This window comes from Glycine max, chromosome 1 (genome assembly GCF_000004515.6).
Source record: "Glycine max cultivar Williams 82 chromosome 1, Glycine_max_v4.0, whole genome shotgun sequence".
Taxonomy (NCBI): domain Eukaryota; kingdom Viridiplantae; phylum Streptophyta; class Magnoliopsida; order Fabales; family Fabaceae; genus Glycine; species Glycine max.
This window is the reverse complement of record NC_016088.4, coordinates 51,739,955-51,810,042: the sequence shown is the minus strand read 5'-3', so window position 1 is coordinate 51,810,042 and position 70,088 is coordinate 51,739,955. Positions and strand designations below refer to the sequence as shown.

At 31.1% G+C, this 70,088-nt stretch overlaps 6 protein-coding genes across 8 annotated transcripts; 2 read left to right on the top strand and 4 right to left on the bottom strand.

The window, feature by feature from the left end:
* The first annotated feature begins 10,113 nt into the window (after positions 1-10,113).
* On the top strand, positions 10,114-11,698 carry LOC100783966 (GATA transcription factor 5-like). The gene is made up of 3 exons (NM_001255324.2): positions 10,114-10,333; positions 10,471-10,761; positions 10,840-11,698. Exons 1-3 carry the CDS (start codon positions 10,214-10,216, stop codon positions 11,485-11,487), a joined length of 1,059 nt encoding a protein of 352 aa, NP_001242253.2. The 5' UTR covers positions 10,114-10,213; the 3' UTR covers positions 11,488-11,698.
* A 20,368-nt stretch (positions 11,699-32,066) lies between these two features.
* LOC100783430 (cytochrome P450 84A1-like) lies at positions 32,067-35,476 on the top strand. Its single transcript, NM_001317498.2, has 2 exons — positions 32,067-33,254; positions 34,701-35,476. Exons 1-2 carry the CDS (start codon positions 32,331-32,333, stop codon positions 35,322-35,324), a joined length of 1,548 nt encoding a protein of 515 aa, NP_001304427.2. The 5' UTR covers positions 32,067-32,330; the 3' UTR covers positions 35,325-35,476.
* Positions 35,477-38,518: 3,042 nt separating this feature from the next.
* Positions 38,519-44,715, bottom strand: LOC100782894 (transmembrane and coiled-coil domain-containing protein 4). 2 transcript variants are annotated; one of them, XM_003517147.5, is made up of 15 exons: positions 44,242-44,713; positions 44,010-44,091; positions 43,311-43,820; positions 42,837-43,005; positions 42,581-42,733; positions 41,576-41,673; positions 41,302-41,393; positions 40,878-40,948; positions 40,645-40,780; positions 40,077-40,136; positions 39,907-39,989; positions 39,624-39,700; positions 39,451-39,521; positions 38,941-38,998; positions 38,519-38,781 (listed from the first exon to the last, which is right to left on the bottom strand). In XM_003517147.5, exons 1-15 carry the CDS (start codon positions 44,460-44,462, stop codon positions 38,659-38,661), a joined length of 2,004 nt encoding a protein of 667 aa, XP_003517195.1. In that variant the 5' UTR covers positions 44,463-44,713; the 3' UTR covers positions 38,519-38,658. The 2 variants fall into 2 exon arrangements, 1 of the variants encoding a protein (XP_003517195.1); XR_005891897.1 differs by lacking the exons at positions 38,519-38,781; positions 38,941-38,998 and having other exon boundaries at positions 39,456-39,521; positions 39,907-39,972; positions 44,242-44,715.
* Positions 44,716-46,856: 2,141 nt separating this feature from the next.
* On the bottom strand, positions 46,857-50,751 carry LOC102667485 (zinc finger CCCH domain-containing protein 44). 2 transcript variants are annotated; one of them, XM_006573506.4, is made up of 8 exons: positions 50,234-50,707; positions 49,967-50,046; positions 49,042-49,229; positions 48,755-48,878; positions 47,632-48,630; positions 47,414-47,556; positions 47,232-47,292; positions 46,857-47,098 (listed from the first exon to the last, which is right to left on the bottom strand). In XM_006573506.4, the coding sequence occupies exons 1-8, from the start codon at positions 50,521-50,523 to the stop codon at positions 47,094-47,096; spliced, it is 1,890 nt and encodes a 629-aa protein (XP_006573569.1). In that variant the 5' UTR covers positions 50,524-50,707; the 3' UTR covers positions 46,857-47,093. The 2 variants fall into 2 exon arrangements, with proteins under 2 accessions (XP_006573569.1, XP_006573568.1); XM_006573505.4 differs by having other exon boundaries at positions 47,414-48,630; positions 50,234-50,751.
* A 4,142-nt stretch (positions 50,752-54,893) lies between these two features.
* Positions 54,894-61,613, bottom strand: LOC100810823 (zinc finger CCCH domain-containing protein 44). The gene is made up of 10 exons (XM_006573507.4): positions 60,938-61,613; positions 60,640-60,719; positions 60,083-60,270; positions 59,047-59,941; positions 58,825-58,952; positions 58,655-58,714; positions 58,525-58,575; positions 58,039-58,109; positions 57,315-57,469; positions 54,894-57,217 (listed from the first exon to the last, which is right to left on the bottom strand). The coding sequence occupies exons 1-10, from the start codon at positions 61,219-61,221 to the stop codon at positions 55,023-55,025; spliced, it is 4,107 nt and encodes a 1,368-aa protein (XP_006573570.1). The 5' UTR covers positions 61,222-61,613; the 3' UTR covers positions 54,894-55,022.
* Positions 61,614-65,180: 3,567 nt separating this feature from the next.
* On the bottom strand, positions 65,181-67,065 carry LOC121174807 (stemmadenine O-acetyltransferase-like). Its single transcript, XM_041015035.1, has 4 exons — positions 66,909-67,065; positions 66,606-66,766; positions 66,264-66,508; positions 65,181-65,220 (listed from the first exon to the last, which is right to left on the bottom strand). The coding sequence occupies exons 1-4, from the start codon at positions 67,063-67,065 to the stop codon at positions 65,181-65,183; spliced, it is 603 nt and encodes a 200-aa protein (XP_040870969.1).
* Positions 67,066-70,088: the final 3,023 nt, after the last annotated feature.

The window sequence follows — 70,088 nt, the reverse complement described above, 5'->3', positions numbered from 1 at the left end:
CCGCTTAGTAGTGTGATTTTGAATCACCATGTGATTTATTATAATTTAAATTAAAAGATTAAATTAAATCAATTTAAAAATTAGATAATTAAATTGAAATTAAAAAATTAAAGAATCAAATTAAACCTAAATAATAAATTAAACGAATAAAATGTTAATTTAATTTTTTTTATATCAGCCGACGTATATTAATGGGGTACATTGCATGACCATTTAGTTTTTGAGTTTTTTTTTTTAAAAAAAAATCATGACTTTATAAAATCATATTCACGTCAGTTTTTTTTTACGATAAAACCGTCCAAAATTTTAAAATAGAAAATAATTAACTTAAATTAGTTTCAGAGTTAAGTTTTTAAAGCAGGCTTTTTACTTATTTTTTTAAGAATTTTAGGATTTACTCTACGAAGATTTTTTGTTGGTACATTTACTCTGGGTTAAGTTTTTTTAATATGTAGTTTTGAAATCAATATGGCCTTGAGTGCTCGGCCTAGTATAGAAACAATATGGCCCAGCTGCAAAAAGCCCCAATTCCGGATTTGGATCAAGTGCAAATGGTAGTCCATTAACAATTCTGGAGAAATGTAGGCTTTTCCACGTTAAACCGGGTTATCGAATTTGTTTAGCAATGATTGGGCATGAAACGTGAACTGATCGGGTGGTGTTAGTAGTATTAAGGAGTTCAACATTCCAGTTAGTTTGCCTACTCAATTACAACCATCAATTTACTAATTAATTTACTCCAAATTAACTCAAACTACTAATAATCATCCCAAGTATTTTAAGAAAATCAAATTAGATATGATATGAGACCACACTAAAAAAAAATTCTAAATATGACTTTTACTCAAGATATACACCATAGTATAAGCTAGGGATTGAAATATATGGATTCAAATCATCTAATGCAGCAACAATATCACATTTGCAATTGCCGCCATAGTCACGTCACTCTGGATCATATTTAGGGGTGAAAATAAGTTAAACAGCCTATTAGAGACCCATGATCAGCCCTAGATCGGCTTGACCTGTTTTTTGAAAATGTCAAATTTGAGTTTTTTTAAAAAGTCTTTTTAATTAAAAAAAGTCAAGTCATAGGCTTTAAGATAAGCCCACTAAGCCTATATAGTGGACCTGTCTAAACTAAAAATATTTCTACTTCTATTTATCGGTTGCTTCACTTACCTGTAGGCCATAAGAGTCACGTGGTCCATCAAAGACTTTTACCTTTCTGCTAGAATACATGTGATCTACAAGAGTCACATGGTATGTAAGTTTAGAATCGGTTAATCACTTTCATTTCTACTTTCACATTCCTACATCCTGAATACATTCCTATTTTCTTAGTTTCTTTCTTTCAATAGTAAGTTTGTCTTGAACTCTTCGTCCGTCACTTGACTCACGTCACTTTTATGTTTAACAATATCATGTTTGGTAATTTATAACTTATAAGCGAAGGATATCTATTATGCTGATTTTTTACTTTTAATTGTTTGTTATAGTTTGATCAGGCCTTCTATATATGCTTTCAGGTCTTTTTGTGTATTTAATTAGGTTAGGTTTTGTATATAGGCTTTCAAGTCAGGCCTTTATGCAGGGCAAGCTCAAGCCTTAATAAATTATTTTTAATACATAACAAATCAGACTTTAGACTTAATGTTAGTGGTGCAGGCTAGGCTTAGGTCTACCAAAGTCTAACCTGACCTGATTTATTTCCATCCTTAATTATATTGGATAAAAGACCACAACACTACAAAGTGACCACGACTCAAATTTAGAAGAGTTTTGAAATTGTTGGAACCATAATAAGCTTTTGATAAAAACTAAAAGTAGCTTGTAAATTTTTTGCATGTAATGCAAGGATAAGATTAGGTGGTTAGCACTTTGGAATTGCTTGAGTGCGTGTCACACATAAACACAAATGTTCTTTTGGACCCTTTTGCTTACTCATTTCACTTTTTACGCACGCTTTGTAGACTCGTTCTGATGCATGTTACATCTCATACGAAATGGAGAGAAAGAGAATTAGTCAAATAAGAGAATAAAATGTATTTATTCAACTGATCAATGAACTGATACAAAAAGTAGCAGAACCAACTAAACAGCTAGTTCTAGTTGTTAATACGACTAACAAACTTAATTACTGAAAATAATTAATTGATAAAACTAAGATGATGAATTAATAGACTAATTATATATTACTATTAGTCCCTGCACAATTAGGTGATATACACCCCCCAATTGGAGGTTGATAGATATTGATCAACCCCAATTTGCAAAGCAAAATTTGGAATGGAGAGCCAAATGCACTAGCCTAGTTTGACACTTCTTGTGGAACATGGCAGTCAATCTCCAAATGTTTCGTGCACTTGTGAAAGACCAAGTTCTTAGCAATGTAGGTTGCATTGAGATTAGCTCAGTAAACACAATAACACATGTTTCTTATAACATGAAATATATATATCACACAACAAGAAAACAAGCCATTGCAACTCACAAGTTTCACAATCTAAAGCCCTTTATTCAGGTTTGGAAGAGGAACATACAAGTGTGACTTGTTAGCTTGATTTTACATGTTTTCAGCATTTATAAATCATATTGTTTTTAAGCTTAAAAATAAGTCAATAAGAGGTGGGAATTTACATGCCTGATATTCATATTGGGCCAAGTGAGTCTAGGGTTGTGGAAATTCATCAATTTGCCCTTCTTGTTTAAATGATGGTAAGTCTTATTTTATTCAAATGATGGTAAGTCATACTTGCAATTGTGACCTAATAGTAGAGCCCTCGAAGCCATAGGCTACTTTTAAAATCTAAGTCATTATTTTGATATAATCAGAATCGCACGAGTCATGATTGAACTTAGGGTTGTTAAAATAATTGGTCTAGCCCATCTTGATATGTCCCTTAAATGAACTAGTCCAATTCGAATCACTTAAAGTTAATTCCTAAAAAAAGTGGTCTAGCCCGACCCATTATGGATTGGTCCACCAATCCACCTAAAAAAATTTGCTTTTTTAAAAACAAGCAAATTCAACAAAAATTTAATTGTTTTAGAAAAATAAATTTAAATAAATTAGAAAAATATTAGTTAAATGAAATCTTTCACTATTCACACACCACGGTAAGATATATTATAACAAATTAGAAGCCTAGAATTATAATAACAAAAATTTAAAAATTAATCTTAAACAAAACACAAAATAAAATAATGTTAAATAATATTACAAAATACTAAAAGTGTATTTTAGGTGAGTTTTACTCTATTTCTAGTTAAATGAGCAAAACACTTTAAAATTTAAAAAATATTACAAAATAGTAATAGTTTATTTTTTTTAGACGAATTAGATAGGTTAAACCACAAATTAATCGGATCAAATTTTATAATCAATTATAATTTTCTTCCTTTTTTGGTCCAATTTGATTCGAACCTAAAATAAATGAAATTAACCCATGAATCTGGACTCATCTTAACAACTCTAGTTGAACAAACGGATTTACAACCAAATAATGCCTACATATGAAATTAGGTCCAGGTAATTGTACTATTTTTTACATAAAACAATAGTCCTTGAGTGTGTTATTTTGAGGCCCAAAAATTATTTAAGCGTCCCACCTTTTTAATACCAAAATGAGCATACAAAGTAGACTTAATATGAGTGATCTCTAGTGCATTTATCAGCCAGTACTATAATAACAACCTTAAGTAAAAGAGCAAATGGCATTCGTATGCTTCAGTTTAGGATTTATAAAATTTACAACTCAAGTATTTATCATTTTTTATTAATATTTAATCTTTATCGGATAACTTTGTAAGGTTTGAGTTTTAAAATTCTAGTCTTAAATCCTCAACATTTCTCTTTAGACTTCAAAATTGTTAAAAGTTTGATTCTTAGATCTTTGTATATACTATCCATAATAGCATCAATTAAGAGAAATTAATTCTTTAAATAATTTTTAAGTTTAATTATCTATTTAATCCCTATAATTTTCAAACTTATTTTTTATAGTTTCTATAACTAATAAGTGAATTTCTTCGTCTTCGAAGTTTATATTTTAATGTCCCGATTGTTAATTTTTTTTTAACTTTATTAGTTAAAAAATTTTAATGCTAGGAACCTTTTAGAAATTAAAATATAAACTTCAAGAATTAAAAAATTTAGTTATTTACTATAGAGATTAAAATGGATAAATTTAAAAATGGATAAATTTAAAAATTATAAGGACTAAAAGAGTAATTAGACCTAATTTTTAATATCTTAAAGAATTAGTTAATATTTTTCTACTGAAAATCGTCCAAATTTACTCCAAAAAAATTTGATTTTGGCTCCTTTTCATTTGTTAATATAATGTTTTTAACAACTGCTAAGTTACTAATTTATTAGATCATATAATATTTTTTAATTGTATTTTCATATGTTTATTCCAAGTACTCTATCACTAGGCTAACGCTAGTATATAATATAATACTACTATTAAATAATATTGCTACTGTACGTAGGGTTGGTAGTATTGAGTGAGCTTTCCTCAAGTCGTAGTAAATACGTGTCCTTTATGATAATCTAGGACTCTTTCCCATCTCTGACTTGCTCACTCTTTCTTCGTGTTCACTTCTGAGTTCTGAGGAAAAGCCTTTCATTGGAAACTCCACAAAGTTCCGTATTTTTGGTTTCTTTCTTTATCACTTTCTGCTTTTTACGTACAAACTCATACGAACAAGACGTATAGTAACCCGTAGTACCTGCTCCAGCTACGTTTAATTCCCATTTATTATACGATTCATTGTTTCAACGTTACGCTACGAAAATTGAAGAGAACAAGCCAACGTCATTCGCCTAATTTACCCTTGGGTACATGAAAATATTTTTTGAATAACGAAATCCCCCTCTATAATTTTAGATATGTTTTTTTAGATAGATACATGCGAAAAAAGATAAAAATAAATAAATAGATAAATCTATAAAAATAAAAAATAGTATAAATCTTATATATAATGTTAATGGTGTATGTTTAAATAATGAAATTATTAAGATCCGTAGTCTAGACGAATTTTCGAGTGTGTGTACATATACAAATGCGTCACAGAGACAAATTATGGTATCTCCAAGTCTATTGTCATTCTCTTTTTGGAGCCAGGCTTCACGCGCGCAGAGTTCCCTTTGCCATTCCTTTTTTTCTTTTTTTTTGTTCTCTTTTAGGATAAGTTTCATATGATGTAAAAATTGGTTTGAAAAAAAATATAAATCAATTGAATTTTGAATTATAATTTATACTTCATATTAAACAAACATTTATGTCGTAAAAAAACCCCTTAAAGAATTTACTAAAAAAAAGTTTTAAATACATAGATAAATAACATTTTTTATAATAAGTATCAAACGCGTGTTTGATTTGAGTCCTTTTTAAAAAAAAATGTTTTTATTAATTCCAATACCTTTTTCTATAAGCTTATGAATTATATCATATGAATGATATTTATTAAGAAACTAAATATGGAAATCACTAAATGTTTTTTATAATTTTAATTATATTTTATTTTCTTTAATAAATACTTCAAATAGGTATTCCCTTCATTTCGTATTCTTTATATGTTTCAATCTAGTGTTTATTTTTTTTTATTAAAAATATTAATTCCATAAATTATTGTGATAAAGTAATATTTTTTATTAAATTACCTTCGCTAAAAAGTTAAAATGCACTTGTGATCTTATTTAATAAATGATAGTATTATTAAAATAATAAATATTTTTAATTTTCTAAAATAATAAATATTTTGAGATAAAGAAAAACACCTAAAAACATGTAATATCACTGGCTCTGAAGTGATATTTTTTAATTAAAATTGTTGAAAGTTTTCAGGTATCTGGGTTGTTTTATTATTTTAAAAAGGATTATGACGAGTATATTAAAACGTTAATTCATTGAATAAAGTAAAATGTTGATTGAATAAACTAAAATAAGACCCCACACGTAACATGTCGCAGATTTAAACTTTAATTCATTTTCTTAGTATGAGTAAATAGAATAAGCCTGCTATTATTACTTTTTGAGTTTAGATATTTATTTTTTTCTTGAATTTAAACGCCACCTTCTTCCTTTTATTCTTTTTATTTATATATAAAAAAACCCTACTGGATAACGATTAATGAACCCATTGTCGTTGTTGGGCAACAAGGCATTTTTTAGAAAAAGAAAATTAAGAAAGCAACTGAGCAAGCAGTAAATCACGCCTAAAGAAGAAGGAAAAAGAAAAGGATAACCTTCAAATCACAGATTCGTGAACAACGTCACTTATCAATTCCATACTCAATCATACCAATACACATAAAATATACAAAACGACCTGGGTCGGCTGAAAATAACAACAACTTTGAATTGATTAATTGTAAGGGTGTGTTTGAAGGGATGAAAGGAAATAATGAAAGCAAAATTGAAATTTGAATTGATTTTTTTTTTAAATTTTGCATTTTTAGATATTGATGTCTGTAATTGAATTGAATTTGGAAGATGTGATGTATTATAGGAAAAAGTTAATATTTTAAGGTTTAAAATTGCAACATCTGAATTTATTGTGCATTTAGTGCTAATTGTTATTATAAATATTTTTTTTTAAAAAAAGTACAAAGTTATTGTGTTTTTTTGCTGAATTATAAAATTAATAAAATTTATTGTAAGATAACTAAAAGTGAAATACATGTAAAATTTTATTACAAACAATCAAAGTTAGTAAATTAAAGGTACGAATAATGTTAAAATAATAAAAATTACTTGATTCTAACGGGATCCGTCCAAAAATAAAACAATTAAAATTTAAACTTTAGGTTCACCTAAAAAATTACTTTTAGTTTTAAAAAAAGTAAAAAAGACCATATTTATTAGAAAAAAAGTTATTTTAACTCTCACTTGCTGTTAATCCGATCATGTATTCTATATTAAACAATTTGATCACTGAAAAATTATAAAAAAAATATTATCTAAAATACTAGGTTGTTACGTTTATAAGTTATTTACTAATTACTAGTGTTATTATATATATTCAAATTTATAATGCAACCCAAAAAAATTTCTATGCTAAACGCATAAACAATCCCCTCGTTGTATATTAAGTCAATTCCGTGGTAACACAACTTGTAATATTATAATAACAGCTTTGGTGGTTATTTTTCTCACTATGCAGCATTGTCTAGTGTTTAATGTTTAATGAAATTTTATACTGTTATTTAATTATAAATTATTATATATACATTGATTTTATAATAATTATTTTAAAAGTTATATAATTAATAATTTTCAATTAATTAACATGTAAAATGTTTTATACTTGACTGTGTATAGTCAAAAACGATCTTGTGTTTTCTTTTTCTGATAAATTTGTAAGAATTATTGTTATCTTATAATAAATAAATTTATGGGCGCGGCTAGCTAGTTAATAAGTATTTATTTTATACTACGAAATGAGTGAAAGGAGTATTAATTTATCAAGAGACATCAGACTATTAATTAATACTACTACTTTTAGAGAAAAAATATACTTATTTATTCATATAAAAATTAAAGATAATATCAGTTTTGTTTTTTATTATACATTTTATTTAGTTTTAAATACTTATATATTTATCATAAATGAGAATAATAATAAAGTCATATACAAAAGTTAAAAACAATTTTAATATAAACAAAAATATTAATTATATTTTTAATCCGAATTATTTTAAAAGTAGACGGAATACTTTAACTAAATGTGTGGGTTTCAGACAAATTTTAAGGGTTTTGTTTAATTATAGCGAGCTAAAAGTAAATGAACTTACTAAATATTATGAAAAGAAGTTATGGGGCGGCATATAAAAAGATGGAATCAATTTAGTAACCTATTTTTACTTACTGAACCTAGTTGAGCCTAATTTAAATGGAGTATTTAATAATGGTGAAAGTATGAATATTTAGGCAAGAGAGTGGTTATTATAGATTAATTTAGGAAGCGGGGTGTGGGTGAGGAATAATGTCAGTTGTGTTAATGAGCGACAAAAGCTGATTGGTGTCATTGCTGGGCATCACTTTTACTCACTTTGCTTCTAAGTCATGCCATGTCCCAAATCCAAACCGATCAAGCCTACACAGGGAATTTCAACCCTATTATTTTCAGTTATTATTCACTTCAAATAAATACCTAGAAATGTGAAATACTCTGTATATGATGTTATTGTTTTTTTTTTTTCTTTTTCGAGAACAAAGAAAACACAACTCAACCTACGGACACGGTGAAACATGTAGTTGGGTTTGGTTTAATTTCACTGAATTGTGTTTAGTATTAACATATGCCATATGGCATGGGAGATTGGGAGAAGACCCAAACTGGCATAAAGCACGAGGGAGCCATTTTTAAATCAATACAAATAATTTTAATTTATTTATTAAATAAAACATACAGTATTTTTCATAATTTTAAGATATTAAATATTTATTTATTTATTATTCCTCTTAGAATAATGCTCACTTCTTGTTAATTCTCAATAAACTCAATACTTTATTAAAAAATAGTTTCATTATTTATTATATCTGTTTTTTTAATTGCGACTTTTTGATTTTTTTTTCATCGGTTATTTTAAATGGTTAAGACAACAGTATTTCTTATTCCCCCCTTATTTTAGAAAATAGGTGACATTAATTATTATTTTTTATGAACAAAATAGATAATTATGGAGAAAATGAATAAAATAAATTAAGGATGTATTAAAAATTTAAATAGAATTTTAATATATTACATATATTTCTTATCATGTGTGTAAAGTTTTAAAAAGACAAACAAAAACGGAAATAATAGGAGTAATAAATTGAAAGATTTAAAATCATCAAAAAAAAAAACTGTAGTATAAGATTATTAGATACATAATGATCAAAAGATTATTAGATACTGTACATTAATCCTACTGCTAACAATTTCATCCATTTCATTTATTTATTGGCCATGCGAGTCACGATTTGTCCCGGGTGAGCAGTCGCAGAAACGAGAGGGAATTCCATTTTTTTTAACCGATGTGAAGTACAGTCATTGTCGGAGCATTTATGTTTTTCTTGTCACAATTATTCTACGCTCCAGTTCAAGTTTCAAACCTTAAACCCTTTTATTTAAGCAGGTTCAATTTTAAGACAAAAAACGGTGTGGTTTAATTGATGAAATAATACATTGGACAAATCAATTTGCAACCCCCAAATTAACCAAATGTAAGAACTAAGAAGTACTACTTTACATTAGACGATTGATTTCCTATTGGTCTGTACCATTGCCAGTTAAAGGCACATGCGTTATGCGTATCAGTGTATACATGTATTTCACGCCAACGCGAAGTTTGTATTAAGAGTATAGATCCATAACTCTCTCCAAGTTTCTATTAGCCTTTTGCCTTGACATACGTAAATAGATTTTCATTATTACGGATAGATATAAAGCCTAATAAAGAAATATTTAAAAAGCTTCACCAAAAGTTCATTAGTGTTTTCAAATAAGACTAAGGAGTTTATCCTGTGAATCTACGATGGCCTTTGCTCCTTTTTATTTAGTTAATTTTGCTAACTGATAATTAGAAATTTAGAAAACAGAGAGCGGGAAAAGTAAACCATCCAAAATGAGCGGCGATGTGCAGCAACAACCAGGTAAGGCAGGTATTTAAGTTAATTTATTTAAAGACTTGGCCCAAATTCTAGTTTTCTACTCTCATAATATTCCGAAAGAGGAAAAGGAAAAGTTAAAAGAGAAGGAGATTTTTTTTTAAGAAAGAAAGATTGTGGTTTCCTAGGTCTTCACGATTTTGGTTTCCGGTGGGAAAAGGGTAACAGTAAGTCTTGTATAACATGGTATGTACCAACCTTGTCTCGAAAATAAAATAAAAATTTGAAGAAACGGTAAAATGTAGTATAAATTTGGTAGCACATAGTGGCGGATAGTTACTTACGGAACGAGTCGTCCTAGTCCTCCCGCAAAACGCAAATGGGAATCCTCGCTCGAAATTTCAGGTTTGTGTTTGATTTTTTCACTTATTTATGAGCATGTACAGTTACGTATAAAAAAATACAAACGTATTTAAAACGTATAAATACCGGAAAGAGAGTGGGAAAAAGTAAATAAGGTAGGAGTGGGGATATCTATATAGAGAGAGAGAGGAAGAAACGGGAGCTTTTAGTAGTAGTAATAATCAAGTGACGCTTTCGCCCCTTATTCAATGCTTTACCAAACTCCCTATCCTCAACCCTTTCAATTTCATCATCCTTTGCCTTCTTCCTTCTCCCCTCTCCTTGCAGTTCCAACCACACCACCTCCTCTCTATCTCCCTTTCCCTCAGGTATTCACTATTCACTCTCTCTGCATCTAAATTTTTCTCAATTTCAAAACAAGCAAAAACGACCGAGTTTTGTTAAAGTCTATGTCTTTTTTCTTTCTTTCTTTCTTTCTAATATTGGGTCGTGGTTTTCCTGTCAGGCCGAAAAAGAAATGGAGTGCGTGGAGGCAGCGTTGAAGAGCAATTATAGGAAAGAAATGACCTTAAAACTGAGCCCACAAACCTTCACGGAAGAGGTTAGTGTCCAAAACGGCACAACCTGCGACGACTTTTTCGTTAACGACCTCCTTGACTTCTCTCACGTCGAAGAAGAACCCGAACAACAAGAAGACACTCCTTGTGTCTCCCTTCAGCATGAAAACCCAAGCCACGAGCCCTGTACTTTCAAAGACGATTATGCCTCTGTGCCCACTAGCGAGCTTAGCGTCTTGGTACCTTTTTTTTCCACTCAATTTGTATTTTAATTGTTCTGTGTTAGTGGTTGACGAAGAAAGTTGCGATTTTTACAGGCGGATGACTTGGCGGACTTGGAGTGGCTGTCTCATTTCGTGGAGGATTCCTTCTCGGAATTCTCTGCGGCCTTCCCCACCGTAACGGAGAACCCAACAGCATGCCTTAAAGAGGCAGAGCCTGAACCGGAAATCCCGGTTTTCTCTTTCAAAACCCCGGTTCAGACCAAAGCAAGAAGCAAGCGAACCAGAAACGGTCTTCGTGTTTGGCCATTCGGTTCACCTTCCTTCACCGATTCTTCCTCAAGCTCCACCACCTCTTCCTCTTCCTCTTCTTCACCCTCTAGCCCCTTGCTAATTTACACCCAAAGCCTCGACCACCTGTGCTCCGAGCCAAATACCAAAAAAATGAAGAAAAAACCCTCTTCCGATACCCTGGCGCCGCGAAGGTGCAGTCATTGCGGCGTGCAGAAAACCCCTCAGTGGAGAACTGGGCCGCTAGGCCCAAAAACACTATGCAACGCGTGTGGGGTCCGCTTCAAGTCGGGCCGGCTCTTACCCGAATACAGGCCTGCTTGTAGCCCAACATTTTCAAGTGAATTACACTCGAACCATCATCGTAAAGTGCTCGAGATGCGGCAAAAGAAGGAGACAGTTTCTGTGGATGAGACTGGTTTTGCCCCTGCTCATGTTGTTCCCAGTTTTTGATTCTTTTTATTACATAAGAAAAGAAAAGAAAAAAAAAAACTAGGTGCTGTAGTGATTGATTACTCAGATTAGAGAAGGTAGCGCAGACTTTAGACCCGGTTCAATGGGACCCGAGTTAGTGTACATTTTTTTCCCTTGTATTGAGTGCGGTATGTGTTAGCTTTTGTAACCCATTAGGAGACTTTGATATGTAATGCAAGTCCTTTTACCTTTTATTTTTATTTTTCATTTTTAATTTGAACATATTTAATGTAATGTAATAATGGGTATGGGGTGGTTTGGGTTAGTGGTTTTACAAATTGAAATGAAACTGGGTGGCCGTTTAGAGGCATGAACGTTGTGAACGAAACATCGCAAAGAGAAGTGGTTAAACTAAACGGCTTCTTTGTGTCGTAAGTTGGACGTACTGTGGGAAACCGAAAGCATTTGGAAACTGCACAAAGATGGATGGTATCAAAAGAAATCAAACGGTCCATGATCATGAAGTTCCTCTTTTGCCATCATCATCACTTCCAACAAGTGAGAAGTAACGTGCCGGGGCATAGTAATCTTAAACTTGAACTTGCTTTGGATTTTTATGCGACACTTGATTTTGGACTGACCTGTTATAGTGGGGCACCACCGTTTACTTATTTAAGGTATTTGATTTTTCACAAATGTTTTTTCATACCAGTGAAGAAAAAAAATGGAATTCATCTTCCCATGCTTAAAAAATAAAATTATTTATTAATAATCACTCTCATATTGGTTTTCTCATTTGGATTTATCCTTGAAACATGTGAAATATTCTATTTCTTCCATTTATTTACTTCGTTTCCATGCCTCTGCTGGAATGTAACAGCAAAACAAGATTTTGAAGTATTACACGCCATGTCTGTGGGCCTACAAAAAACAATAAGAGGGTGGCAAATTGGAATCTCAATAATGTAAAAAATGTTGGATGAAATAGAGTGGCTAATTAATATGACATTTCGGGTTTATTTATCATTGGCACTAAAAATAGCATCATGGTAATCAGCATATCGACTTCGATCTTTCACAACGTTTGGTAAAAGGACGTAGAGCTATCAAATTAATTGTTGAAAACTGAACACCCAAACGAAGCTAGATTGTTCGGATGGAGCAGTATACTGTAAGTGCTTTACTAACAGAGCCGGATATCTTAGCATTTTATGTGGTTGTAAGTTGCAACCTTGCGAGGAAATTCTCTAGGGCTATGAACCTATGACCACGATGTAATGTACATTAGCGTATTTCCAATTAATTGAGGGATTGATGTTGCAGAAAGCTAATCAAATGAGTAATGATAATTCTTGTGTAGCAATTTGGTCACATCTTAAAATGAATCACAACAGAAAATTTTATTAATAAAATATGATGTTAATATGTTATTTTCTTTCAATCAAAACAAATAAGACTGAATAATGGTATCTATTTTAAGTCTTAACTCACTGTTAAAGAATTAATGATCGGTTCATCAGGTAAGAAAAGAATCTGTGTAACTGATAAGATCAAAAAAGCGTGGAGGGTTACACATTGTTTTCGAACTTACTCAAGGTTTCTTCATTGAGTTTAACTTGAGTGTCTTAGAAGAGAATCGCTTATTTGGATTGGTATCTGTATCTGGTAGCGTTTGTTTTAGTAGGTAGTCTTTCAAATGTTAACAATCAATGCAACGAACAATTCGATTGTGGTGAAAAAAGTTCCCACTTGACATTTTCATTCAGACCTTTATGAGATGTTCCTAGCACCGGATCTCCATCATATGCAGTTATGTCCCTTAATTAATTTTATACATTCAATTTTAATACAAAAACTACTATATAAAATTTGAAATGGTAAGATGTTCCTTATGTTAGGGATATTGATAGGAAGGGTTTGAATAAATTTAACTTGTATTTACCTGACTCTAAATTCTAAAAAGTCATATATTTAGACTCATTCATTTATGTCGATACTCAATAATTTATAGATAAACTTAGAAGAAATACCCACTAAGTTTGATTTAGTGGTGACATTAGAATAGTATGCATGATTCCATAGATATGAACCTTCACGTGATCAACCATTATACATGAAAATGGATAAAAAAAATAAATAACTTGTTCTTTATTATAGAAAGATTACATATTATTTAATACAATTATGTCCTTTTCATAACAATTACAAAATTACCTTTTTAATAAATTCTAATTTTGTTGTAGCAAAAGGTGTTTGATCACGTTGCCATATTGAAATACAAATAATCGTCTTACTGCCTACAGACACATCACACAGGGTTTCAGTTCTCTCTGCAACAAGTACACAAGCTTCTACAGTTTTACCTATCATCAAACATTGTATACGTCTCAATTTTAATAATAATTATTTTATGTTACAATATTGATATTGCTTTTAAAATAGAATTTTCTTTAGTTGGGTGTTATTTGGCATTTAATTTCACTTCTCATCATCTATAAACACTAATTATTTAAAGAGTTTAATGCAATTAAATTTTAATTATTAATTATTGTTTGAATTATTTTAAAATAATTATTTTAAAAGTTAATAAATTTATCATATATCATAAATTATGTTTGGATGGTTATATAAAACGTTTTATACGGTCACTGAATCACTTTTTTTCTTCTTCTCTTATTTAAATACCAATTTTTACAAATTAGAATCATGAAAACTATGTAACTTGCATCTTTCAATAAATTGAGAAAGGACTCCTTTGATCTGCTGATAGAACAATATGTTTTTGTTTGGTCCATTATTTTAATAAAATCAAATAATATTTGAATATGTTAAAAACATTTGTTTTCCTTGAATATTTTTTAGTAAAATTTCTCAACATTATTTTTACTTATCCTATTGAAGCTCGAGCCAAAGGGAACTGGTAAAAATTATGTTAATCATGAAAATTATACTTATTTCTTGAAAAAAAAATATTTTGTAATAAATTAAGTAATTTTTATTAAATTATTTTATTAACAAATAAATGTTTGAAGATGAGACATTGAATCCATTTTCGATTGTAAGTTCTTTTAAATCAAACAAACAAGTTTTTAATTTTTAACTTATTAGAGAATTATCTAATACTTAATACATATAATAATAGTAATTTTAATAAAGATATTCATTTTTAATTATAGTAATATTTTACAATGATCTAAAAAATGATTTGTAAGTAACTTTTATAGTAATGTTTCTAAAGGTTAATTTTCATAATTATTATACTTCAATAGTGTTGTCGATGTTTGATAAATTAAGTAATGTTTCTTATTATAAACTTCTAATACTAATGGTCGAACTCTATGATTTTGACATGTGTATAATGATATTTCTAAATACGTAGATCTAATGTCATTTGACCTTTTCGTGCAACTTCCCTTCAACTGATATTTCAATTATCGAAAAGATATTGCTTTTGAGTGCTTTCCAATCTCACGTACCTTAATGAAGTAATCCAAACCATCATTTTCGATTTAAAATAAATTTATTGGATGACGCATTTAACTTTCTAAATTTTAGTTCATACGTTGATCCTTTTGAATGTATTATTCTATTTCTCTTGGTACAAGTTCATCAAACTATACATAAGTTTCAAACTTAGACAAATTTTACATAATAGAAGTAACAAATTAACAAAGCTCTTTCTATTAATTCTTAACACAACTCCCTGTTCAAATTCAATATTAGTAATAGTAAAATTTAAGTAATTCTCCTAAAAATGTAGTTTAAATAACTTCCTGTTATTTAATTTCCGTGCCCATCGTTATTAATGTCTGCATTACTTGGGCCCAACTATTTGTTTTCTTTTTCTGAACACACCTCCTGTACCCTTTTAATTTTGAACTTAGATTACAACCCACAGCAACTTCATAGGCCCACTATTTTAATCCACTACTAAAGCATTCTGGATGGGCGTATCTCCGATTAGCCGTGACGATTGCCTCCTAGTCCAGAATATATTGCTTGGCCCAAAGAAAATTAAAAGACTTGTTTATTTATTTATTTATTATTATATTCAATAGAACCCAAACAACAAGTAGCTGGCTATGAGTGATAATAAACTAAATAATCATGGATACCCCTTGCAACTCATTTTGATTTAAATTGAAGATGAAAAAATTTTATGGCTCTCAAATCATATTTAATGATTGTCATTCCTAATTTTACGGTTTTCTATAAAGTTTAACCAATTAAAGAGAGTATGTTTAAACTTTAAAGAAGTGTGTTAGAGAATATAGTCTTAATCTTCTCCAGGTCTCCTCCTAACAATGATATGTGTATCCAAGTAAAAAAGATCGAATAGAACCACCATTCTCAAGCTCCTGCTGATACACAAATTCTCAATCTCCTATCACTGAATGGAATGATTGCTAAAAATAAATTGTGAATGGAATAATAATCATATTTAGAGACCACAAGTATTTTTTACTAGAGATAATTCTATTTCGATTGAATACAACAATATATATATATATATATACTTTTGAAATTATAAGTTTTTTATATTTTATATTAGAACACCATATCCTAATCCTATTTTATTAAGAAAAACTGAAACGACAAATTAATCCAACGAGATTTCTAATAGATTTTGAAGTATTTTGTCAAACATATGCCTGGACCCAAAAATCAAACTTGTTATCATGTATTCTTAATGGGAGGAGAATCAACCCAAAAACTGATTATCAGGTGGAAAAGCCCAATAGCTGCTTTAGTAATAACCTGATGTTTTAGATATGATGATACTCATGATACTCTTTCACAAGTTGGTTTTTGAGTTTTATTCTCTTTTACAAACTCAAGTCAAAGTAATTGGTTCTTTTATTAGGAGTTGAATTAAAATAAAAAGAAAAGGGTTATGTTTAAGTTAGAGATTGAGGTATATTATCACTAACATTATATTCGTCCCATAACTTCAAATCTCTTTTAATTACTATATATTTCAATTAAATTTGAGCTTTATAGATAAAAAAATATAGAAGCCCTGCTTGTGTAATACATGTTATATGTGTTGTTTATTTTATTTTCTTGCAGAAAATGTGAAATACTTTAATTTAAAATGTTAAATAGTTGTGTTTTCTATTTAATATATTTTTTATTTTATTTTTAACATATTCTCAGAAAAAATATTAACAGCACCAATTTAAAGATAAATAGATTTCCCACGTGACTGAGGCAACATGCTATATAATAATTAATACATTATTGTATTAATACAAGTAATTAGTCAATTGAGGATATAATGGGACTACTGTGAAAAATTGATGTTAATTAATACATTGTTGTTGGCTGTCAGAGTCAGTTGCAGCACCGTAACCAAATGAATAAAAGAAATGTCAAGCTGTAAGAATTTTGTATACAAGAAAATATGTTGAAACGCGGCTGGTAGTGATTCAAGTTGCGTAACCATACTTGAAGAAATGAATGTGTCTGATATATATTCTCTGCTCAGTGCTCACCGTACCCCAACACCCAACATCCGAACTTGCCATTACCTTCGCCCTAGCAGTCTAGCACATATCGTTAATTAGCATGTGACAACTGACAAAGATTCTCCCATGAATTTAGTGGATCTAACTTGAGTGCGTTATCCACTACTCTTGATTATCCAAATTAACAATGACTTAATTAAGATCACCACCAGGAGCACTGTAGCAGATATAAGCTTTTTTGAGAGCTTCTATGGATATATACTCTATATTTTTAGTAGAGAAACTCTCAGAAGAGTTTATGACTTATATCCAAACAAGTACATATACTATGCATTTCACTAACTAGCTTCCGTGATAACACCGTTTTAGTACTGCCCTGCAATAACACTTCCTAAGCTACAAATTCCATATATAATATTTGCATATGGCTTAGGGGTCACAAATGGATTTATTAGTGCATCATTTTTCCAATCTATTCATATCTAAATCCAATCCAAATATTCATATATTTACAACAATAAATGTCAGTTTTAGTTAAAGTACCAACTAAAATAATAATCAATCAATATCTTTTAGATATCCAATTTGGAACCTATTCAATGGACTTGTTGAGACTCATGAGATGAAGTGAAGTCCATATTCAATCTCAAATATAAATAAAACACAAAACTTTGACCAAAAAATGTGCTGATATATAAATATATTATTTAGGTTATATACGCGTACACACTTATATATTCACATTTCATATTTTGAAAGAAAATATGTCAATATTGAGTGTATTAAAACTAATTTTAAATAGGTGAGTTAAATATCATGATTTATGAATGATGAACCGGAGATCCCGTCGTTAAAAATTGGCCATAATGTTTTAACTGTTTTCTACACCGAACCTTAAATGATGTAATTTATATTAACCCATCCATTCTGATCCAATCCAAAATTTATTTAATGATCACTCACCGGCTCCTTAATCTTACGAGTGCAAAAGCTAGGCGTAAAGATGATGAATATATAGAAATGTGATTTTCCTTGTAATGCCATATTCCCCACACCTATATATATGTATTTTTACTGAATTTTTATGCCGAGCTACATCAAAAGTACATGCACTTAAAAATTTAATGGGCGGTGGAACTTTTAAAAAGTCAGAAATTGGATGTGAAGATCCTCAACTGGGATATATGAACATAATAAAAGAAAAGAAAAGAAAGGAGGTACTCCTACAGTTGAGGATAATGTCACTAGTTCACTATCATTTGTCTGTCCACTGTCTCTCTAGGAAACTCAAGTAGTCAATAATTGACTGCACCAATACATCAATTTGGAAATTAAGATTTGTGGAGGAGTGCAGCACCCAAGCATGCCGGGTTTCATTAGTATTGGTTAAAAATGGATAAGCATCCTGTTTAAACTTTAAAGTATAATAATGGCTACTGTGTAAGTGATATATTATAACATTCTTTTCGCCGAGACTTGCTAGGTAGCGATTGAGGATGATGTCCAGACCACGTCAAGTTGTAGAAACGATCATTTATACCTAATTAGATGTATTACTATTGATTATTTCAATTTTGATAAAAAGAATTACTTTAATTACTCTTGGTATCTGCCGAATGCAGATATTCCACTGAGCTTATTTTTATTATCTGCAAATTATATGGCCTCTATTTCTGCAAGTTATATGCCCGGAAGGTCTCTCTATGCAAAAGTATAAGGGATGGTCATTGTAGTATATAGTCTTATCCTTACTCATGCAAAGAAACTGTTTTCATAAAACATAAGCAATCAATCACTTAAGAGACACAACCTTATCATTGTGCCAGAACTCATCCTCTTTTTTTACCTTAAAATTATGGGAGAAAAATACATCAACACCAAAAATTAAATGAGACTCAGAAATAGAGAGAAAAGAAAAATATAAGTACGATTAATGATATGATATAATAAAAAGAGAAAAAAAAAAGAGATGTTGACCAGTGTTTGATATATCATATTTAGAGATGTCTAAATATCATTATTATAAAATAATATATATTTAAGTAAGAGAATATTTTTTTAATGTGAGATTAAAAAAGTTAATTATTGAATTTTATCATAGTTGGTGAAAATTGTAAGATTATATTTGATAAAATTAACTAAAAAAATTTAATAGATAATTAAAAATTATTAAGCTAACTTATTAAATCATAGTTATTTGATAAAATTATTTGTTGAAATAATAAAATAATTTAAAATGACGGAAATATAAAATCACACAAAATAAATATAAACCAAATTATAATTTTTTTTTACCCAGACATGGCCTGATTCGAGCTTATGAACGAAGTCAAATTGTTGGCCCGGTAAATACAAATGAATCAGATATATGGCTAGACACCACACAGGTCCTTATTTTGATATTTTGGAATGAACGTAGAAACAGTTCAAAATTTGCCATGTTATTTGGTGAATGTCAAGGAGAGGGCCACCCATATTGGTAATGCCTTTTGTTGTCTGCACTGCACATGACCATTATCACTAACATAGTAAATTAAAGAGTTGTTTGGTATGAGATATATAATATTTTTATTTATTATTTTTAATTATAAAAAATAGCTTATGTTTATTTTATTTTTAGAAAAAAATTGTGCAGGCCTAGGAAATATTAAAAACATTTTTAATTATTTTTACTGTTTGTAATGTAATTAAAATATAAAAAATTGAAAATGATGTAATAGTTTTAGAGTTAAAAATAAATAAAAACATTTCTAACAAAATCAAATATCCTTTAATTAATTTATGTGGATAAGTGTGACACTTGTAAAGATATGGTATATGATATTCTTAAAATAAAAAATTATGATACGTGCATATCAGCTAAAGATATAGAGTAAAAACAATAAAGCGATTAAACAAATAAATATACTTTTAAAAATATTCTAATTCAAGTAAAAATTTCTATAAAAAAAATGAAACATATTAATGACAAAAGCTGATGTTCTGTTTGGATTCACTAATTATATTTGAGTGATATATGAAATCTCACAAAGTAAATTTTATTTAAAATTAAATAAAAATCTAAAAAAACCCCTTTTCAAACCCTAATATCACATTACAAAATCATTCAGATTTAATCAGATTTGTACCAAAATGACTTTTAAATTTTTATAATTATTTTTTTAATGGTCAATCTTTTAAATTTATTTATATCCCAAGTTTATCACAAAGCCCTAAATATTGAGATAGAAAAGGAAAATATGAGTTTTATGTTGAAATATCTTTAATCTTTATTCTTTATTCTTTACGTGGAAACTAAAAATTCACAAGTTTCTATTCTATGATAATTCACTAAAAGTCCTAGGATCTACAATATGCTTGATTATTAAAGATTAGATAAAATATCGAAATCCGTAGTTGGCTCATAATCTAAGCATTTTTAGACGTTTATTGTAAGATCTTTACGGTTATTTATCATGATTACGAACAATGTCATTATAATTTTTCTTCAATCGAAATCACTTTATTCCTCAATGTGTGACAGTTTGATATATTGTGGATCATAACTTTTTTATAGCTTCTTAATCTAATAGGATTTTCATTATCCCCTACTGGGCCAGTACTGACATCTGTTTCATATTATTATTTAATTGTCTAATAGACTCATTTAAGTTGATCACATAAAATAAAACTTACAAATAATAAATAGTTAATATAATTATTTTATAATATTAGTCCATATTAATTATTAGAATAAAAAATTCTAACATTTTAAATAAAAGAAAATCAATTAATAGATACAGCATGCACAAAAATTTATAAATTTTAAGAATAGAATGACTTAATTTGCTTAAAAAAATTCAAAGGACTAAAACCACACATAATAAAATCTAAATAAAAAAGATTAAAAATGTAATTAAGTCTATCTATATCTAACAAAAATATCTAAACTGGTCGTAAAAAGAAAAGAAAAATATCCTGGTCAGTAGAATATGTATTGGATACGCCACCAACAACCATCATACGTACCGCAAGCCAAATACACTGAATTGTTTAGAATTTGAAAGTTCATTGTTGTGGGGTGTATAGAAAAGGACCTGGTCAGTAGTCTCACTAAAATTATAAGAGTTTTTTTTTAATCTAATTCTTCTAAAGTGAACAATTCATTTAAATGATAAAATAAGTAACTTCGTTTATTGATGAAATAAATAACTGTCAATATGTATAATAATTCATGAATGTTTTGTAATATTGATTATTAATCTTCTCATCAACAATAATTGAAATTAATAATTTTTTCCTACTTATTTTAGATGAACCAAATCTGTTTTTTTATTAACTTGTTTCTTTTGATGATGTGTGTTAGGGCATATAATTTTTCTTTTAACAAAACAATAAGTATTTAGCACAGGATTTTTTTTAATGTCGTTTAGTTTAAGAATATATTTATTTACGTTTAATATAACAATGAAACGAAAAATATTTCTATTTAATATTGCAATTCATTTAAGAAATTGTTTTATTATCCTCGATATTTTTACTTAAAAATACTTTTTCAAAAATTATCCTCATTTAATACAAACTTTTTTTATAAAAAAAAATCCTTATTTCAACATAAATGTTAGAAAATGATCATAATCGATAACCATTTTCTACACTACACATATCAGATTATTTTCCTTTAAAACAAACTTATCCTAGTCAATTATCGCGTGTGGACAGAGAAAATGGGTGCTTCTAATTTTATGATAAGAGCACTATCGAAGGGGCGAATTGGTTAACATTCATGTGTAATATGGATGTCTAATTCTAAATACATAAACATCAATCACTTTTATTATCCTAATTAATAATCGGTGAAGTCAGACTGACCAATGCATGAAGTAAGAAGCCACGGTTGCCTTCTCTGTGCTTCTGGGAAGTGACCTTTTAGATATTTTTGTTTTCCTTAGCCTCACTATAACTATAGACCTCATATACTTCAAATTAACACAATATTAAAGTTAAACCACTTTCAAGTTTGGCTTATTTTATCTTCACCTGGTAATTAGGCTATATATTCTCTTTTACTGTCGGCAGTAAATTAAATTGTGTGACTGGAACCCATCAATATATAATGTCGTCGGATATAGGTAGTTGTCTCATGCGTCGCTCTCATTCCAAATGTCATCATGAATTAGTAATTAAGTAATTTTACCTTAATTAATGGCGAATATTATTGCTTTTGATCCTTTCTCTTCTAGTCAAATTAACAATACTCTAATTAATGATCTATTGGAGCAAGTTTGATTTGGATGTTAATTATAACGGGCCTCTAATCTGATTGGCTCCAAGTTTCGTTGAGGATGAGAGTTTGATGCCAAATAATTGAGATAGATATGATCATAGACGCAGGTTTTGCATCTAATTTGGCCAACATGCATGTTTGAAGTGCAAGACTTAAAATTGAATTATAAAGTGAGAAGAGAGTTATCTCAATAAACGACTCCTTAGTTGAATGAAAAAAAAAGGCAGTTTAATTGGGACTTGAGTGAGACATATCATATCAAAACATTAACTTTCATTCAAGTGGTTGCACTTTAAAGAGATAAACGTGTACTGGTAGTGGTATTCTTGATCGCTAAAAGGCTTAACTTGTCCTTCTTTCAAACTTATTGAACTGTGCCAACTGCCAAATAGAAAGATATGTATCAGTTTCCGTTGCTTGGGAATAAAACAAATGTTCTACTTTTAGCACAAGTAAATGATAGATGTTAGGAAACCGTGGCTTTGTCAAATATCGTAGATAAAATTTCTATTATCACACTCACTATATTAAAATAAGCGAATTCAACTAGAATGTGTAAACTAATTAAAAAAATAATAAGTGGCAACAATATATATGCAGACCACCAACATTTTTTATTTATTTCTTCTTAACATGACTAGAATATGCTAGTAGAACTGTAGAAGGATGAGGAATTTGAGTTTTGGTAGAAGAAAAAGGGTTACCATGTACCCCAAAAATTATCTGGTTTTAATTACCACATGATCTATTAACTATTGATCTCCAAAGACAGTTTTGGCATGTTCTGAGAAATTAAGGGTACGTGTAAGGGCCAAGTGGGTTTTAATTTGTTTCTTCATTTGCCAGTTTGATACAAATTACATTTATACTATGCGAGCATGATAATAATGTTATAAACAGCTAACTTGCAAAGTAAGAAAGCTGGTAAAACGACAGCAAATCTTTTCCACAAGAAAATTAATTAATAATAAAATACATCATTGAGGATGAACTCAAGGGGTAGCTGATTTAACTCCACCAAACACGATAACGACATCTTCTTCCTGATCTATTATGATGCTTTGATAAAAATTTGTTTGACCTAAATGCATCATATATACAGCTTCCCTTTATATCGTATCAATAACTATTTTAAGTGAAATATTTGATTTTATAATAAATGTAAGATAAAATTTCACATCAGATTAAAAAGAAAAAATTAAATACCATATAAATTAAAAGAAACTCATAAATTTAATTCTTAAAATTTTGGATTAAAATATGATAAATTTATTTATGTGGTTATTCATGATTTATTAGTGTAAATTTGTTTGGTGTTTACTTTCTCAATTGCACAATAATAAGACAATTAATAAAAGGTACGTAATGCTTATCTCACCTAAAACCTAAGCTGATCGATCACGTTAATTTCAACATGGCGACACGAACATATATATACATGTAGCTTGAACTTACTTTCACCACACACAAAAAAAAATGTAACTTATGGTGTTTTTTCTTTCTTCCATTCTTCACCTTAAAACTGATAAAACATCTAAATCCCCCTGGTCATAAATAAAATTTAACCATATAATTTTTCAATATCAACGAATATTTAATTTACTTAAAAAAATATATGCATGTTTATATAAATCTTCACACATCCATTATAAACTATCATAAATTTTTTAAATAAGTATTATATCTTTATGGTTTATATATAGACACGTCTTTTCCCTTATATATATACATTTAAAATGTCACTTGAAAACGAGAAGGAGCTAAAATGTCCCTTGTAATTATAGACTAGTAGAGTAGTAGTTGATAGCGCATACTTAATAAAACGATACAAGAATTCAAGAATTTGTTGATTCACACAAATATTGAGAAGTTGGCGATAAAAATTGAAAAAACCCTCAACTTTAAATTCAATCAATTATTCCTTCATATATAGATGGTCTTACGTCTCTCTCTCTCTCTCTCTCTCTCTCTCTCTCTCTCTCTCTCTATATATATATATATATATATATACACACACACACACACATGCAAAAATATCAAAAAGGGAAAAAAATGTTGTTTTTACCCTTAAACAATGGAATTTGTCCTAAATTTCATGTGTTTTGCTGGTAAGATCATTTCTTGATGAAAAAGCACACTTTTTGTAAAAAAAAAAAAAAAAAAAACAGACATTATTGTTTTTCTTTCAACTTTGCTTTATATCAATAGTTTATGGCTACCCAAGATAACTATCGCATCATATTCTCTAAATGTCATGAACTAGAATATTTTTATTTGTCTTTCTATACAAATATTTTAGTTTTTTATAAATAAAAAAGTTATATTGTGTATATAATTTAGTTCCTAGCGTTTGTTTCAATTATCATAGGATAAGGGGAGAGAGCAAAACTTAGACTCATTTTTTAAGTATTTTTTGGTGTTATATATACTCCAATTATAATTAATATTTCAAATCAATAATTTTATACTCACTTTTAATATAAATATTTATTATGCTAAATTATGACGAAAAAAACTCTAATTTTAATTTTTAAAAAATACTGTAATATCAAATTAAAGCACGTACACGAGAATAAAATGTAACTTAAAACATATCTAAATATAGCATCCCTCAAAAATGAGGTTTACAGCAGGGAAAGTCAACTTCTTTAACCTAAAAATCCTAATCTGTTAATTAAAAATCAAATAAATGGTAATGTCGATTAACCTTATCGACTATGCTTTGTACCAAAAAGTAATCGACTATGCTAAATTTATGCCAAAGAAAAGTGCCATAAAAGCCCAATAACCAGTCCATTGCAACGCGTCACCAACCCACACATCCTACTTTAGGTTTTGTGTTTCGATGGCAATGCAAACTAAGCTGGCAATTGGGAGGGTAGAGGCTGTGGTTCATGGCAAGATGGTGCATGCAGCACAAGTGCACAACGAAGACTGGCTGCAACATGCAATGCAATTAATAGTTGCTATATATGCGTTCATGGTTGGTTGGTTCGGAGACAAAAAAAACTACCAGTGTGGGGGAGATCCTAATAGAGCTGTTTACTAGGACGCTTGATTTCTGGATCTTGTTTGGATGATGCATGGTTGTGGCTCTACTATGAGGGCAAAGATGAAGGTTTTACTTTTCTTCTTTTTTGGAGCACTGCTACTAGCTAGCTAAGAGACGTGTGTAATTGCAACATATATATTTTCTGGGTTATGGGAATTGAATTGTTGTTTTTTGTTACTAGTAGTTGTAGGAGCTCTGGAGAAAAATGTAGCATTGGGAGTTTCAGTATTTTGGTTAGGTGGTGATTTATGGAATTTCTTTGGAACAGTTGGTTGAAGATGCATTTCTGGATATTATAGAATGAGCGAGCCAAAATGGATTATTATATATGTACGTATCATGATTTGGAGAACTTTGGTCTGATGGTTTGCTTGCTATTTTCTTCTTTATTAACAATAATGTAATGCTCCCTCTGAACACATATAAATAAAAAAGGTGATTTTGTAGCATAGAACTAAGTAAATTTAATTAATTTTATCTTATTTAATAATATTATTTTTAAAATATTTTTTATGTAATTTTAATTTTATTTTGAATGATTTCTTTTTATTCATAATATCAAGTTTTAATAAAATTTATTTTAGAAATAACTTAATTTTTATGTGAGATTAAGAAAATTAAATAATATCAACTAACTTTTTTAATATAATATTTAATATAATATTAGTTATTTTTAGTTATATATAAATCCAAAGGAATTACTTACTAGTATTAAACATTGAGAGTTTCTACAGTACCCGGTTAATTAGGAGGGTTTTGATATGGTTGGTTTTCAATCAATGGTAATCAAGTTACATTATTATCTCATTATTTTGATATTTAATGAAAATTTTATTTTATATATTTCAATTTAATTCCTGAACAATTAAAGTATTTTAAAAAAATCACTACGTGTATCTTTCTCAAGGTCTATACATTTAAAGTGCGTCCAATAATCAATTTTCATGAAGAATACTTTTTAATATGTTGTTGCTCCCGCACAAATAAAAGTTTATAATTAGCTGTAACACGCACATCACATACTGTCACTGCACTTATTGTTAATCTAAAAAGTGACAATTAGTGAAGCATTACACCAAAAGAAACCATGAATTGAATCACAAAATTTCCAATAATCAACGATTTTCTCCAAACACCCCTCACACTCAAGATCTTCGATCTCTTTCTTCTTCATTGTTGTCACCTTCTTGATCTACTTTGACAACCACGGGTCCAATGACTTCCGACAACTTGTATTCTTTATTCAACGATCCAAACTGGACCTGAACCCAAAATGTGGATGCATGTGTTTGCTGCTATGAGTTTTGGTTTGAACTATACATGAACTAAATTAAAATAATGAGATAATTATATAACTTGATCATTATTAATTGAAAAATCAACACTATCAAAACTCCCCAAATTAATAGTGCCCAGTAGAGAAGTATACTACATTGGCAAGCAATGGGTATGCAGAAGACAGATATAAAGGAAGATATAACTCACCACTGGTTGAAGATATAAGTGGAGTCTCTATATATGGAGAATGTCTCACGTGAAATTGTTTATATATATATATATAATAATATTTAGTAATTTACAATGGACTTAACCCTAATTACTTATCGAGGGCTTAGTACCATCAATATTTATTATTTACAGATGCTTTTGCCTTATGTAATGTTTTCATACATAAAAAATTAATTAAAATTTTATAATTGATATTTACTTAGAGTTAAGTCCTTGATAAATTTATCACGCTATATATCCTCTCTAGATAAATTATTATAGTTACTAATAATCGACTCTAATAACGAATCACTATTTGATCACTTTACTAATTGATAAATAACCCCTAAACAATCTCTTAATTAAGAATTTAACCTACTAATGACATCGGATTTTAGAGGAAGTTAATTCTAATCGAATAAATAGATGCGTACACTTTTATTTAAGTTAAATTAAGTTTCTACATAACGACAACCATTGTTTATCCCTAAATATTAGAACTAATAGACAATTACAAATCTACAATCCTAATTGATTTAATACAATTTCACAAATTTAGCAAATTTTCATTTCGTACAACTCACAAAATAGTTTTTGGTGTGAAGAATGGTAGAATAAATTCCCAAAGTAAGAAAAGTAATAAACAACGTTAAGATCCCACGAAAATTACACATTGGTTATCTCAAACTTAAAATAGAGTTGAGATCTTGATGGGAGTCATGAAAGTACAAGAAAAAAAATAGAAAACTAGAAAGAAGAACTTGACCTAGCCAAATATTTTGAACAACTCACTGACATTTTTTATGTGTGACTATCTCTCGCTCTCTCTTTTTGTCATATTAAATATCTATTATATCTATTTTTTTTCTAGACGTATATTAACATATATATATATATATATATATATATATATATATATATATATATATATATATATATATATATATATATATATATATATATATATATATGGGATATTCATTTAAATTTTTCTTTCAAAAATATGTTGAGAACTGCGGAAGGAAAAAGTGTTAGTAACATTTAATTTCAAGCACACTTTCAATTTAACTTTATTTGAAACAACAAAAATTACATGCAACACTCATTAAATAAGAAATGAAACTTATAATTTTTTATTTTTGAGTAAATTTTAATTAATAAAAAATATTTAAAAAGTATATTAAATATAAATAAATACTAATCAGCATTCTTAAGACATTAATTAAATAATTAAAATGATTTTTTATATTAAAATACACAAAATTATGTTATATATGACTTTTTTTTTATTTTTTCTTATAATTTTTATACCAACACTTTTTTATTTTAATTCTTTAAATAATATGCACTCATTAGTAAGATCCTAAAATATATATTAGCGGTATTTCTCTTTCAAAGCATCATGTGTAAAAGTTGGTGCATAGTCAGATCAGTTTTACGTTTCAAGGCACATCTACATCATATGGGGCGTAAGACAAGGTGCTGGACGAGGTGTATGCATATTTATTTCGTAAATTAGACTGGTTCAATACTGGATTCTTATGTGTGAGGCTGATTCGAAACAATGTATATCTATAAGCCAAAATTACCTGTTAACGATGATCGAGTCACCACTAAGAATGTCTTTTATATTTTTCACTCTTTAATCCACACATTTACATTTACAATCATGTAGGAACATGGCTAACAAATATAAATAATGGTAACTATTAAAATCAGCTCAATTATAAAAAAAAAAAAAATCCATACCATATTCAGAATTTTAAAGCAATTATGCAGTTGGCTCATAACTGATATCCTTTTCCATAGTCAAAATCTCCTTTTCCTCTTGAATTTCGCTGTGGACTTCTCAACTCTAATTAATTGCTAACTCCGTCGGCGCCTTCGACTTGTGCTTGTCACAACCAATCAATTAATAATTTGCCTATCAACTAACTCATTTTGTCAACTGATAATCTCATCAGCTAACTAGACCCAATTTGATTAGTAGTGTTAATCCAAATATACTTGTTCATTTTGTTTTTGTATGCTATTGTTCAAAAGTTAAAAAAATATTTTAAAGTTCTTATATCCCCTCCTCTCCTCCCAAATAACAATAATAAATAAATAAATATATCTCTCAAGGTTAACATACTTCGATATTTAAATAATAGTGATACACAAATATTCTTTCATTTTAAACATTCTTCTATCATATCTTATTTCTTTTTATCTCTTTTTTATCATATCATAAATTTTATAATAATTATACTTTTTTATTTCTCTCTCTTTCATTAAGTGTCTAATAATATTTGGGTGTTCATTTATTTTTTCCATATTTATGGAAAAAAAAAGAAGAGAATGTCTGCTTTATTTGCAGTCCAAAAATGCGACACTTGCGGTCCCATGCCTGTGGGAGGATTGTTATTGCTGGCTATGATGTCCACGTCGTTTTTGGTGGGTCCATCAAACTATCCTAAGCTGTTTTCAGAATTTCTGGTAATGAAAAACACTGCCTGATCAATCTCTAATCACGCTTTACTTTTAGGCGTCTCAGCTTTTGCACTCAAAATGAGACTTCACACACTCATCAATTTCTTAGTTATTTTATTTCATATTGACTGATAGGCCATATTAAGGGAGTAATTATCACTTCCCCTAATGTATATCAGGACACAACGACAAAAAGTTCACTAGTTATTGCTTTCATAAAGAAAGTAACGTTACGGTGATGCCAAAACACGCAATATATATAGTATATGCAATTCATATTTCAGTGTGTGCTGATCATAGCTATAGATTTCAATTTTTAGGAGTAGCAAAAGTTATGGAAGCAATAATTATGGCAGAAATATGCGTAACCCGTATTATTAGCTAGTGACTTAGATGGTAAGGGAGAAAATTCAGCAAACAGAAAAGAAAAACAAGAAACCAAATGTTAAAGAAATATTGAACTAAATGGTAAAACGAAACCGTCAATGGTTTTGATGTCTAAGACAGAGAGCGACGCCATAAGCATATTATAGCTAGAAATTGATAGTTACATAAAAGTATTCGGATGTATGTTTTTGAAGTAATAAATTTTTTTTATTAGTGTGAAAGACTTTACTTATAGAGATTAATTTTTGTTATCAACTTCTTTCTACTTTACAAGTTTAAAACTAACTTAAAATTTTCTATTGTGTGTCTGGTGCATTTTGTCTCAGGTAAATGCTTCTATTATAATGCTAATGTTAAAGAGATATGGATTTAAACCCTTTTTCGAAGAAAAAAATAGAAAAGATTTAAAATAATTTCATATTTTTTTATTTTTAGAAAAATAAAAATTATCTCATACCTTTTATTTTAATAAGCTTCTTGATATAAGACAATGATCATTCACAATTAATCACATGACTAATTATGATAATTAATCACATTCTTGGTATGTGAAATAAAATAGTATTCTTATTTTATGAGCAAGTTCCACATTCATAAAATAATACTCCATTTTTATATTAATTATATTCTTGGTGCTAGTAAAAAATATAATAATATTTCACTAAAATATTTATTTGATTAAATTAAATTCTCTAATTTAATTATCAAATAAATTATTTTCTTTTGTAAAGATTAGAACACTCGTTTATATGTAACCCCGTAGGTTTAATACTAAACTGGTAGTAAATTAATCATAATTAATTTACTAATTAAGGAAGACGTCTAGCAGCAGTCCATTAAGTCCAAGCATGAAGTAACATCTTTTACCTTCAAGAACAATTGAAGAATAATGTAATATTTCATTTCATTGTTGTTTATAACTCAAGGTTAATTCTAAAGTATAATATTATTATCAAACTCTAATAAGATAATACATTTAATCAATGAATGACTTAAGAAACTCTTTTTTCTTTCATTCAATTGTCATGTCTAAGATCTTAATTCTATCATAGAGCTCAAACTTGTTACCTAGAGTTGGTGGATTCCTTCTTGATTAATAATTAATTCTATAAGTATTTAATCATATCCAATATTCATTAAACTAGTGCCTTAAGACATTAAGTGTCTAAAATTTAAATATAACAAATAATTTGTTAACTATTATGATAATCTCATGTCAAAGGAAACTATTATATTTCTTCTTGAGAACTTTCTATTGATATATTAAGATAATATTAACTATTAGGAATTTTCAATTAAGTCATTTCAATGATGACATCCATATATATATCATCTATATATGCAATTTAATAAATAATATTTATTAATTTTTATCTAATAAAGACTTTTACATATATATTAATTTATCTGAATTATTGATGTCTTATTCATAATAATCTTACGATTAAGAATAATTTATATTAAAATTATAAAGGAATTATTTATCATTATCATAATCTTGATCATGATAACAAACCTCTAATTTTAATTTTGGACTTGTCAATTCTACTGGAATTTTTTTAAAAAAGATGAGTGCATTGCAGTATGGCAGAAACCTTCTCACAATAGCTGCTATATTTTTGCATGTTAGCTAGTGATTTTAATAGTTAGTTTTGGGTGTTGGTAGTTTTCTAGTTGTAATTTTTGTGGATTCTTTTTGTTGATATATTCCTTAAACATGATTTTAATAGCCTTATCTTTTAATAATTGTGCTGTAAATGTACTTTAAAAAATTATATCTAAAACGGATCGATTAGAACTTTTTTCATTAAATTAATTTTTTTAAAAAAATACATTCTAAGACAGTTTTTTTAAAAAAACCTTCTTAGAAAGTCTATTTTTTAAGATAGTTTTTGGAAAAATCATCTTAAAATCTTCAAATTTTTTAATTTTTTTGTTTTAAAAAACACATTCTAAAATGGTTTTTTGAAAAAAATCGTCTTAGAATCCTTATTAATTTTTTTTATTTTTTTAAAAATGATTCTAAGACGATTCTTTTAAAAACCTTCTTAGAAGGATATTTTTTTCTAAGATGATTTTTAATGGAACCGCCGTCGAAAGTCAAGATTTTCGATGACATTCGCTTCGAAGACAATCTTGAGTCGTCTTTGAATGTAGTTATGAATCGTCGTGGAATGATGCTTTTGCAGTAGGTTACAAAATTATTTATCATATAATATTAAAATATATAATAAATATTTACTATATTTATTAAAATCTATTTATTATTTAAATATACTTATTTGTTAAATATTTATAATATATCAAATATGATATAATACATAAGTATATTTAATAATAATAAATATTTGCCTATAACATGAACACAGCAAATTAGAATATATTTTTCTTTTTGTTAAGAACCAAATTAGAATTTAAGAAACTAAAATCATGCAAATATAAAAGTTTGGAAACTAAAATTATATAATTAATGGTCCAGATTTTTGCAAATAGGTAATCCTGAAGCTGCAAAGGCAGGAGATCAGATCCCTGTCTCCGTAGTATCTTATTATATTTAATATTTAATATATAATTAATTAGAACGTCCACGTTTAATAAGTATCTTGCAGGAAGAAGAAACTGAAGTGTATATATAGGTCCCCATGACACTCCCCTCAACTCAGCAACAACAACACTTACTTGAAGTTGTGCTATTCAATCCCAAAGCCACAGAAATAATATTATTCAGATTTTAGAGACTGAAAACATCATGGCCAACCTCGACCTCGACCCATTCCAGACAAGCATCTTAATCCTCGTCCCAATAGCACTCCTGGTGGCGTTACTATCTCGTACTCGTCGAAGAGCACCCTACCCACCAGGCCCAAAGGGTTTACCAATCATAGGAAACATGTTAATGATGGAGCAGCTAACCCACCGCGGCCTCGCCAACCTGGCCAAACACTACGGCGGCATCTTCCACCTCCGCATGGGGTTCCTCCACATGGTCGCCATCTCCGACCCCGTCGCCGCGCGTCAGGTTCTCCAAGTCCAAGACAACATCTTCTCCAACCGCCCAGCCACCATCGCCATCAGCTACCTTACCTACGACCGCGCCGACATGGCTTTTGCCCACTACGGCCCCTTCTGGCGCCAGATGCGGAAACTCTGCGTCATGAAGCTCTTCAGCCGCAAGCGCGCCGAGTCCTGGCAGTCAGTCCGCGATGAGGTCGACGCCGCCGTTCGCGCCGTCGCTAGCAGCGTCGGAAAGCCCGTCAACATTGGAGAATTAGTGTTTAACCTCACCAAGAACATCATCTACCGCGCCGCGTTCGGGTCGAGTTCCCAAGAAGGCCAGGACGAGTTCATTAAAATACTGCAGGAGTTCTCCAAGCTCTTTGGCGCGTTTAATATTGCGGATTTTATACCCTATCTCGGGTGCGTGGATCCACAAGGTTTGAACTCGAGACTCGCTAGGGCACGTGGCGCGCTCGATAGCTTCATTGATAAGATCATCGATGAGCACGTGCATAAGATGAAGAATGATAAGAGCAGTGAAATTGTTGATGGAGAAACGGACATGGTGGATGAGTTGCTGGCGTTCTACAGCGAGGAGGCGAAGTTGAACAATGAATCGGACGATTTGCAGAACTCTATCAGACTCACTAAGGATAACATCAAGGCTATCATTATGGTATGGATTCGTATTCAAATTAATATACTATCTTATTCTTATCAGCCACCTAATGAAATTGATAATTCGTGGCATGAAAGTTTACGCATTTGACTATTTCATTAAGAGTTGTTAAGAACACGGTTTTTCTCAAAAACCACGTAAGCACGTACAACGCCAATACCTCGATGATTGGATGTCTTTTGGAATCCTTTCTAGTTTAATGAGATTTTTTTTAATTGAGAAATCTAATTTCTTACATGATTTTTTCAATGCAAGAAGAGAAGATTCAGATCAATAAGGTTTATGCATGATTATAGAAAAATTGGATGAATTTAAGCTTTTAAAAAGTTTATGTATTTTTTTAAAATTTAATGTAATATTGACATAGAGTATTACTGATTTTATTAATGATTAATTTTCGTTAAAAAATTTGGTTAATAAAATTTCTTATTTTAATCAGATTTATTCTGCGTATAAAATTTAAATTTAAAATCTTACTTAAACTTTTGCTTAATTAATTTAACAAACACTTCTAAAAAAAAGAAAACATATTAAGAATAACAGGTAAAATGCTTTAAAAGTGGTTCTACCTTGAGTTTATAGTGAATATGTGTAAAAATATCCACTTTTGTATATCAAATTATAATAGATGCTTTTATAAAATAAAATTTAACTTTCTAGTATATTTTCTTCAAAGGATGGTTAATGTTATTTTTAAAATTTGAATTTAGATCTCTTTTAAATTGATTGTATCTTTTTTATAATTTGAATATTTTTTAATTTATTTAAATGTTTTTTAATTTTTACCTTTTAGATTTTATTTAAATTTCAAAATGTCAACATATGTTACATGAAAACTTGCTAAATACATAAGTGTTTGCATGCCCGTCAGTAATTTTGGTTAGTGAAGTTTTAATTTGTCAAAAGTTTATTTGCATGTCTAAGATATAAATTATCTATTTAATATTTTCTCAAATCATACAACCACCTCACATTTACATGTGATCATATTTAGTTTACTTATTAAACTGATCAGAGTTCATTTAAAAAGCAAATTGTCAACACTACAAAAAAAAAAAAAAAAGTCTCCAAATCAATTATGATTACTTATGCCGAAATTGAAAAAGTAAAAGCAGATTTACTATAGTTATTATGGACTAGCTGGAGATGAACAAATAAAGTAGATAAGATCATAAGATTGAGAATAAGATTTGGGAACACTAGCCACCAAAAATGCAGTGAGTGACTATCCCAACGTGATCATAGTGGGTTTGGGTACGGTTGGTGTCATTTCCCCGTCCAAATCTACAGCTTCTTCTCTTTATTTATTTTTTTCAATTAAAGTTTGATTTTAGAATGCAAAATTCAATATTGTGTCGTATGAAGGTGGTAAGTAAATAAAGAAAATTGATATCGGTGATGATTGTTTGTTTGTGGTGTGCGTTAACATTACAATTTACACAGGACGTGATGTTCGGAGGCACGGAAACGGTAGCGTCAGCGATCGAGTGGGCCATGGCGGAGCTCATGAGAAGCCCAGAAGATCAAAAGCGGGTCCAACAAGAGCTGGCGGATGTAGTGGGCCTGGACCGTCGGGCCGAAGAGTCCGATTTCGAGAAACTCACTTATCTCAAATGTGCCCTCAAAGAGACCCTCCGCCTCCACCCTCCGATCCCGCTCCTCCTCCACGAGACGGCGGAGGACGCGACGGTCGGCGGTTACCTCGTCCCCAAGAAGGCGCGTGTCATGATCAACGCGTGGGCCATTGGGAGGGACAAGAACAGCTGGGAGGAACCCGAGAGCTTCAAGCCCGCCCGGTTTCTTAAACCGGGCGTGCCCGATTTCAAAGGGAGCAACTTCGAGTTCATTCCATTCGGGTCGGGTCGCAGATCCTGCCCCGGGATGGTGTTGGGGCTCTACGCGCTCGAGTTGGCGGTGGCGCACCTCCTTCACTGCTTCACGTGGGAATTGCCAGATGGGATGAAGCCAAGTGAGATGGACATGGGTGACGTGTTCGGACTCACCGCTCCAAGATCCACGCGACTCATTGCTGTGCCAACCAAGCGCGTGGTGTGCCCTCTCTTTTAAAAAAACAACAATTTGGATCTTTTTTCTTCCTTTTTTTTGTATTTTCTTTTTATCCCTCAATTATACATAATCATATTAAAATAATATAAAGGGAAAAAAGGCAGCTACACAATAAGAATGTGGGAGTATTTGGAAGAAAAAAAAATTGTAAACAATCAATTATATGCATTTTGTTATTTTTGCCCCATTTCCGTTTTGATTCTTATATACGAGTAGAGTAATGATGGAGTCATTCTTTTTAATACTCTTTCTTAAAGACTTTTTTATGATTAATTATAATTCATTAAACAAATATTAATTTTGATTGATCTTGTTTTTGATTTAATACAAATAAGGAGAATGAATCATTAAATAAGAACAACCAAAAATAATATTTTTAAATAAATTCTAATTAATCATAAAAAAATCTTAAAAAAAGAGTGTCAAAGATAGTACATCTCTCTTACATATTAACAGAAATAAAAGTGTACCGGCCATTAAAAGAGTCAGTAGCTATGGTGGCATAATGGCATGTTACCAATAATTGTTGTGACAAATTAAGTTGCGCGATTGTGGTAATTTAGTTTCATTTTTTGTCTTCGATGCGACAGTGAATAAATTACCACAAGTGCGTACCATGGGGAATTTATTTTTGTTGCGGGGATTTCACATCAAATCACGTATTTAACAGTGGTAGTATTGTTTTCTAAGTGGGTTCTAGAGGCGAAGTTGATGACTTTTGAGTGTGAAAGATTGATAGGAAAGTGTAGCTATTATTAGAAGGGGCGATACAAATCAACAAGTGTCCCAAAAATCAACATCGCTCAGGTTGATTAGTCCTGAAAATATATATAACGATGTTGAAATGCATGGACCCTGCGCTATAAATTGCTTTCCTAATTGAGTTTGAGCGTGGCAATGGCAATGGCAAAAGAATTTTAAGAATGCTTGCTCACTGACGCTGCTTCTAATGGGAAAGACTTTTTCTACATGCATATGTTTTAAGAAAAAGAATTTATCGTATAAGAAAAAATCTAGGGCGAAAAATAAGTTACATTAAAAGCTTGACATGAATTAAGGGTGCCCATGTGAGTCAGCTGTTAACATGAGATGAAAATTTATTGAACTTATCTTGAATTTATGTAGTTAATTAGATTTGTCGGTGCGTATTCCGAATATGGAAAAGTGGCAGTAATTTGTTTTATATAAGAGAAATGATTGAAGGTGCAGCGTGGAAAAGTATATTTCAAAGCGTATATGTAATGGCGTGTAATATCGAAACAGAAAGATGAATGAGTAGAAGCCGAAGAGTTTAGGTGAGTGTTAAAAAGAACCAGGGGCCATTCTCTGATTTTATTCAAATTCAATATCAGAAAATGACCCTCGTTGGGCCCTTATTTTGTATCCATAAGCAAAGTCAACTGAGGAACTCTTCCGGGGTTGCAAAGCTTTAACTACTTTGTGATACCAACACAGACTACACTTGTATTTAAGGTCCGTTTGTTTGACTATTTTGCTTCTGAAGAAGAAAATTCTACCACTCGTTTCACACAATGCTTCTTGGTCAGCGTGAACACTCGTTGTTTTCAGACGTAGAATCTCAAACAAGTTAAATCGGCAGATTATCATTTGCTTATGTGTGTCTTGTTAAGGTGTGAAGTTATTACTCTTTACTAGACAGTTAGACATAAATATTTTCAATTTGCTGGTTCAATCAGACAATGTGAACAAATTCCATAAACAATCAAATTTTGATCACCATTAACCTAAAAACAAAACAATAAATGAGGACCGCCCAATTTTGTGTTTAGTTTATTAGCTAAATAAACCCGTGGAAGGCCTGCTTATGGAGTCATGGTCCCATGCCAAGATTTTCTTTTGTTGAATTTAGAGTAGATTTGAAGAGAGACAGAGAGAGAGAGAGACAACCGAATCTTTTGGAGAGAATGCATAAAATGAAAAAGGCTTTCTTATTCTTGTAAAATGCAGTACAAAGATTTTGCATATCATTTATATGAATAGTAGGGTCAGCCCAACAAATTTTGTTGGACTAATACAAATTCTATATTTTAACTAAGGAACAATTAAACTAATTCTTTAAGACAAAAGCACATACTAGTACTAGTTATAATTGTCATATGTAACAGATGATGAAAAAATTATAAAAACTACAACCACCTTCCCTATCTTTAGATATTCAACATCAATGGACACATTAATAAATATTAATATATGAAATGTATCAAGTGTGAGGATGTCTTATATGTGAGAATAGGAGAAATGGATATTAATTATTATATCTTGTCTTGTTATGAATAGTCAAAATTAAACAAATAAATTTTTGAGTTTTTTAAAAAATTAATTGACATTAAATTTAGTTTCTCCACAAATAATTGTATGGTCCAAATTTATTCTACTAGCTCTTTTATAAAAATAATTTTTTCACTAGATATGTCTCATATATATATATATATATATATATAAGAAATTAATAGTTATTATACTTTATCTTTTGAAGTATATCTTCTTACTTCAAAAGGAACTAAATTCATCCCAATATAATCTCCTAATCTAACTCTTCTAAAAAGAGTTCTAGAGTTATTATACCTTTATGTGATATTATATTTTCAAGATGTTATTCTTGCTTAATTGAACTTAATAAAGTTTAACATTTATTACCACTTCATTGTTGTTGGGATAAACTATGTTTGGAATCCTTAATAAATATTTAAATTTTATGTTTGTTCCCAAATAAAAAATTTCTTAATTTTACTTCCTTATAAAATAAAATTTTTGTTTTTAATCCTTCATACTATTTTAGTTCATGATAATCTAACAAATTTTGTATTTAAAAAAAGACTAATAACAAATGAAAAAAAAATATACAAACACAAAATTCATTAATTTATCATAGACTTAAAAAAGTGTTAAAGACTAAAAATAAAATTATTTTATTAGAGATTCAATGTAAAGAAAAAATTTATCAATGAACAAACACAAAATTTAAATATTTATTAGGAATCAAAAACATATTTTATCCTTGCTATTTTTCAACTTTCTTTGATTTCATTAGTGTAACCAAGAAATATATATTTATATCACAGTTTAAAATATCGTCAGCTTACAATTTTTTTATAACTTGAATAATAGATATTGTATAGCTATAATAAACGATCTTAGCAGGCTATACAGTAATCCATATACAATACAAGGCATTAATTCAACACAAGCATTTTAGTGAAAAGATACTGATCACTGTATGTTTCTTTGGGAAAAATTGTGGGAGAACCCGATCCACTTGACAGTGACACTAGGAACTTATTCATATACTCAAACATAGGAGAATTAGGAAGAATCACTGTCTGGAAAGGAATTTGTTATAAACGGGATAATAGGTATCTAATTCAAGTTCATCTAGGACCTGTTGTGTAGCCCACAAATATGAAGAATGACCCTCTATATGATCTGTCACGTCAACCTGCAAATCCAGGGAACCAAAACAAATGAATACGAATGTGGCACTAGTTTACAAGTTAAAATAGCAACTTGCATATTGCAACTGTAACCCAAAATGAACAAAAAACAGAAACTTGCAACAGTAGTCATGCGTAGCCAAGGAGATAGAGAAAAATCTTACATTTTGGATCCCAGGAATATCGACAGGTTGGATTCCAGCTAATCCTTGTGAAAGTAGACTGCACAAAATTAATAGTTTGATTAATTTCTACTGTCTACTAAAGTCTACAGGAAATCCCTCTATTTTTTTTTCTTAATTATTAAACTTATTCTATTCATAATACGTTAGCATGCTCTTTGTGAAAACTGACCACGGTCACAAGAACTTTATGGATCCCTATCATTAGATGAAACGGAGTCAATGAAAATATGGAATGCTATTCTCTGCCATTGCAGGATCAGACTTACATAACTCACGACTTGGTGGGTAAAACTGTGTAAAAAGCATTTGGTCCAAGGATTATGTGGTGAGAACCATGAACACTACATGCCATTCTTTCATTTTTTTTTTCAATTTTGATTGTGAAGTGAATCTTTGGAAGAATTAATCGATTCATATAAGTTATTTACTTTGAATCAACAGGAATATTCTCACAACACCACAGAATTCTACCACTACATTTTTGTGTACCTGGCGCGGAAAGCAACTCCAAGCATCCAGTCATTTCTTGAATAAGCATTGACAAATCTTCCTGCTACCATCTACAGAATACCAGGATCTCATAGTAATTAATAAAACTATATTTCCATCATACATGTGAGACCAGAAGATACGATTCATGAGAAAATTAAATCCTCTTCCACCTTTCTAGCAGCTTCCCAATTCTCGTCCTTGATTGCAATGGGTGCTCCAAGAAGAACAACTCTCTCTACCAGTTCAGCTGCCAATAAACAGAAGCAGCACCCCAGAATAAGGGAACATCTTATTTAACAGATAAACGCACGAGTCCCCATAGAAATGATATAATATGTAAAATAACCAGATTTGAAAGCTTATCCTTCGAGAGACAGTCAATAAGATTAAAAATACCAAAAACATAGAGAAATAATCTATCACATCAAAGACAAAAAATGTGGAAATACATACCACTGTTTTCTGTTTCAGCCAAAAACTCCAGACACTTGAAAATAACTCTAGCCCCAAGTGAGTAACCTACAAGGGTAACAGGCCTGAAATTCATAGATTAAAAATATTTCATATTCCACAATTTTAAAGGAGCTAAATTTTATAAAGAAACTTTGAAATAAGCAAAATACCTATTTCCCTGCAACCCTCCCAATAATACTTCAGCAAGCAACTTTCCTGCCTTGTCTGATCTGAAAAGTGAGATAATGCAGGATTAATTGCAAACTAAGGATGGAAACTGACTTGAACAATTATTGTATTGTTAAAAAAGTGTTTTTTTTAATAAAGTAAGATTTTTTTATTTTTTATTTTTTAAGAAGCAAATCCTATCCATTGTAAAAAAAAAAAAAAAAAAAAGCAAATCCTATCAGTTTCTTAAAAAACCACTTTTTTAAAAATCATTTTTTTAGTTTTAAGCAAACCGACCCTTGAAAACATCACTCCTTGCCAAGCCTCTTATTAAAAAGAGAGAGGAAATTAATTAAAATTAGTCTCATGCAGTTTCCAACAACCATGACAGTTTTTCAACTTTATGAAACACTATAATTATCCACTAACTAGCAATTGCATCACTAAGTACTATTCAGTAAAACAATTGAAACCTTTCAATTGCCTATGTGGTACCAAGTAACAAATAGCAAGTAGATGCTTTTCCTTTTACTGTGCAATTGTCCATACAATCAAGAGATAAAAGTAAACCTGTCGATAGCAATTGTCCATGTGCTGTCTATGAACTCAGTTGCAGCAAGTAATGCAGCTGGCCAAGCCAATGCAGTTAAAAGAGCATGCAAAACCGTCATCATTGCCCCTTGCTTCATCAGCTCTGTTGCAATTCCTAAAGCATATGACAACAATATTGGCACCAATCATATACATCTCTACTCAAATATACCATACAAAAGTACTAGCATCCTGGAATCAAAACCAATTACTTGAAGTAAGCCAATCCTGAATTGCAGTGCTCAGGGCAAATAGATTCTTGGACTCCCACTTCAGTGCATACCTAACTTTTGGCAAGGCCATATGAAATGTCATTTGAGTAGCAAGGCCACAATTATGCGCTTCTTTGGAAACAATTGCTTCTAGAGTAACAATCACTTATTTTTCAAAAATCTCTAGGAAGCCAGTAAAAATATGTAGTTATTTCTCCAAAATAAGTTGAACCAAGCACACTAAATTACAGGAACTTCTGTGATTAAAATTTAATGCCATAATTAATCAACGTTTTTCCTTTGGCTGATGGAAAATCATATTCAACAATAATAATATTCACAATTCTATCAACTACTTTTTCCTAAATAATGATTAACCAAACATAAACCATTTTAGAAGAAGGAAAACGGTAATTATGTGTACCTCTCCAAGTTGTCATCCAGTCCTTCCCACGGCCTTATAAAATCGTCATCCTCAAAGACAAATCCAGAGATCATGATCTCAACCCCAAGCCTCTGCAAGCAGAAGTCAAATAAGAATCTAATTTAAATCAATAAACTAAGTGCAAAGTAGTGATACATAATATGAGAAAGGTTAGACAAAGATCGCACATGTGTATTTTCCTCTGTAAACAGATCACAACTCAAGTAAGAAATAGTCACCAGAAAGTAGGAATATGAAATCAATAAAAACTTACACCTTGGTTATGGTTTTCTCCTACAGCTTTGAATTCAAACTCCTCAACATCCCCAACTCTTCTAGCCATTTTGCTTCCAGTGAGTCCAGCTCCAGCAGCTAGTAAAACAAAGTGATACATAAAATATTTTCATCATCTAAAAATGGAGCATCACCAACAGCAACACACACACACAAAAAACAAAGTGATACATAAAATATTTTCATCATCTAAAAATGGAGCATCACCAACAGCAACACACACACACAAAAAAAAAAAAAAACTGCATGAGAGTTGTTTATTTTCCTTATAAATACATCTGAATAACATATAACTAGCTTTTATTGCGATTTGCCAAGGAATATTGTAAATTAATGGCTAAACGTAGGCTCCATTTGTTTTACATTTAGAAATCAATTCTCACACTTTCCAATGAAAAATACACATTACAATGCAATTTCTCTCTCAGCTTTTTCAAAACCAATTCTACTTCAACAATAAACCAAATAGCCATGTGCTGTCTTCAAGATAATAGCATATAGGAGGTATTAAAGGGCATGCTTAACTCCTCTAGACTATTTAAAATTAAATAAAAAATCCATATAACCTCTATAACTCCTCTTGGAAAGACAATTCAAAGAGTTCCTTTTGCAGCTTGACTGAGAATTATCTAACTTATTTCATTGAAGCAATTACTGTAAAGTGTAAACAACAAAGCCTTTTTCTACTAGGGGTATTGGTTACATTAATCAAACAATGCCATAAAGCAATTAGTGTAAGCATTCTAATTGCTAAATTGAAGCAACAAAGATGCAAGTTGACCAATAATGTAGCAATTGAAGATAATACACCATTAAGATGCATAAATGTATGAATAATGACTTGGTAATTGGTGGTTCTGATAGTATCCTTAAACTACACTAGAAATTCACAAAATGCTACTTAATTTCTGTATAAATTGAAGGCTTAATAGCACAACATGAGAAGATTATAGTAAAATCCAAACACATATAAGGAAATATATACCTCCAAATGATGCAGCAACAGCAACAGAACCAGCAACAGTTCCAGCAGCACTAGCAGCTGCAGCAAATCCACTTGCTCCAATTACGGGGATCAGAGTACCCAAGGTTGGAGCCAAAGCACCAAGCCCTGCAGCAATTGCTGGGGCAGCTAATCCTGTTAAATGCATAAAAACAAAAACAATTAAATCAACAAGGAAACTCATCCAATTTGAAATCATATATTCCAGAACACAGAAAAGATGTTAAGGTATTCATACCACCAGTAACAGCCATCAAAGTTCCCCCAGTTAAGGCAGCAGCACCAATGATACCACCCCTCTTCCATTTAGCCCACTTGTCTTCTTTTGATTGAGTTTCTTCTTTACTTGCCTCTTGCTCTTTAATGAAAGACATTGCAGAACTAGCAACTATTGTCTCAATGGCCTCCTGCAAAGCGAAGATTCATCTTTATCACTAGAAAATATGGAACCAAATAAAAAGTGATTTTTTTTTCACAAGGGACAATTGAAAGCAAAGTTTATTGAATATCCCCATGTAGAATTAGGCTCTGAATTAGTAACTTATATATCAAGGGGGAATGTATAGGCAATGTTCATCAAAGTGAAGATTAGTTTTTGCCATGTCTTTATTAATACAGTATAAACAGTAAAAAAAACCTTGCTCTTATATCTCATGATCACCTCAATTCATCAAAAACATTCAGTTACCAATTAAATGATTCATTCACCAACCATTTTTGCCCACTTGATATCAAGCCAAGTTGCCAGCAGGCGTAGAGTGACACGTTGTCGAGCATCGTAGCCCTTTCTCCTCCGGCTATATTTCTTGTTATTTTCACCTAAATCTGATAGGCAGGCAGAGAGAAGCTCGTAGAGCACTGTCACTTTCCTCGGATAGCTGAGAATCATTACCTCTTCAGTTGGAATCTCATCAATATTACTATCAAAAGATCCCTGATGTGAGTCTTCACAGTCAAGGAAAGGAGTACCTGTGTCCTCCTGGGTTTCCAATTGCAAATCTACCTTCTCAGAATTCGGTTGAACATCAGCAGTCGAAAACTTTTCACGACATTGATTCTCATATTCACGTAACTTCTCCCTTCTAGACACGAGAGACTCAGAATTCTTTTCCAGGCTATGTACCATAGCATCAACAGCTTCTGACAAAGCAAGTTCTTGATCCAACCTTTGGGAAGAATCATCATCATCATCATCAAAATCTTCTGATAATAGTCTCAAGAACTGTGACATTCAAATACATGATCCTTAAGTGATGTATTTGGGGGGAAAAGGGTAAAACAAAAAATGTCTCATATTTGGTATTCAGTCGAATACAATTGTAAATTACAAATTGAAGTCCTTTCAAGCTTATAGTTTAGAAACTTGAATCTAAAGAAGCAGTTAAGAAGAAAAGAAGAATGAGGTAGGTACCGGACCGACGTGACGTGAAGCCGAAGAAAAGCCAGCAGTTTCCTCGAGTCCAGACCATGCTGCGGAATTAATATCTAGGTACCTGATAAACAACACAATAAGAACACAGAAACAGAACCCACAATAATTGGATTGGATTCTCTTTCGGAATATCAATGAAAATGAGGCAGAGCATGAGTATGCAGTACAAACAAACAATTAAGTATGCTTTTCAAGAGAAGAGAAGAGATACTTTAAAACGGGGCGGAGCAAACCGGAGTTGTGATGGACCCAAAGGTTGGGGTGTTCGGAAACAGCGAGAGTGGAACTAGTTTCAGAATCAGAAGGGAAGTCGTCGGTTGATAGGCCCAGAGGGTGGGTCTGGTGAAGTTGGGCCTGGTGCAGAGCCAGCCCAAACAACGCTCCGGCAGCGTACCTCTGCGTCCCCGTCAGATACGACGTCGCCGCCGCCATCACTTTCAATTTTACTTACCCCCAAATGCAGACCAGATTGTCTTTTCGATCACGCAAATTCTAATTTTGATCCTTCCACTCCGTTGACCGGCGTGATCAAGGGACTTTCTATTTTCTCACGCGCTTCGAATCCTTTCGTATTTTTCTAATTCTGCTTCGTTGCATTCATTCCTCTCTCTGTCTCTTTCTTTTCTTACATTACTCATTGAAAATAGAAAACCCCTATCTTTCTCCTTCTCTACACGTTAATTTCTTCTTTTGTTTTAACTAAAGTCTAAGTAAAAGAATTTTTCTTTCGCTCCGGTTCTCCGTTGATTTTCACCATGAATAAATTTTTATTTATATCTACCAATTAAATAAATTATACATTTATATAATATAATTAAATTAAAATATAATAATGCTGTAAAATAATTTTTAATTAATTAAAAAAGTAAAAGTATTCATATTAACAATGTATCAAAATCAAACTCTTATAAATATATAATTTTACAAATGATTTTACATGTATTTTAAAAGGTACAACATATCTTCAAAATATACTTAATTAATAAAGTATCATTTAATTTTTAAATTATACAAAATTTTATAAACATAATATTTTTAATAAAAATTAAATTAACAATTGATTTTTTTGGTACAGAAATTAACAACTGAATTGATGCAATTAAAAGTTGATACAAAGTCATTAACCTACGTATATAATAAATTTAGCATTTACTCTTCGAGTAGTAGTTCTCTCTGTCCACATATATAGAGAAAGACATATCAAATTTATGCTTGAATAAGACATTATGCTCTTACTCTCTAATGACATTTTTACTAGTTTAACCATTAAATTATAGTTATATATCATTTTAATAGTTTTATCAAATATTATAAAAAATAAAAAAATTATTAAATGACTTTTATTCTTATAAATTATAAAACATACTCGATCTATCAAAACTCAATTATAAGACAATAAAATTGATGAACTCAAATATCTCCAAATTTTAACTACTTTCATTGAATTTAATGAAACACCAAACAATTTAATTAAGACATCAAGCAAATTAAGAATTATTCTATCAAGATATTAAAGATTCATTTGACAAATTGACATTCTTCAATATTTTTTTACTTTAAAAAAAATAATAAATACGGACTTGTGAATTAAACCTCTGACCACATATTTAAAAGATACAATTATATATTTATCATATCACACTGTATTGATAAATTAATTATATAATATATTGAGAGTTGGTGAGAGTTAAACGGTTCAAAACAATTGATAAAAATTTACTAAATTACAATAGAAGAATTATCTACCAATCAATATATCCAATTAAATTCAAAATATATTTTTTTTTACTTTCTTAACATCACTTATTCTCAAACTTGGTTAGTTATGTTGTAAATCTCTCAACATTATTTTCTTTCATGCAAATAATATATATATATATATATATATATATATATATATATATATATATATATATATATATATATATATATATATATATATATAAACATCACCTATTCTCAAGCTTGGGCACCTTTTGAAGCTATTTCCTAGGCTTCTAGTTTGGGTCTCACTAATGTTATATTTGAGACAGATTGTAAGGCCATTGTGGATAACATCTCCACCACGATCAAGGGATGCTTACACTACCATTTCATAGCTGACTGCTCTTTCTAATGTATCAAACTCAACTCAAGTGTGAGTTTTATAAAGAGACAAGTCAATTAATTCATAGTATAACACGGACTTCTAAATTTTATTCTAACTCTCAGGTTTTTTATTGTATCAGTTGTATTCGATCAATTATTATGAATGAAATGATATATCTTCTCAAAAAACATCACCTATTCTAATTATTTTTTCTTCTCTTATTTTTTAATTTCTTTTTACAACAATGGACTTTGGAAATTCATCTATCAATAAAATACTGCCCCCATGATCATGCAAATTCCTTGTAACACGAGCTAATCGACCGAGTCACTGAAAATTGTTTCTTAAAGCAGCCAAAGTTTAAAAATACAATTTAATTTTTTTGAGAAACCATGCAAATTCATTAGAATAAAATTTCAACAACAAAGTTAACAAAATTTCAAAATATAAAAGAAATGACACCGTTTAAACAAATTATAGTAATCACAATGAATGTCAATTCCCTCCTTCATAATTCGGAAATGGCCTACTAATACTTACAACGTTGGAGCCAACTTAATCTATCACAAGCAACTTGATTCCGAGTTTCCTGACCCTACTCGTGCAACTACCGGTGGGATGTTGGTACTATATTTGCACAATTCAATCTAAAGATCTCGAAGAACAGATATACATCCCGTAAATTATTAATTTCTTCGAAATTTTGAAGGAAAGACGAATACGGATCTGTCAAACAATAAAACCTAAGAAAGTTCTTCACATTTAAAATTCAATGAGATTACATAGAATAGACAAGACTACGAAGAACCCTAACGCTCTTTCTTTTCTTCATCAACAAGCAAACAATGAAGGCGAGAGGTTACTGTTTGCAAAGAATGCTGTTATAAACAGGATAATATCTATCCAAATTAAGTTTGTCTAAGATATGTGTCGCCTAAAGATAAGAAAAATGGCCTTCAACATAATCTGTCATGTCAACCTGCAAATGCACAAGAACCATTTTAGCAAAATATTCAAATTCGGTGACTTATGAAAGCTAGCAAAATATCCAAATTATACGAAATATGATAACAACTTGCTAAAATAGCTAAGAAAGTGGAGAAGCAACTTACAATTAGGTGGATCCCAGGAATATTGAATAATTGGATTCCAGCTTATCCTAGAGAAAGTAGACTGCACAAAATTAGAAGGTTAGAGTCTACTTTCCGGTCAACAAAAAGTAATCCTTTTAAACTAAATATAAAAAGAAAAAAATTATGAGACTAGTGAAGGGTTTTCTTAGCCTGATACACACCTCAACTTCTGAACTCTTTGTTGAATGCTCCCCGGATATTTTTTGAGGATGATATACATCTGCTTGCTTAAACGGTTCATCTGGTGTTGTGGTTTGAGATGGTAAGTATAAATCACCTGAGGAGCTTAGTGCATCACCCTTACCTGCATCAAGCATTGGGCTAAGCGCATCTGCAAAACTAAGACAATCAGTTATAGAACCGTCAGTCAACTCCTCACCACATTTCATGATTGAAGTGGGAGATTCCAGGCCCCCAAGTGACTCCATTGCCTCCACTTCAGCCAACAGATCTGAAACTGACTCATCCAAATCATTTGGTTCACCAAAGATTGATAGCCATGTAGATATGTTACATACTGGATTAGTTACATCAGGGCATCTCCAGTTCTGACCAGAAGATAGCCCTGAATTCTCCTCACTGTCTGATTGTTTCTGACAACTTTGCCCACTATTACTTTGACCCTCAGAAACTCTGTTCAAGACAGAATTTCCATTATCTTCAGACATTACTTCAATCTTATGAACTTCTGTTAACTTATCAGAAGGATTCTCGTTCAGTTTCTCAGAAAATGCAGTTGAAGGCAGTGAAGTGTATACATGGGGGATGTCATGACAAGAAATTTCACATTTGGGTGACTCCTCCATCCTTTCAGAATTTCCACTTTGCCCCTCATTGTTATTCCCATCTGCTTGTATAGTCAAACCTGGAGACTGAGAGTTCCAACCATTGCTCCTTACAGATTCATCTTTACCATTAGATTGTGTATAAGTATCAGCCACTTTTTGCTCATCACACTGCTCAACAATTTGATGGTTTGCAGAATTTCCATTCCTTGTCGCATTGTTCTCATTCTCACCACCATCCTGACTATTTTCTTTATTTTCCAATGTACTATTGGTTCCCAAAGACAGCTGTTGGCTGTTGTTTGGCAATGACACATTTTTTGAACACTTCCCATTCAGCACATCAGTTAAGAATATAGAGTTATTTTGTGTCTCGTCTACCCTCCATATTCTGAGATCTGAAGGAAAATATCCACAAGCATTCCACTTATACAGCTGCAATAAAGAGAAAGGTCCTTGAACCTTCCCAGTTGGATCCTGATAATGCCACGGTTTATCATTCGCAAAATTGTTGATTGGCAGCTCCATCTTTGGAGAAAGGAGTAATGATGAAACATCCACCGCAACACCAGATGCTTCTAATCTTGCAACTCCTGCATTGTGCTATCATTAATTACTGTTTCATTAGGGTAAATTTAGTTCTTTATTATACATATATTCACAGTTGGCTCACAGGTCATGAGCAAGTTTGAACCTCAAAACTTATGGAAGCAGTACCTTTGCACGGATTTTTAGCTTGAAGGATCTCATCAAATGTCAAAGATAGCTTCTCTTTCAAATACATCCAGTACACCTTGAAAAGATACTCCCAGCTGCTCTTGTCATCAAAATCCACCTCACACTATAAAAGTAGCACAAGGAAAGAGAAACAATAAGGCCATCATGTATCATTAAGTAAAGTGCTCACCCATTCCTCTTTTTGTTACACATGGTAACAGAAGAGGGGGGAGGGGGGTAGTATCAGTGTATAACTGTACATGCATATATAAGAAAGTTGAACATACCTCCGCCTTATCACCCTGGGCACAATTCTCTATCAGCATTATAGTCCTCTTGCATATTCCACATAAACCTTTATTTTCTCTGATAGAGACAAAATCGGCATTTTTTGTGCATCTCTTGCACAAAGAATAGGTACAAGTATAGCACATATAATGCGATCCCTTCCCACAAGCGCTACATATATGCCAACCTAAGTAGTGCAAAAAAGGAAATGTTTATTAAACGAACGATAAGCCATTTAATACATACTAAAATATTAAAACCAATACAAATAAAGGGGATTGATTTCTCAAAAATGAGGAGTGAACGTGCACTGATTGGGAAATGTAATAATTGCAAAAATCTTTTAAAAGAGATAATAAGTGAATATCATTGAAGGACATTGAGTTGTTTCTCTATAAAGAACGGAAGAGACACATGCATAGGAAATCTATATAAAGAAATCCATGCAAGAGGAACCAATGTCACTTGTTCATGAATTTCCCCGTCCAAATTAGCATTCCCTCGACACAATTGTGTCATCAGTTAATCAACCCTATATTCAATTATGCTTTAATTTTCAAAATTTCAAATTCCAATTTCATTCACAGCATGATCAGATTGCATTTAGGCGATAATGAAACTTTCAGTTTCAAAATTTTGAATTAATTCAAATATCTCTTATCTCATACTAGGAAAACAAGCATAAGATTCTGTAACTTCAAATTTTAATTAGAACTCCTCAGTTTACATTAATCACTATTCACTAGGTACAGAAAACACAACATATGCAAGTATAATCAACCATACATATTATTCATCCAGTTTCACAAAACACTTAGAGCAAGCGAAATCCGATCCAAATGCATGTTAATAGGTTATTCCAGCAAAATAACACACATACACAGATACACGTAAAGAAAGAACACAGTTTAAAAAGCAACATACCGCAATTCCATTTGGCCTTCGAGCGAAAAAAGGCTTCGTCTCGCTTAATACACCAGGGATGATACGCTTTAGGGCATCCACTAAAAAAAGAAGAGAGAGAAAAGGAGTGTTAGATAGACAAGATAAACCCTCCAATGATTACAACTGAATAAACAAACCCTCAATTGCAGTATAAAACCCAGACTGAAGGAGAATATCAATTATCGCAAAATAATCGATGAATCAATCACAAACAGGTAGCGAAGAACGGTGATGACGACGACTCACCGGCGATCACAGAGAACAAGGCTTCCACCGTCGAAGCATATGAAGCAAACATCCTCTTCTTCCTTTTTCTGCCTCGACGGCGGAGTCATCCCTTTCGGAACGCGGCTTCCCTTGGCCGGACGGCCACGCTTCCGTTTCAAAACGGAAGCGCAACAACCGGCGTTTGCCTCAGCCATGGCAACGTGGCGAACCTCCGTGACATCACTGACATGCGACTTCTCGGAATCCTCAGCGCCAGCGCTCACAAGCTCTGGCGCGGGCTCCAGCTTGGGCTGAAGCTGCGGTTCCATAGAAGAATCGAATCGAATAGAAGAGAATGAATTAAGAAAAAGAGAACATGAATTGGAGAGAGAGAAACCCTAATGGGGGGAAATTGGGATTTAGGCGTGGTCGGTCTGATGAAGTGAATGGGCACACGGAATTGGAATATGGACTGGGTGCAGATGTAAGGAGACTTGTTTGCTTGTTTGTTTCTTCCTTCTTTCCTTTTTTATTTTAGGAATAAATAAATAATTTTTTGCCTTTCAGGGCTATTTTATTTGGTTAATTAATTAATCCATTAAGATTGTGAATGAATGGACAAAAGCGACTCTTACGTCTGTCCGATTCTGCGTTCCTTGAACAGCACGTGGTTAGTTGTTACCGAGGAAACGCCACTCATTGTGGCTTGGACCTACTTCGCTTTATGTTCAACGCTTAAAACATGATCCAAATCCTATTCTTCTTTTCCCACATATACCAACATCATATTATATTTATCATAACAAGATTCAGATGATGAATTATAAATAGAATTCGTTTTATGGTTTTCCAAATTAAAATCAATTTTAAGGTAAGTTGTTTTTTTATTAAAAAAAATTGTGGAAATTATTATCATTTTATTTTAAAACTATATTTTAATTTTAAAATATAAATGCATTCACTAAATTGTCATAATCCGTTTGTTAATTTATTTTATTTCAAGTAAGCATTTTGTGAATTTGAATTTTAAAACATTTGTTTTTATTAATCATCTTATTGGTATGAAGTATCATGACTTTGTGGATATTTTTGTCAAAAAAATTAATTGATTATTTTTATTGAGATCCTCTCATTTCTATCAAATATTTTTTCATTTATAAGACTCACACTTAAGATCTTGTCTAAGAGGCTCGAATTCAATATTATTTGGACCAATTGGACCAATCACTCGTTGATAAAATATTTATTTTTATTAAGACAACAAAAGAATAATTGGTAAGTAAATTTTTAATGTTGTTTTATAAACAATAATATATACTTAACCAAAGGAAATAAATTTTTATTATATAAATATTTCAATTAATGTATTATTTTTTATTTATATAATTTCTTTTTTACCTTTTGACTTTGAAAAAATTTAATTTTCAAATATTGAAATTCACTATCATTAAGTTTTCTATTTATTATTGTATATAACAATATTATTGATTTATTAAAAAGTCAAATAAAATGTCAAGAGACAAGAAAGATATAGTGAAAATCAATAAAAATTATCTTAATTACAGTTAGAATTTAAAAATAGTTTAATGATTATATATTATCTTTTTTATAATAATAAATGTTAATGTGAGTTGGGTTCCAAAAATTCATTAGAATAGATTTTAAGACTTAAATAATATTTACAAAAGATACTTACATATTATTTATTAATCATCAACAAAATCCTCAAATCGAGGACGATAAATAGAACCTATATTCTTTTAGAATATATGTTTGTTTCTTACAAACTAAACTAACCTTTATTGATTCTATATCTTATCATTTATAAAAACTTTACACCATCAAATAATTATAAATCATTATTAATATGACTGTAATTATCTTAATAAAAAATAATAAATTTATAATACTTTATGATTAAACAATAATGAAAACTAATTAACATTGTGAATCCATCCATGGGCCTATTTGCTAGAAAAAATCCATTAACCTATTTTCTTGTAAAAATATTCTCAATGTCAATAGAAAACATAACATTTTTTATAAATTCACCATCTAAAATGTTTAATACTTGATAAAGTATTTTTTAAATAAGACTAATAATGTTGAAAATTCAACTAAAGAATATAAATAAAATAATAAAAAATAATGAAATGATAAGTACAATTTTAAGGGGAAAAAATCTTTACATTAACTATTATTCTTCCTGTTTTTCTAACATATCCAACATTACATACAATAATAAGAGTAATTAATGACTTAATTTTACAAAATTTAGATGAATAGTTATTACTAATTTTTCAAATTAATTAAAATTTCTCCCTTATTTATATTAATAGATTCATTCTTAATCAAAATAATAAATATTTATCTCTCATTTATTAAATAGATTTATTTGGTATAATATTTTCACTTTAAAAGAGTACTTTAAAAAAAAATCAAAATAATATTTAAACGCCATAATTATATTAATCAATTTTCATTAATTGTAGTGTTGTGTTTTCCATAACATTAACATGTACGTTCTCCCCGTTTTCATTTTTAATTTATTTTCCTCCTTTTACAAAACGACATGTTGTTTTTGGGTATCCTTGTGGCATAACAGGATTGCATGGTCAAAAAAGTTGACTTTCTGGTTTGCTTCCATACAAACTTTTTGCTTCTGTTTGCGTTATTTTAATTTTTGTTTATTGTGTGGATTTTCGATAACAGGTAAGGGTTAATTCTTTCCCCCACTTTATGTAAAACAATAAAATAGAGTATAAGTTTAACTGTCAAAGATAATTTTAACTTTTCCTTGCAAGTAATGTTTTGCCCCCGCAAGTTAATAAAGTCGTTATTATAGAGTACAGTAATTTTTTCGATAAATTACCACGTCAGTTCATGATGTCTGCTGTCAGAAGTTCAAGCATTATTCAAGATGTTGCCCATAATTTACCTAAAAGACATGATGTCGTCCATCATAAATGTTTGGTTTGACTCGTAGTTTGTTCAGAGCCTCTTCTCTGTTGAAGTTTTTGGTGGACAAGAGGATGTGATTCACGTGTGCCTATTTTTTTTTTTTAATGATGCCTTTATAAATATCTAGCAGTTATTTTTAAATACTTAGAATCCAAATTTTGCATCAGCAATAAGAATTTTTTTACAAGGTAATAAAAGGATTGTTTTCAACTCGAAAAATAGAAACTCAATTATGTAATATGATTATTTTTCATCATTATGCAAGGAGTTTATAAGGCTGAATTGATTAATTATTTGGACAAAGATGTTTAGATAAATACGGCTTCCTTTACATGATACAAAAGGTTTTTATATACATACTCATACAAACGCACCAAAGCTATTCAAACATGTGTCACGTAAACTGATATTAATTAAAGATAAAATTATTAGGATAGCTCTTACATATTGCAAAACAGTTTAAAACAAAACAATTGACTACATGTCAATATCACAGCAGTGGAATTGGGATAAATATTTATTATATCATCTTGGAATGGATATTTTGTACTAAGTTTTCATATATACTCTAAATGGTAAATTTTGTCTCTATTCATTAGGAAGTGGAATTGTCATTTCCATTTATGTTTCCAATTGGATGGCACCACTCATGTCACACCAGTTACTTGCTATATTTTTATATACCCATTTTGTCTGATGCTTAAGTTTTTAGTTAAAAAAATGAAGAAATATAATTAATATTTTAGATTTCATAAAATTTGATATAATTTCCTAATATATTTCTTATCTTTTTATATTAAAAATATAATAAAAATATACCCATTCTATCTCATTTACATTTTTATATAATTTTGCTATATTTTTATATAATAAAAATATACCCATTCTATCTCATTTATATTTTTATATAATTTTGCTATATTTTTATATAATTTTGCTATATTTTTATATAATAAAAATATAATTTTGCTATATTTTTATATACCCATTCTATCTCATTTACATTTTTTATTTTCTCACTTTACAATAAATGATTAAAAATATAATAAAAATGATTTAATAATTCGTTAATATTACAAACTCACAATCAAAATGAAATGAAAAAAGATTGTCAAAACGTGAAACAAAATGGGACACGGAGAACATTATAATTCGCTGGTTAGGGAGGTTGGTGTGTGGGACGCTAGATGGACGCTCCTACACCGGCAGCATTTATTCTTAGAGTTCAAGTGTGAAAAATAATACTATCTATGCATTGTTTGATAAATATCAAGAGCGCTGTTATATACTCCAATTATAAGATTACTGTAACTAAAACATAAATGCATGATGATGAAAGTTATATTTCTCTAAACATTCTTTCTCCAATTATGCATTTGAACTTTTCTCATTAAAGTCTCGGTTACAAATTACTTTGACACAAGATTTTATTTGGTCCTGTTACTGGCAGTCTGGCATACAACATTTTGTTAGATGTTCTTTATAAAGTACACAATTATTTATGAATTTTTTGGTGTTTTAAATTCTATAGTATTAATATTTACATTTTTACATTAACGAAAGTTTTATGTAGGCGTGTTAAGGTTTGGGTTCCAAAAACCTTATATCAGCTGGTTTTTAACTTATTTAGTATGTTTTTAGTTTAATTTATTTAGAGGGCATAATAAAAAATAAAAAAACATAGGCAAACAAATTGGTAATTAGCAATAAAAAAAACAGATAGATAAAAGAAGAGTAGTTTCATATAAAAAAAATTATGCCACTTGACTAATAGTGTCGGTTAAATTACAACAATTGGAAAGAGCCAACTTCAGATATGTTAAGGATTACAAAAAACAAGTGTGACCAGTGCTAATGGAATCTAAAATCATGGGTGCCAGTAATCACAGGATGCTCCCTTCTTACAATACCCACTTTCATAAAATTTACAAACTCGCTGCCCTTTGGGCAGAGGCTTATATGATGCTCCATTTCCAACACCATATGACGGTTGCCTGTTATATGGAATTCTGCTTCTACTCAAACCTGATTCCCTACTATGACCTTGAAAACCCCGATCTCTGGACACAGAAAATCGATCACTGCCATATTTTGTTTGGCTATCCCCAAAGCCTGGAGTTACTGCAGAAGTGTATGAACTAGAACTCCTGTTTTCCTGCACTGCCGTCTGTCCTACTCCCCAACCCACATTTGCATTTCCTTGATCTATTCCACTCCATCCCAAGTGTGTATTCTCTAACCCAAGTCTCCAAGTGGTGTCTATAGCCAGGCCCAAGGTTCCAGGGGATGGAACAATGGGTGAATTTTCTGAGCCTGAATCCCATTGATTACCTGAAACACCGTTCTTTGTACCCACCTCAACTTTAGAACTTCTTGAAGGATGCTCCGCAGAAATTCTTTGATGATGATGGTGATGTACATCTGCTTGCCGTAATGGTTCCTCTGCTGCTGTCGGCTGAGATGGTAAGTTTAAATCACCAGTAGAGCTCAGTGCATCACCTTTACCCGCATCAAGCATTGGGCTAAGCTCTGCAACAAAACTGAGACAATCATTTTTAGAACCTTCAGTTAAATCCTCGCCACATTTCATGATTGAAGTGGGAGATTCCAAGCCACCAAGTGACTCCATTGCTTCCACTTCTGCCAACAGATCTGAAACGGATTCATCAAAATCATTGGGCTCACCAATGATTGCCTGCCATGTAGATGTATTACATGCTGGAGGGGAAGGAGGATTATGCAAATCAAATCCCAGCTTATGTGGTGATGTTTTTGTAGCTGAAACATGAGCTGGTGTGGTAACTAAGCAATTGGAAGAACTATTTATATCAGGGTGTCTCCAGGTCTGTCCAGAAGATGTATTACAAGCTGGAGGGGAAGGAGGATTATGCAAATCAAATCCCAGCTTATGTGGTGATGATTTTGTATCAGAAACATGGGCTGATGTGTTAACCAAGCAATTGGAAGAACTATTTACGTTAGGGTGACTCCAGGTCTGTCCAGAAGATGTATTACATGCTGCCGGAGGGGAAGGAGGATTATGCAAATCAAATCCCAGCTTATGCGGTGATGTTTTTGTACCAGAAACATGAGCTGACATGGTAACCAAGCAATCGGAAGAACTATTTACATTAGGGTGTCTCCAGGTCTGTCCAGAAGATTTCCCTGAATTCTCTTCACTATCTGATTGCTTCTGATAACTATGCCCACTATTACTCTGCCCATCAGATGTCCTGATCGAGCCATTATTTCTATTTTCGGAATTTCCCACAATCCCATGGCCTTTCCTTAATTTATCAGAAGGATCCTCATTCAATTTCTCAGGAATGGCAGTTGGCAGTAGTGAAGGGTATACATGCAGTTGGCCATGCCCTCCATTGCTCCTAACAGGTTCGTCTTTGCCATCAGACTGGGTAGAGGTATTATCCACCTGTGGCTTTTGTTCCTTGCTCTGTTCTATAATTTGGCCATCTGCAGAAATTTCATTCTTTCCATTCTTCCCAGCATCCTGACTATTATCTTTATTATCCAATGTAACACTGACCCCTAAAGAGAGCAATTGGCTGTTGAATGGCAATGACACATTTTTGGAACACTTCCCACTTAGTGCATCGGTTAACAGTATAGAGTTATCTTGTTTCTCACCTACCCTCCATATTCGGAGATCTGGAGGGAAACATCCACTTGCATTCCACTTGTATAGCTGCAACATAGAAAAAGGTCCTTGAATCTTCCCAGTTGGATCCTGATAATGCCATGATCTATCATTCAAAAAATCATTCAGTGACTGCTGCATCCCAGTAAAGAGAAGCGGTGATGAAATGTCCGGTGCAACACTGGACACTTCTGATTTCACAACTGCATTAGTGCTATCATCAATAGCTGTATCATCACAGTTGATATTATTCTTCACTGTGCATGTATTCCCAACCGGTTCTCGGGTAGCAGGCAAGTCTTGTGTTTTACCTCCCATGTCGTTGGAGGCGCCATTTGAAATTCTTGGAAAAATAGAACCCCTCTCTTTTCTATCAAACCCAAGATATTTTGAAAATATATTGCTATCTGCATATACATAATTATAGTTACCATGAGACAAACATTGTTTGGACAACTGCCAAAAGAAACATGAAACAAGGTCTGTGGAGCAAACGAATGCTACCTTGCTTCCTTTCATCTGACTCTCCATCATCTTCATCAGACTCAAACATTGAATCCAAATTGGGGTCGGAGTGTACATCTGGAATTTCATGCTGCCTGCGTTGACGTTCCTCCGGAGAGTTTAGTAGCTGCAACTTCTCCACATATTCTTTAAGCGTGCAGTTTGGTCAAGGAACCTTGATCATGCCTTTGGTAGATGCGTATGCACGCGTGCACGCACATACACACACACATGCAGAGAAGCCAATCACCAACTAATGTGCACCTACCCATTTATTGCTTAACCCATCTTTGTTAAAATTTCAATCTAGTTTACAAATATTTTTAGCATGTCCAATTATTGTTAAAAGCAAAACAGTGCAGCATATCACATGACTGCATTTATAAATTAAGCACACACAAATTTAACAACACAGTAAAAAAAATGTAATTCCAGCAATAATATATACATGCACAAGACAAAGTAAGACAGAATATTTATAAATAAAACTAATTTTTAACATGTATGCCTCCATAGAACTCCCAGGATTTTAGCATCCATTCAGCATTTCAACTAAGAACCCTAATGGCTTAGTACACTAAACTACTGTGTATTCATAAGCATAAATTTCACCTATGGATGATGAATAGTTGCAGAATCAAACTAAGCATTATTCAGTACCCGCAGTTTAGTGTATCAGGAGGAATGAACACCGAAGAATAAAGTAGTAAATGGTAAAGGATATTCTTTTCTATGCCCCTTTTCACTTGCTCTATCACGAAGATGATTAAGCCGTAATATCTCAGCTTCCAGCAACTATATCAAATAAAGAGCATAATGTTTAAAATCAAGGCCAACAATATGGCTAGTCATGTTTTTAAAGGTACAATATTAAAGGATGACAATATATATATATATATTACTCTGATAATAAAAGAGGGGGAAATTTTATGCCTCTAAAGTAAGAGCATTGCTATTTCAACCCGAAAGTTCCACTAAATTCACGTATTGAATCCATCAGGCAATTGTTAAGTGGCAGATAATAATCATTCCATTCAAAAATATTTAGATTAATGGCTGTAGTCAAGTGACATAATATGGCACCCTAATAATTTTCTGTATAGATTTTTCATTATGCTTTGAATTCTTACAATAGACATGAGCATTGACAATAGAACATATTTTCATTGTTAATGCTCTAATTGCTTGAAGTTAAAAAGAAGGAACTTACATCATTAACTCTAATTGCTTGAAGTGTCACTGCTTTGTTTAGAATCTCTCCCTACAGCCAACAAAAAAAGTCATCTTAAACACACGAAATACAACACACTTTATGAAATTGACATAATATGCACACTAACCACAGTCAATCTCTTTGAGAGCCCATATTTTATACTCTGACGCAACCGCTTGCATTCATCCTGGATATTAAATAAATATATTAACCATCAGCAAACTCACATAAGAAACTTAAACTTCTACACATTCTAGAGATTTTACTAAAGGTAATATGATTAAAATATCTATTCACCTCAGAGAACTCCTGATTAGAAATTTCAGCAATGGATATGACCTCCTTCCTGTTTAAGTTTAAAATTTCAAGCTTAATATCTGTTGTTCTTGTGCCAATTTTGTAAGGTTCGGCAACCTTGCTTGTACCTGCACAAATAGTTACCAAAACCAATTTCAAGTCATGTGCAATTTATAATAAGTGTAATTTAATGTGTATTGGATGGTGTAAAAGTTCATTTACCTACAACTTGGACAAGTCTATACATATCTTGTTTTTGATCATTGCTAGATATTCTTATCCGCACAAATGAACCAACAACCTTCTCATGAATCTTTTCAGTATCTTCAGTTAGATTCTCCATCAGACTTCGCCGCATGTAGATCAAGTTAATGTTGTGAACATCTATAGCAGCATATGCATCTGGATTATGTGTCTTACATCTCTTGTCATCAACCAACATCAACTGTTTATTGTAATTGTCAATGGCCTCCCCTTCACTAGCAACAGCATTAATAATTCCCGCTCCAAAAGTATTTTCTGCAGGGCCATTGTCTTTTAAAAGAAAGTGGGGCTCAAGGAGCTTTAGCATTTCAATGTGGCCAACACGTGTTTTTCCAAACAAATTTAAAAGTCTAGAGTCACAAACAATTTGTGACTTCTGTTGAGGATCACGGAGATTATTTTTATTTGCATACTCCAGCAAGAGAGTCTGGACATCAAATTGAGACAGGAGAGATGTATCACCATTTTTCATATGTGCAACAAACTCTAGAAGCTCCTTTGATGCCCATTTTGTGCATTCAGGCAAAGACACACCACTGTCACCACCAGAAGTTATCCTATCCAAGCAATCACCCTTATCAAGAAGCTTTGGCTGTCTCTTGGGCTTCTTGTTCTTCAAATTATTTGATTCTATGTCTATACAGGAGTTCTCTGAGCCAGAACCTTTGTCATCTCTAAGATGATAAAGTTCATGGGGACTTTGAATCTTATAACTCATAGGAGCAGCACCTTTCCATGGATTTTTAGCTTGAAGGAGCTCATCAAATGTTAAAGATAGCTTCCCTTTCAAATACATCCAATACACCTTGAAAAGATACTCCCAGCTGCTTTTGTCATCAAAATCCACTTCACACTGTCAGAGTCACAAGGAAAACAGAGATAAAAAATTAGGCCATCAAGCAATCATGCATCATTAACTCAACACAAGTAATCTAGCATAGATAACAGTACTAGTGTACCAGCTATCCAGTATAGATAAGAAAGTTTAAAATACCTTTTCCTTATTTCCCTGGGCTATGTTCTCAATCATCATTATAGTCCTCATGCATATTCCGCACAAACCTTTATTCTCTCTGACACAAACAAAATCAGCATCTTTTGTGCATCCCTTACACAAAGAGTACGGGCAAGTATAGCACATATAATGTGACGACTTCTGACAAACGCTACATATATGCCAACCTGAGTAGCGCAATAAACAAAATGGTTAATAACGGAAAACTTCCTAATTTTAATGCAAACTAAATATTAAAATCCAAAACATATAGAGGCTATTAACTTCTCAAAAACAAGGAGTAAGTAAAGGTGCCCTAATTGCCAAATGTAATAAATACGACACTCAACTAACGAGATAATAGATTAATAGCATTGGAGAATATTGAGCTGATTCTGTGTAATCTATAACAGTTATCCAATTCCAAACCTTTCAAGCAAAAAACGCAAAAAGAATGACACGTGCATAAGAAATCAAACCATATTCCAGAAAACACGCAGGGTTAGTAATCCAATTGCATGCCAATAAACCAAAACAATTAATAAAGCACAACATACCGCAATTCCACTTGGCCTTTGATCGAAAAAACTCTTCGTCTCGCTTAATACACGCGAGATGATACGCTTTTGGACATCCCCTAAAAACGGAAACAAAAAGAGATAGAATTTAATCAATTTCAATTAATTATTAATAAACAATACTAAAATTGACACGAGGGATTAGAATTGAATAACGCAAAGCATAAGCACAAGTGCCTTAATTAATTGCAAACTAAAAAAGGCAAGTGGAGGTAGAAAGAAGTTGATCAATCAATTTTATCATACAAACACGAAATCAATCGCAATGATGACTCACCGGCGATCACAGAGAACGAGGCTGCCACCGTCGAAGCAAATAAAACAAACGTCCTCCTCGTCCTGCTGTTGCCTCACAGGAGGCGCCACTTTCGGCGCTCCCTTGGCCGGCCGACCGCGCTTCCGTTTAAAAACGGCACCACCGTCCACGACGGTCACCTGCAAATTCGCTGCGCAACTGTTTCCCGCTCTCTCCGCCACGGGAACTCCGACCAGCCGCGACTGCTCCAAATCCCTAGCGCCGACCGCGGCGGTCTCCGGCTGCGGTTGAAGCGGTTGCTCCATAGCGAGAACAAATCGAATCGAAGGAAGAGAAGAGAAGAGAATCAATGATTGCGGAACATGAGGTGGGAGAAAGAAAACCCTAATAAGTCTAACATGGAGTGCAGAGCGCAGGGAGATGAAATAAGGCACTGTTTGTTTTGTTGGTAAATTCGTGTCAAAAAGCGGAGAGATCCCGATTGCTAGAGAGAGAGTGCGTGGAACTCTGACCTCTCAGTAAGAAGAAGGTAGACGACATGCTCGTTTTGGATTGGTTGAATGTGCCCAACTCTTACTAATTTTTCTCTCTCTCTCTCTCTCTCTCTCTCAATCTTTTTACTGGCATATTTTTTGTTTTTTGCTTTTTCTCCATGTTTTCAATTTTTCATCTCCCCACTTGAGATGAGAATTCAAAGTTCTGATGAATCGTCAAAACGCGACTCCTTTTGAGTACGCGATTCTGTTTCTGTGTTTCTCGAGCACCACGTGCTTAGTGTGAGGCCAGCCAATGTGGGAGCCACTTGCATTTTTTCTTCAACGCTATAAACACGCCCTAAATATTTTAACCTCATACATATTCCTTGATTTTAATTTCGCTAAAATATGATTTTCTTCATCAAATGCATAGAAATATTTGGATCTTTTTCCAGTCAAATTTTTTAATATGTTTCCTTTTCATAAAATTAAAATTTATTTTTTTTGTCTAAATTTGGATTAAGATAAATTTAAACCTAATGATAAGTGACTTAGATATTTTAACCTTATATCAGATCTAAAAATAATGAAAAAAATACTAATATTTTTATATTTATGAGGATAAAAAAATATTTTAGTGTTATAATTATTAGTTTTGAGAAGTACTTTCTGCTAGGGTTTAAAAAGGGAAAGTTAGGCTTGTTTTTATTCTTGAGGCAGAAAGGGGGATGTTGGGTGAAAAAGAAGGCAGGCTTACTTGTTCCGCTTTGGCACTGGCTTTCCCATTTATCTACGTTCTTTGGTTTAATTCTTGAAGTGGTAATTTTCTGACATTAAAAAACAGATTTTCACAACACTATGGCAGCTACTAGAAGTAGAACTAGAGAATTGACATCCATTATCCATCCCTGTTTGCATTAGAATATTGTGAGGTGAATTGCACACGAAAGTTATAAATAACTAAAAAAATGGATTATTCGTAATCGTGATTAAGGTTTTACTCACTCTCATGTTAGCCGCGATAATTACGTCACTGTTGTGATACCTGTCATTAGTCAAGAAGTTCCGGCATTATTTATGTGAAGATGGTATCCTAATAAATGCTTGGTTTGGCCCATGGGTCGCAAGGATTGCCATTGAATTTGTTTCAAAATAATAGCCCCCCTCCTATGTTTATATAGATTGTTTTTTTCAATCTCAATTGATTTGACAAATGTGAACGGAAATTTCTTTACAATTGAAAAATAATAATATTTTAATTTTTTTTAATTATTTCTCATTTTAATAGGCTACAGTATATCTTAAATATATTTTTCAAAGAAATTCCAATTTATTTGGTTAAAGTACATTTTTTAAAAATGAATATACATTACAAAATTCCACATACTAACATATACTTACTTCTTCTTTTTTACAGTGATTGAACTTTTTTTTCTTCTTTGGAAAAATTATATCTCAAAATATATCTCAAGTAGAAAATAATTTATAACGAAAATTCTACATTTCTGTTGGGCTATCATATTTTATTGTGTTAAAATTTATATATTAAAATAATATCTCTTCTTAAATGTAAATTGATGTATATATTAATTTTAGTTTAATATGTTTTGTCATGTGTATATATAATTTTACTGTGTCTTTGACCAAATTATTTGTGATACATATTTGAAGATCATTTTATTTGATAAATGTATTTATGAAATATTAAAATGGTAACATTATTATGTCATGTGTTGAATTTTTTTTTCTTATTTTGATCTATAATTATCTTTGCACATAGGGTATATATACTTCAATTCTAAAGATTATATATATATATATATATATATATATATATATATATATATATATATATATCAAAGGATGTGTGGTGAAGAGAAAAATAAGAGAAATGGTTAAATATATAAAAATATGTGTAGAAAGTAAAAATTATTTGAACATTTTTCTAATTGAAATTGAAAAAAAAAAGTCATTCAAATCATGTTTCTTTTGACAAAATTTTTTAGTTTGTTATCATTTTTTAAACATTTATATCCAAAATAAACAAATTATAGAAATATATGATGATGTTTGTTTTTCTGCTAGCATTTGATAGATAAGAATTCTAGGACAGTGAAAAATAATTAATTTGATATTTTTTATTTACTTTTTTAGAAGAAAAAATTAAGAATAGTATTATGGTGAAGTCATTATAAGAACACGATAGCTTATCCATATTAAAATTCAATTTTTTTGGTAACGAAACATTCATGTTTTAATGATTTACATAAACTTTTCTTAAGAAGAAAAGTCATCTTAAACACCTTACAAAAGTTTAATAAAACTATTTTTTAACATTATTAACTATTGATTAAGTCATTTCTTCATAATTTGATATTCATGATCCAAATATAAAATTCAGCAAAAAAAAAATTATCCAAATACAAATCCAAATATCAATTTTAATATAAATTTATACCACTAAATACTATAAATATGACATAATCAAAGACAAAAGGAAATTATGTTCCTTTTTTCTTCTTTTCTTTCCAATAGACGCATAGCATGCAAACTTCAAATATCTCAATTACACACAAAAATGAGAGAGAAAAATAAAAGCAATACAAAACAAAAGGAAATTAATAAAAGGCAAGATTAATTTAAAAATTTGTTTGAAAATGTAAATAAAAATAATACATGAAGACAAATAAAAAGTCTATAAAATGTAAGAAATTTTCTTACTTTGCCTATCCCATTTATTATTTATTTTATCTCCAACTCAAAGACTTTGTCAATACAACACTATACATATTTTTACCATCTTTGAATATTAGAAAATTATATATTCTCATAATTTTCGTTTCCTAAAGACACAAACATGATAAAAAAACAATTAAAAACTTGTAATATGAATGAGATAAGGGAAAAATTATTAGATTTTTTCTTTTTTACCTATAAAATTATTTAAGAAAAAAACAATAAAGTAAACAAAAACAAAAAATAATATGGAAGAAGAAAACGTGAAGCATTCTCAAATCATTCCACAATTCCCACTCAAGTAACACCATCATATACTTCCAAATCTTGCCCAATTAAGCACTACCCATACTATCAATTAACAAAGAAAAATAGCACAGCATCCTTAGTCTCGTGATTGTCATCCAATAAGTCTCAACCCCAAAGTCATATTGGATTTTCCACTGCAAGTCTGCAAAATAAATTAAATTTATTTCAAATTTATTATAAAAAAAAGATAAAAAAGATGTAAGAGAGATAAGTATAACTTTTATTTACGAAAGATCTAAGAATTATAAAATATTTTGAATGATAAATATAATTAACACACACTAATGTAGTAGGAGATAAGTGTAATTAGTAATATGTAGATGCTATAAAGACAAAAGTATTAGAAAAATGCATCAAGATCCTTAAAAACTTTGACTACATTATACATTTGTCATAGTGTCCCATGAATTGTTCAGTTTTGCCTATATAGGAGTACGTGGGAGGGTTGGTTAATGAATAGAAAATTTGAAACTTTTTGTGTTTATATTGTTTTTCTCATTTTATCTTTTAACTAAGAACATGAATTTATTTATAAAGATAAGTATATGGGCATAAACGGAAAGTAAAAATGGAGACTAAGAAGTAGGTATAGATATAAAAAAATACATTTACCGAATAAAAAATACAATATGAATTATTATTCATTAATTGTTTTACTTTTTATTTATTTTTGTATGGCGGCGTGCGGTGGTGGTTCATAGTACAGGTTCCCAATATAGAATATGCATAATATGAATTTAATTCTAAAGCTTGACCTCATGCAAGTTGAACAGAAGTTTAAGCCTGTGATAAAAACCCATTTATTACATCATGAATATAGTTCTAATTGGCTAATTAATTCTATTCGATAAAATAATTTTTTACATAATTATTTGATAAATGAGTTTATTAAGTGAGGAAGGATCAAATTATATTATTATAATTTTCATAATTATTATATTATTTTTATAATATGATAGGATGAGATTTTTATTGATCTAACCGTTAAATTATATATATATTATTAAAATTATTTATGTTATATTTTGTTAAAATTGAACAATAACAAAAAAAATCAAATGATCTATATTTTAATATATTTTAAAATATTTATATTATATTGATTTTAATTTATATGAAAGATATATTAAACATTTTGGATTAATATGAAATTTTATATATGTGATTTATATAATAAAAGAAACTTTTTATCTAACGGTAAATTTTAAGAAAATATTATCAAGTTAAAAATTTTAAAATGATATAATAATTGTTAAAATTATACCAATATAATTTGATCCTAACCTATTTTTACTATATACATAATCTTTTATTTCACATTTGTATTGCATTAGACAAAATATTGTTTTCTGTATATATTTTAACTTGATGAAAAAAAAATTTTAAACATGGTAATAAGTTGACTTTCTTTAAAAATAAGATGGTGTTAAATAATGATTTTTTAAATCAGTTCTTCACTTTACTTGAAATACATTAATGCTACTTTTTGGCATGTTAAAATATACATATGTTTCCTTTTTTAATTACTTTCTTTTACTACAATTTTCTTGCATTATTGTTTTTTTAAAAAACTTTTTAGGGTAGCAAGTGAATGAGTATAAGTCCTTCTTGTTACATGGCTACCCCCCCCCCCCCCCCTATATTATGTTTAGTGCTTTTTTACTATGATATATTTTTCATGTGATTAATTTCGAGAACTCAAATAACTTATTAATGGAAATTTTAATGAAATTATTATGTTATTTGAGTTCTCCATCATGCTTATATGTGCTTCAATGCCACCACCTAACTTGATATCTATAAAAACGACCACATTTTTTACTTACCATGCTGGGGGACATGCCCAAATTGGCTTTCCCCAACCAAAATCAGCATCATACACTGGAAACCTGCACAAAGCAGTGAAGGTAAATGGCACAACTTCCCCCTTGATATTCTCGAATCTACGCAAATCTTCTCTAAGAGAGTCCAAGTACTCAGAGCCCTCTTGAAGTTTGAGAATATAATCACGGTCAATTTTCCTTATTTCTTCTCTCAGTTTCTCCACCAGCTCATAGCTATAGGCATTCCCCTTTATGATCAAGTGATGGAAACGCTTTAACAGCCCGATAGTAATTCCCAAAAGCAAGTGCTGGTAGTGGAAGGTCCATTCTCGAACGCAGGTTCACCGTGTGAGCCACCACGTAGAACCTAGATCTCTGATCAGATGCTGCAACTGCAACCTGAGTGGATGATATAAAGCGGGTCCATATGAAAGTTGTTAGAGCCTCAACTCGTGAAGGGGGTTTCTGCAGAGCCATCTTTTCTGCATATTTTGCTTTAAGGCCATCTATAACAGAAGCATCAAACACAAATATCTTCGGACACTGTGTTAGGTTTTGTGATGGTTTTGTTGGGATCATACCAGGGTATATCCCTCGGGGGAACTAAGGTTGAAGAAACGAAATGTGTATTGATTTCATTGTAATCACGTGCTTCTCCACGTGCAATAGCAGCCCAAGTTTGGATGAACATAAAATAGGACATAGCATCAGCTATCTTGTGGGACATGCATGCACCAATGGCTATTCCACCGCATTCAAAAACGTTGAGTTGAACACCAAGGGGTGTGTCAACGATCTCATCCATTCCAAAGGGTAAAAGCTTTGTAATCTCGTAGGGGACAGGACTATCCAGTATCCACAGCATCGTTGAGCTTGCACCTCACTTTGTCTTCCAAGTAGAGGGCCCCTTCGTCGTTGCACTCTATGAAAGCCTTGTCCACGAATCTTCCCGCAAGAGGGTAGTAATGTGTCAAGGCTTGAGAGAGTGTTTTCTTAAGGTGGTTGGAAGCATTTAAAGTGGTGTTTATGAATTGGTTTGAAACACCATTGGCAGCGAAGAAGTATACCATGGAGTTGTTGAGTTGGGGAGTAAGGTGGTCGAGCAAGGAGAGATTATAATGGTGAAGGTGATTGGGGGTGGGAGAGGAGGGTTTGATGAGTTCTTTAAAGATAACTTCAACTTCAACCTTCATTTTTTCTTCTTCTTATAGCTAGTGCTAGTAATTGACGAGGATTAATTGTCTAGTGTTAGATTTGCTCGTGGTTTGGTGAAATGATTCACATGCATTTATATACACACACCAAAATAGTATACGACCCGTGAACACCAAACAATTAGAAATAAAAAAATGATTTTAGAAACTTTCGAAGTCACCAAATATTTTTAAGTTAAAAACAAAATCCATAATCATAAGTTCATAACTCGTGATCCATTCGCACATCATTAAAGCTTCATACATTAGTTCATAATCCGTGTTCCTATCGGACTACAACAATATTATCTTAAAATATAGAGAATACACACTTGATTTAAACCAAAAAAATATTAATTCATAACTATGTATAAGTCAACCCCCAATAACCCATCCAGGGGTGTTCGGATTCACAGGTCAAAGATGTCTAAACCTATCAATATCAAACAACTAACGTAAAAGACAAGCACATAATTCATGATAATTAATGTCGTTTATTAATTTTTATTTTTATTTTTTTACAAGAGAAAATAATAAGTGCTTGAAATAAGACTTGTTAAATCAAACTAAGTAACTATTTATTGTTTTCTTTATTATCTTTATTTTTACTTACTCCAGAATTTTTCTATACTATTGAAGAAATTAAGCCCCTCTGTATATTTTCTCATCTTTATCATAATTTCAGTTTAAAAATCAAACACTTTTAGAATGAAGGCATAAGTGCAAGAGTCATGATAAACATTTTTAAGTATATAACCATTAGAGTTAACTTAATGGTGAGATTTGGATAATATACATAAAGTTCTAGATTTTAATCTTTTTAATATTACTGTAAAAAAAACTGTTGAAGTATATAATAGAAAAGAAGAGATGTAGGAATTCAATCAATCAACCTAATTTGATTCTAACAGACAATCATCAATTCTAATCACATGTTTATTGTCTATGTAAAGAGAAATTACTGCGTAAAGATGAATAAAATCTCATTGTGTTTTCATACTCAAAATCATGATGAAAACTAAATACGAAAGTGTACCTGAATTAGTCTAAATGGAGTGCTGAAAGGTTGATGATGATCAAGAATGATTTTATGATCTTTTAAATATAGAGAACTTTATTTTCTTCTCTGAATTTTATCTTCTGATGAGGATAAAGAGAAAAAGAGAGCAATGTACATTTTGTCACTTTTCTCTATAAATGGGGACCATAACCTGTCATCATTTATCCCAAATTTGATAATTACAATTTGACCCCTCATCAAATTATAATATCACTAATGTTATCTACACAATCAGTCTTTTATGACATGTATGTCCTTACAATTCTTATGAATGTGGTAGACTTTATGGGCTCAAAATTTGCCATTACATCTTTGAGTATATTTAAAAAAATTTGTTCATTGATTACATCTGCACATAGAACCAAATCAGTTTTCATTGTATTAATCACAACTAAACTCATCAATGATCACTAATGCTGACAGAATCAAATGACATAGACTCCATGAAATGTGTAGCATGAAAATTACGTGAAGATGGTCTGTACATGTCTATTTTCAACTGGTCATACTTTACCTCAATGAGATCATTTAATAACCTTAATGTACAAAGTGTAATAATTGAATAATAAAACACAGACACACACACACACATATATATAACCAAATATATTTAAAAGTCAATGTATGCATACATAAAATCTAACAGAGAACAAAAAATACATAAAAGTGACTAACTTTCACTAAACCAAAGATTCCTCGAACTGTAAAACACCCATGTGAGCAACATGCTCATGAAAGATCTTGGATGGAAGTCCCTTAGTAAGAGGATTTGCTATCATGGAGTTTGTCTCTAAGTGTTCTATGGAAATCTGTCCACTCTGTACCCTTTCCTTAACAACTAGGAACTTAATGTCAATATGCTTCAACTTGGTCGAACTCCTATTGTTGTTAAAATACAATACAACTGATTTGTTGTCACAATATAACTTAAGTGGTCTTTCAATTCCTTCCACAATTTGCAGTTCTGTGACAATTTCTCATCCATATTCCATGATTTGATGCCTCATAGCATGCCACAAATTTTGTCGCCATAGTGGATAAAGTAATAAGGGTTTGCTTGGCCATGGTCAAGGAATTTTATGCAAATTTATTTGATCCAGAAGACAAGTCTCCTAGGCAGGTTCAAGTTTGAGGGAGGTTGATTAAGTTTGATGGGGAGATGTTGAACGCATTCCTAAAGACCCCAGTAGTTTTGGAGCCAGGGAAGCATTACACCGCCTACACTAGGTTCTACGACACGTACCCAGACCCTCAGGAGCTTGCTTCCAAGCTCTGTATTCCAGGGCATGGTTTTGTTCTGAACGCTGAAAGAGCGCCCTAGAAGCTCCTGAGGAAGGATCTTACTACTCTGGCACAGACCTGGAGCGTCTTGTCCTATTCCAACCTCTCCCCCACCTCTCACACGTTCGATTTGAATATAGACAGGGCGAGGTTAGTTTACGAACTCGTCACGAGGATGTACATGGACGTGGGCTCGTTCATCTCAGACCAGATTTCTCAGATGGCCTAGTCCAACTCCTCTTGGCTTGGCTTCCCAACTCTTATCACCGCTTTATGCATCGCTAGGGGAGTTAT

Bases quoted from the DNA above. Each gene is read 5' to 3' on its own strand.
- LOC100783430 (NM_001317498.2), top strand. From the start codon at position 32,331: ATGGCCAACCTCGACCTCGACCCATTCCAGACAAGCATCTTAATCCTC. The intron at 33,255-34,700 runs GTATGGATTCGT...CAATTTACACAG, and splicing joins ACATCAAGGCTATCATTATG to GACGTGATGTTCGGAGGCAC.
- LOC100783966 (NM_001255324.2), top strand. From the start codon at position 10,214: ATGCTTTACCAAACTCCCTATCCTCAACCCTTTCAATTTCATCATCCT. The intron at 10,334-10,470 runs GTATTCACTATT...TTTTCCTGTCAG, and splicing joins TCTATCTCCCTTTCCCTCAG to GCCGAAAAAGAAATGGAGTG. The intron at 10,762-10,839 runs GTACCTTTTTTT...CGATTTTTACAG, and splicing joins CTAGCGAGCTTAGCGTCTTG to GCGGATGACTTGGCGGACTT.
- LOC100782894 (XM_003517147.5), bottom strand. From the start codon at position 44,462: ATGGCGGCGGCGACGTCGTATCTGACGGGGACGCAGAGGTACGCTGCC. The intron at 41,394-41,575 runs GTAAGTTTTTAT...TTCTGCTTGCAG, and splicing joins GAGAAAACCATAACCAAGGT to AGGCTTGGGGTTGAGATCAT. The intron at 40,949-41,301 runs GTACACATAATT...GCCAAAAGTTAG, and splicing joins CTGGATGACAACTTGGAGAG to GTATGCACTGAAGTGGGAGT.
- LOC102667485 (XM_006573505.4), bottom strand. From the start codon at position 50,523: ATGGAACCGCAGCTTCAGCCCAAGCTGGAGCCCGCGCCAGAGCTTGTG. The intron at 48,879-49,041 runs GTATGTTCAACT...CTACTTTTATAG, and splicing joins CCCAGGGTGATAAGGCGGAG to TGTGAGGTGGATTTTGATGA. The intron at 47,293-47,413 runs GTGTGTATCAGG...AATTTTGTGCAG, and splicing joins CAAAGAGTTCAGAAGTTGAG to TCTACTTTCTCTAGGATAAG.
- LOC100810823 (XM_006573507.4), bottom strand. From the start codon at position 61,221: ATGGAGCAACCGCTTCAACCGCAGCCGGAGACCGCCGCGGTCGGCGCT. The intron at 60,271-60,639 runs GTATGTTGTGCT...TGCGCTACTCAG, and splicing joins AAAGGCCAAGTGGAATTGCG to GTTGGCATATATGTAGCGTT. The intron at 58,576-58,654 runs GTTAGTGTGCAT...TGTTGGCTGTAG, and splicing joins TCTCAAAGAGATTGACTGTG to GGAGAGATTCTAAACAAAGC.
- LOC121174807 (XM_041015035.1), bottom strand. From the start codon at position 67,065: ATGGATGAGATCGTTGACACACCCCTTGGTGTTCAACTCAACGTTTTT. The intron at 66,767-66,908 runs GTGATTACAATG...CTTCTGTTATAG, and splicing joins TATTGCACGTGGAGAAGCAC to ATGGCCTTAAAGCAAAATAT. The intron at 65,221-66,263 runs GTAAGTAAAAAA...TTTTTATCACAG, and splicing joins TGGGCATGTCCCCCAGCATG to GCTTAAACTTCTGTTCAACT.